The 69,082-nt window shown below is 40.3% G+C and overlaps 1 long non-coding RNA gene and 1 other non-coding gene across 2 annotated transcripts; one reads left to right on the forward strand and one right to left on the reverse strand.

Annotated features, from left to right (window-relative positions):
• Positions 1–4,079: 4,079 nt before the first annotated feature.
• On the reverse strand, positions 4,080–56,366 carry LOC123652144. The gene is made up of 3 exons (XR_006741296.1): positions 56,286–56,366; positions 6,450–6,581; positions 4,080–4,176 (listed from the first exon to the last, which is right to left on the reverse strand). It is a non-coding gene; the product is annotated as an uncharacterized LOC123652144 (long non-coding RNA).
• On the forward strand, positions 14,727–14,866 carry LOC118716787. The gene has a single exon (XR_004987251.1). It is a non-coding gene; the product is annotated as a small nucleolar RNA SNORA29 (small nucleolar RNA).
• Positions 56,367–69,082: the final 12,716 nt, after the last annotated feature.

Raw genomic sequence — 69,082 nt, forward strand, 5'->3', positions numbered from 1 at the left:
AGTTAAGTGAGTTTGTGATGTTAAAGGACTCCAGAATGCAAATGGAGGTCAAACTAAAAAAAAGTGATGTGCCATGAGGCAACCCTATGCAATCTTTTTAATCAAGAACTTGGACAATGACACAGAAAAGCAGGATAATATCTTCTGTTAGCAGGAAGTTGGAATGGATAAGGTAGAATTTTGGATGACACAATTTAACCCAACTGAAAAGTGGGTTGAATTCTAACATCATGAGATTCAATAAGAACAAATACCATACAGCCACCAGAACCAGTACTGCACAGGGAAGATGTGGCTTTGAGAGAAAGATTTGAGGATTAGGAACCAGCCACAAGCTTAATATGAAGCAAAAAAGGTGTGATGTATGGCCCAAGTCACTAATGCATGTTTGACTATTGTAAAATACCAAGACCTGGCTGGTGAGAGCCCTGCTCTGATTCTTACTGTCCGCCCACCCTTAGATACTGCATATACTGCATTCTGTTCAGTTGAAAGTAGGCGGACCATGTATGATATTGGTCAACCAGGATGCTTTCTAAAATGAAAGGGTTTTGGGAGATGATTAAGCCTGGAAAATAAGCATAAACAAAGACTCCTTGACAACCTGGATTGTATGTTACTCAGTTATAAGGGATACAGACAAATTGGAGGTTATTCAAAAGATAGATTCAAGAATGGGAAGGCCTCAAAAAATAGATTTTGATAAATTTTTGAAGAGAGAATTGTTTAGCCTGAGGAAGAACAACATGAGGTCTGAATAAAAGCTATTTTGAGTTATTGAAAGGAAAGCATACAGAATTTGGATGGGACCTGTGGATCATGGGTCTTGAGGAATTCTACTAGGAGGCATCCAGTATAGAAAAAAATGACTGCATCTTAGGGGAACTCAAGCCTGAGAGGGGGGGAATGAATAGCCCTCCAACGAGGATAGACTTTTTGAAAGCCTACCTGGGTCATGTGCCTACTTAATTCTTAAAAAAAAAAAAAAAAAAAAAAAAAAAAAAAAAAAAAAAAAAAAATCTATTAAATTGGAATAATTCCTTCTTAATGAAAAAAAATCTGCTTAAAAAATGTTATTATTGTTCTAATATATGGTGATTCTGCCCTCTTTTTTTTTTTTTTTTTCCAGAGAGAAGTTCCTTCATGGAAGTTAGACACCACAGGTCTATGATTCTATTAGGAAAAAAAGAGGGCAGAACCACCATATATTAGAACAACAATAACATTTTTTTTAAAAAGCAGATTTTTTTCATTAAGAAGGAATTATGGTTTTATATATGCTTATACTTTTTTTTTTTTTATTAAACTTGTTGTGGTGACATTGGTTAATAAGATTATATAGGTTTCAAACATACAATTCTATAATACATCATTTAGATAGTGCATTGTGTGTTTACCACCCAAAGTCAAATCTCCTCCTGTCATCCTGTGTTTGACCCCCTTTACCCTTTACTATCTCCCCCACAACCACCTTTCCCTTTGGTGACCACTCTGAGTTTTCATTTGTCCATTTGTTGCTTTCAAGTTTATAAATAGCCCACATATGAGCAAAAAAAACCCCCAAAAAACAAACAAAAAAAATACATATGCTTTTTTTTCATGGGACTATTTATAGTTGAAAATTTTCTTTAATATTTTCCTTTGTAAAGACCAACACAAATACCACATCACACTAAATCTAAGACACCATCAGTGGTAAGATGCATTACTAATATCTACCATTAAGAGAGAGGGGAAAAAAATGGCGCCAATAAAAGTTATACTCCACAAACTTCTCCGCATTTAAATTCTAACTCTCCTGGATCACTTTTCAACTCAGAATGGGCATGTTGTTCCTATTTCCCCCCCACAATATTAGTATCTGTGCCAGAACAAGAGCATTGAGGATGTAGTGTTTCTTTTAAAAAGCATTCCACTATTTCTCCAAGCAAATGACAACAGTGGGTTTTCGGACAACAAGTAGGATTTTTATTCTTCCTTCAAATAGCCCTCAAATGGTTTGCTTTATGGACTGAAGTTGCCTGCTTATGCCACCAGAAGAAAAACAACTTCGTTCTGCACAGACAATGACAAATGCATCCCACTTGGCTCCGGCCAACAGATGCCAGGGGTGTTACAATGTGAAATATGGATGTTTTAGAACTTACAAAATACAGTTACTCAATCTTCCTATCTGCCTCTTTGACCTAGGTCAGTGGTCGGCAAACTGCAGCTCGTGAGCCACATATGGCTCTTTGGCCCCTTGAGTGTGGCTCTTCCACAAAATACCACGATCTGGGTGAGTCTATTTTGAAGAAGTGGCTTTAGAACACATGTGTCAAACACAAGGCCCGCGGGCCAAATCCGTCCCGCCAGGCCTTGCAATGTGGCCCGCACCGCGCTGTCATCACTGCACTCCACTGCGTTTCCATCACAATGACAGTTTATGACTGTTCAGTAAACCATTCGGCCCGCGATTTAGGCTGGATTTTAGATTTTGGCCCCTTCTCTGATTGAGTTCGACACCCCTACTTTAGAAGAAGTTTACGTTTAAAAAATTTGGTTCTCAAAAAAAATTTTCAAACTTTGTACTGTTGATATTTGGCTCTGTTGACTAATGAGTTTGCCAACCACTGTCCTAGGTTATACCTTTTACTTGATTTCCCCAGCCTGCATTGCTAGCTGGCTGGGATAACCTTTACCCATTGGCCTTCACTTTCACTGAGAGTTTCCATAAGTGTGTTCTTGGCTTGTCCTTCTTTCTTGCTTTCTTTCTTTTTCTTTTTTCTTTTTTTTCTTTAATATATTTTGTTGATTTTCCACAGAGAGAAAGGGAGAGGAATAGAGAGCTAGAAACGTCGATGAGAGAGAAGCATCGACCAGCTGCCTCCTGCACACCCCCTTACTGGGGATGTGCCTACAACCAATGTACATGCCCTTGACCTGAATCAAACATGGGACCTTTCAGTCCGCAGACTGATGATCTATCCACTGAGCCAAATCGGTTTCGGCCTTGTCCTTATTTCTATTTCACGCCAGATCTTGTCTACTTTTCTAATCTCCTCATTTCAGGTCGCTTCCTATCGATATTTTATGCCCACCAACTGGCAGAAAACAAAACAAAAATGAAAAGGCCAACCAAGATTTTGCATCTCAAAAGAAGACGTGCTCCCTCTCTCGCTGTTCTCCTTAAGAAGAGCCACAGAGCTTTACCGAACAGAGCAGTTCTGAGCTCTGGCTGTGAAGCAAAAGAATTCGTTGAGATTTTTTTAAACGTAGATCCCAGTGGGCTAACACAAGACCCGCGGACTCACACTCTCATTTGGGAGTACAACTGTGGGGAAGCAGGCACTTGCATTTTTAAGAGCGATCCGCACATTGATGTGGTATGTCATCTAGGTTATAAATCATTAAGAGCGGAAAGACATTAGGCATTTTCCAGGTCATGCAGGGACAATTTGATTGATATACACTAACGCAAGTTTGAAACCAAGAGTGTGCAGCAGAAAACAGTTCATATGGAGGGACCACAATTGCATTCATTCAAACCAAAACATTCACATCGTCTGTACTCAGGATGATTACACTAAGGGGTGTGAAGTATGGTGAGAGCACAGGCAGGAAAAGAGGAGGAGAGTCTCTTTTCTCAACCTTCCAACAACCCCAAATGTGCCTGGTCTGAGACCATGGGGAAGGCGATCTATGACAACCTCATCCTCCATTCTCCAGCCACTGCTTTCCCGGCCCATTGCAGACATGAGATGCTCTGGGCGTAATTCTGGTTCCCTGACTGAGAGCTATGCTATAGATTCAGAGTGGAAGGTTGTATTAATGAGGGCCTATGCTCAGAAAATAGACAAGTCCTTGCATCGGAGGTCTCCGAGTGTTTTTTAATGGCTAGTAGAGAGCCCTGACATTCTCCCCTAATCACCTCCATTTTTAGCAAAGGTTCTTCTAAATTTTAGATAAGCATTAAGATCTCCCATCTTTTCTGGGTGCTGGTAGATAATTGATGGTTCTACTGTGAGCTCTGGCCTTTTTGTAGTGCCAGGAATTTAGAATGAACTTTCCACACCAAAGCCCAGGCCATCTTTTACTCACCTCCTGGATCCAGGAACCTCTTGCTCATAATTAGGGAAGAGTCTGAGACTCGTTGTCTCCAGTGAATTTCTTTTCCTCCCAGGCCCAAAGCAGAAACTGGAAGCAAGAACACCAGAAGCACAAATCATTGCAAATCAGTGCTGATGGTGCATTAAATACTGATGCTGTGCTTTTTCTCTTGCCCCCCTGTATTGAGCACAAACTATGGGCCAGGCCCTTTATCTCCATTCTCATTTAATTCTCACCACAACCTAGGAAGTAGGCTTCATTGTCCATCCCTGTTTTACAGAGTGAGAACAGGGTCCAGATTAAGCAACAACAATCCCAAGGCCATACAACAGATAAAGGAAGGATCTGTCTCATGTTTCACGAGAATTTTTAAATTCAATTTCATTCCACGACCAGGTATGGAGGCTTTATTACATACCAGGCACCGAAACACCTGCCAGCCTAGGGCGTATAAATCCATGGTAGGTCCTGGGAGGACACAAGGTGAATGCTTCCGGGGCTCACACCCAGCAGCTGACACTAATTTAACTGGCAATCCAAGGTTGATAAAGGGCTTTGATAATGGGCTATAAGGAATGTGTGAATTGATAAAGGCACATGAGGCTGGAGAAAAGGAAAATAACTGAGAGGTCTGTAAAGGTGCCTGGGAAGGAGTGAAATCTGAATTATGCCTTGGACTTTTTTTTAACTTAAAACACTACTGATCCAAAGATGTGGTGCTCCCCTCCCACCCTCCACCAATTCTCTGACATCAGCTGGGTGTCCTACAACTCAGTTTAATTTTGGAACTCCACCTGGAGGTGGAGTCAGATCCCACCAGTTAAGGGCTCCATTCTACAAGACTGCCCCACTTCGGGTGCCAGTTGAAAGTTGTGGATCCTTTGTTACTGCTCTGGTGGCACTTTCTGGGCTCAAGAGGACTCTACTAACACCCTTGCCCTGTGCTGGATATTCTCACTGCTCTGAGGTTGGCTCAGGTTCTCTGTACCTTAGACACCACTCAGCCATTTCTGTTTTAGGGCTTTGTAGCCTTCTTGGACAGAAGGGGGAAGTGATGACAACCCAAGCCAGCTGGGGTCTCTGTATCCATCACCTTTCCCTCTGGGGAGCAGGGCACAGAGCCTCTTTCTTAGAGCAGAGAGAGGCCACCGGCTCTGAAAATGAGTCCTGCTGCTCTCCCTCTACCCCTCACCTTCCCTTTGCTCCTCTTCAACCTACCACTAACAACTAAGAACTCTTTTATCCCCCAGATCTTGTCCTCTCTCCACTCCCCGCCACACTTCTGTAAAACTTCATGTTTTAACAGAGGCTAGAAGCCTTCTTTAATTCTCCTTATAGTTTCTATGCCAAATGCCTAGAGTATCTTGACTTTTGATGATCAAAAGCCCATTTTTCCTCTTCTCTAGTGAAACTCATTTTCCCCAGACACAACAAAAGATGCCTGAATGGGGTTGGGGGGAGAGGCAGAGCAACAGGAGCTGCCCAAGTGGGAAAATCAGCTAATATATTAAAAACATCATTCTGCCAATGTTCTCACCACCCTTTAAATTTGGTTCCTCCCTTGAGCAAAAAGGGAAAAGTTCACTTGGAATCCTTCTTCGTGTTAAGACCTCTTTCCTGTTCCTGTGTCTCAGAAGAATTTCTGTTTCAGGTGACCTGCTCTAGACTGGGCTGGAGGTTAAATTCCAAGGTGACCCTAATACCTACAGGTGATGATCTCACATCTTGAAAGCTGCCTCAGTCAGAACTAACTGCTGACTCTTGGAGATTTTCTCAAGAAATTCAGTAAATAGATCCTGGCCAGTATGGCTCAGTTGGTTGGACTGTTGTCCTGTCCATCTGAAGGGTTGTCGGTTCGATTCCTGGTCAGAGCACATAGCCAGGCTGTGGGTTTGATCCCCTATCAGGGTGTGGGGTGTGTATGAGAGGCAACTGATCAATGTTTCTCTCTCACATCTCTCTCTCTCTCTCTCTCTCTCTCTCTCTCTCTCTCTCTCTCTCTCTCTCTCTCTCTCTCTCTCTCTCTCTCCCCCTGTCTCCTCTTCCTCCTCTCTCTCAAATCAATAAAAACTTATCCTTGGGTTAGAATTTTTTAAAAAGAAAAGAAAGAAATTCAGCGGACAGTATCCCAAGTGGCTAATCACCAAAGTGTGCAATGGTGTAGAAATATAACAGGTATATTTCTAACATATTACTGTTATTTGTATGGCTGGTGTGCCTACATGCAGCCTTTGGAAATTTTTAACACAAGATCCTTATATTGAGGCTGTGTCCTTCATGAGCTTCCCATGCCAGTAATCACCACTGGGAACTAAATATTTCTCATATGGCTACCTGTCCATGCCCAGCTTGTGTCTTACCCTGTTCGTTCATTGAGACTTCTGTTCCTTCTCGCCCCCTGTGACATGCCTTTGGTTAGATGTGGGGTCCTTTCTTTAGTTTCAGTCACTCTCTCTGTTTCATAGGACCATCTTCCACATAAACGACAGGCCCTGAAACAGAAATAACTTATCAGTTAAAAAAAAAAAACACCATCCAAGCAAAAAATGCAGATGTTTGAGAAAAATAACTTGATTCTTTTCTCCACCAATTGCCCACTCCAAATGAGGACTTCCGGGAGTGTCAGTTCCAAAACACAGCTGCGTGTTATAAGAACTCCTCCGTGCAGGTCGATAGATCCCCGTGGGGCCTGCGTCCCACCAGAAACGCATGCAGGGCAGGGTCAGAGGAGTCTCTCCTCATTAAGCAGAAGGAAATTTTTCCAGGTACAAACTAAAATCCTCCCCTGTGGCTGTGAATTTATCGGCAAACCTGCTCCCACTGGTCACTTTATAAATGATGATTGGGAACAATCAACCATTTCCTTCGGCTACAAAGGCAGCTCAAATTGGTTCAAAATGGCAGACTTCCTGCTGGAAGGAACCTTCCCTGAACCAATGATAATATTCCTAGGGAAAAAGTGAAGGGGGGTAGTTGGCTGGGGTGCATCCACATTTCCAGGATCTGAAGGGAAATATTCAGCAGCATGTGGCTTTACCACCTACATATATTCTTACGCACGCCCAGAAGGGAGTTAAATGTTCTAGTTCAAAATGTTCTAGACTTATGGAGTCAATCACTTTATAAGGTGTATATATATACCATATAAATGTGTGTGTGTATGTGTGTGTGTGTGTGTGTCTAATCCCTATGTTGTACATTTGAAATTAATATACTATTGTCAACTGTAATTGAAAAATAATTTTCAACAGTATTTGTTCATTTTAAACATTTATTTTTATTAAAGAGTTTTATTTTTTTATTTTTAGAGGAAGAGGAAGGAAGAGAGAGAAAGAGAGAGAGAGAGAGAAAGAGAGAGAGAGAGAGAGGACAGAGAGAGAGAGAGAGAGAGAGAGGGAGAGAGAGAGAGAGAGAGAGAAACATTAATTGGCTGCATCCACATGCCTCCTACTGGGGATTAAGCTTGAAACCCAGGCATGTGCCATGACCGGGAATTGAACTGGCAACCCTTTGGTGCATGGGATGACGTCCAACCAATCAAACCACACCAGCCAGGGTGGTCTCTGTTCATTTTTATCCACCAAAAAAGCTGAACATTATTTAATAAGTTTTTAGTACAATATTTAGTGAAAAATAGTACAAACACACAAAATCATTCAGAGAGTTTGTGTGAGCCTGACACCATACTCCTTCTGTTCTTTCTTCCCATCAGTGATGGAGGAAACTTCCTTTTATTTTAAGAATACAAATTTAGGTCACATGGCAAATAAATGCTAATATGATATAAATAATCAATTGATTGGGCTTTGCAATTCTGAAAACAATAAATAGCTCAAGCAGTGATCATTTGAAAGAAGATCCAGGAATATATTGAGCTGATTTGCTGTTTTACCCATCACCTCCAGTGCTCTCTTTGTTCTGGGCAAAATGCACAGGCAATTTCTCTCCCAATATCCTCCTCCCAAAATAAAGCACCTGCTTGCAAACCATATCCCTCACCTAACCAGCCACTTTCTGCAAAGTACCTACAGTCTTTTAAAATCATGTTAAGCATTTTTCAGTTCCTCTGGAGACTTCAATAAAACAAGGGGCGTTCGTACGCCTCACCCAGGCTGCCTGACTGAAAGTAGTGCGAGGCAAAAATCATCCGCATGTAGAGTTAAACAATAAAATTTTCCAAGTATACACATGCTGTGAGAATCAATAACCTCTTCTCAAACCAGCAAATTGGTTTCAAGTATTCGGTTCACTGGTTATATCCAGCAGCCTGAATAACAGGCCCCCTCCTGCGTGAAAGGGACGGGGGTAATGAATTCTTGAAAAATGTGTTCTCATCAGAATTCCTGTGCTTCTCACAGAATGGATGACGGTATTTGTAAAGCTCTTTGGGAAGAACCCTGGTTTTAATTTCAGTCAATCCTCTTTGTGGGAATTTTAACAAAAATGCTTCTGCGGAGCATTCTGAACTATCCCGTTTCAGGAGGACAAGTCAATGCAATTGTTTGGAGAAATTGATATTTTCTGGGTTTTAAACTGACTTTGTAGCCAGATTCTTCTTTTTAAAAATAAAACTGATACTCTCTAGGAAGGGTTAGCCGAAGTCACTGGCCTTTCTACCAACCGATGGGCTCTGGGAATACTTGTCTGGAAATCGGGTCACTGTGATGGCAGGATATGCATGTTGCTCAGTGTCAGGCAAGTAGCCTGTGTTGTCTTTTTCTCCCTTCTGGCCTTCGCATTCCCTGAGCGCCATCCACCCTTCCCTCCAGGGACCAATGCCTACTGTCACCTCTACAAGCTGACGTCACGCCCCTGCTCTGCTCTCAGAAGACTTCTGAACCAGTCCTTCCGACTGTGGAACCTCCTTTCCTTTCTTCTTCTAGGGATGGGACATTTATGCAGAAACTCCGGCCCAAAATACAGCCTCATTGGGAGAAAAGGCTTCCTCCAACAGGGTGACTCGCACAGTGCACAGTTTCAAAAGGGAAAGGAGCCAGCTCTCACCAGTCGTATCAAATGGCTTCTGAGCAACTTTTCCTCTCGTAGTCCCCAAGGCTCCCCTCCATGCCCCCTGCCCAGGCCCCTGCTCACCCCGGGAATGGCAGACCGAGGACTCGCCTCTCAGGGCATCTCCCTTCTCAGAGCTCTGAGGTCCTAGTTATCAGAGGCCTCTTTCCGGCCATGTCCCCAGAGTCCCTCTCAAAGCTTCCAGTGGATTTCAGGGCTTAGAATTACTGCTTAGAGACACCATGGGTTAGACAGGCATTTGTGGGCTGGCTTAGGAGTCCCACTCACATGAATTCTATTTTCTCTCCTGACAACCTTACATCCCTACTTGTAAAAAAAACTTTTTAGCATCATTAATAACATTGTTCATAAATAGCCTAGTATCTAAGAGAAACTGTGAGTTAAGCACACCTATATTTTATAAACCCAACTTTGAAAAAGGGTGTGAAAGTTGGAGGCTGATTTTTTTTTTTTTTTTTTTTTGGTTGGTTGGTTGGTTTGCTTTCTTTTTCTTTATTCTACCTCTCCACATACTTATGCATTCATTTTTACTGTAGACATTTCTTAATCTCCTGTTAGGTATCTTGTTAGGGGCTAGGACTAGAGACCCCCTGTCCTTATGGAGCTCAGTCCAGTAGAATAAACAGATGAACAAATAAGGAAGAAAATGAAGAACAAAACCCCTCTGATGAGGAATGGTAGAAAAGCATGACGAACAGCATTCCGCTAGGAGTCACGGTGTAGCCAGAGAAGCTGAAAAAAGCTGGGGGCACGTGGCAGAAAAGATGCTTGCAGGAGAGACAATGACATAGGCAAAAGCTCACAGTGGAGGGAACCTGACAAGGCAAAGACAGAAAGGAGGCCCCTAGTTGGGCCCAGGCAGATGGGGGTGGGGTTCCAATGAGGCTGGACAGCTGGACAATGCTGTACCCCAAGGTTGCAGGGGGAAGAGCAAAAGGAAGTCTAACCTGAAAGGGGTGACAGGATCAACTGGGCTTTTTTGGTTTTTTTTAGCACTTCAGTCACAGTGGGGAGAAATACTGCTGGCAAGGGTGGCTGTCAGGCCTGGCCAGTGTGGCTCAGTGGCTGAATGTCTACTCATGAACCAGAAAGTCATAGTTCAATGACCAGTCAGGGCACATGCCTGGGTTGCAGGCTCAATCTCCAGTGGGGGGCATGCAGGAGGCAGCCAATCAATGAATGATTCCTTTTCATCATTGGTGTTTCTATCTCTCTCTCCCTCTCCCTCTGAAATCAATAAAAACACATTTTTTTTTAAAAGAGAGTGGCTTTTAGTAGTCCACTTACAGAGGTCACTGTGGGGGGCCTCGTGAGAAACACTGGCCACTTAGAGTGGATGGAGACAGACTCAAGGGATTGTCAGATGGGGAAATAGGCAAGCGTTAGCAATGAGTTGGATATAAGGGCCGAGGTTTGGGAAGCATGGAGGAATGACTCTTAGATTCCTGTTTTAAGTGTTTGGTCCTTTGCTTTATCACTATTGTCTGTGGTTCCCAGGCACTTACTATTTTTCTCTCTTCATGTTCCTGCTTCATCCTGAAGGAAAAACTACCTATCACTTCAAAACTAACAATGCAAAGAGACCCTCAGCATTATTTCAGCAATCTCCCCAAATCTATTTCTAATACATAGTACTCCAAAGTGATTTCGGTTTATAATTTTTAGTATAATTTATTTTATTGAAATGAGAAACCTGATATTTTGACATAGTGGTAAAGATTTTTAGTTGCAAATATTTAAAGCCAACCTAAACCAACTATAACATAAAAGAGATTTCATTATAAGACCATACGAGTGTCTCATAGAATGAAATGCAGAAATGCCACCAAGACTTAGAAATGAGCTAGAATCCCTCAGGTAGTTCTCTCCACACTCTGCCTGTTCTTCTCTGTGAAATGGCTTCAATCTTTTATCTTGGAAATGGGGCTTTTTTTCAATCTGCACTCCACAAGACAGCTCTGTAATGGCTCCTGTGTTTATCTGTTCTGGGTTTAGTCACAAAGACTGACCCTCAGTCCCTCAGCGTCAATTCCAGACCTCAGGGATGGGAACTTGACCCTGCTGCGGTCAGGTATTTGACCCTGGACAGTGAAGTATGGCTGGGGTGGGTGTGAGAGTTCAGGGAAGAAACAGCCAGCAGCAATTCCGAGTTCTCAGAGAAGGGAGAATTGTTATGATTTTGGCAGACACCCCATTGGAGAAGGAGGGAAACAATAGTTCTTTTGCTTCAATAAACATGTGCTAAGCACTATCCATATTCCAGGGCCCAGTTAGACTTGTGGATATAAAAATAAATGCAGCCAATTCTGCCTTCAAAGAGTATAACACCCAGTACTGCCTCGGAACACCTCTGTATGTGCTCACTTACTTATAGTGCATGCCTGAAAACTCACGGTCTGTGGCACAGAACCAACATGTGAGACGTTCATTCTGTGCAGTCTACAGCTAGCCCTCCTCTTGGATCATGCCCAACACTGGCAGACAAAAGGGCAAAGGTCCAGTTTTATTCGCAGTCATTGTCACATGCTAACAAATAAGCAGGGCGAAATATATAATGTAGATGACTGGTATTTCTATCTACTGTCCTTCATCCATCTCCAAGGTGAAAAGGTTATCTGTCCATAGATAACTAGAAAACAGTACTAGTTGCAGACTATAACACGTCAATCTAGTGGCAAGATTGACCACAAGAGTAGAAGCACAACAGGTTCTGAGTCAAAGCCCTGGATTCTGGTCACACTAGGAAGTCACGGGCCTCTGAGCCTCACCTGTACAGTGAGGGGAAGTAGTTATGAAAATAAATAAAGAAGATGAAGGTATAAAGTAAAGCACTGAGAAGGCAGTCCACACTGAGGCATCGGGTATGAGCAAAAGTAAGGACCCAGGGACCCCTAAGAACTGCTGAGAGGTTGGGAGGCTGAAAACTCAGACAGGAGCCTGCTGCTGAGGACTTAGAAGGAACAAAAGCACTGGATAAAATCAGGCCAGGCAGCTAAGACTCCTCCCAGACCGATGGCTTGATTACCAGATGGATAACCCATAAGCTATAACCTTCCAATTTCCCCCAAAGTATGACACACCTCTCTGCAGATTTAGCTGTGCTTAATCTTTCCTTTTCAAACAAAGTGGAAGAAAGCTATCTATTATTTCATTCCACTGCCTTATCTAGCACAATTTCCCTTCCATGCTATGCCTCTCAAACCTTTCTTTTATGTTTCCTTTTTATGATAAATTTAAAGACAGGATAACTGCCTCTCTAGAAAGTTTCATCTTCTCTTCAATTTTTTTTTTCCTCTACCAGATTTTATTTTTGAATTTTCAGATTTCACTAAATCTCCATTCATTTGCATGAGGATTTCTGTCTATTTAAAATGGTATAGGCATTTGTAGCCTTATTTAAGCTATAGGCATGCTAAATAGATAGTATTATATTTGAGTTTCCCATTATGACACAAAAGGCAGAACAGGCACTATTAAACTGCTTTTAATTTAATAAGACATTAAAACCTTATAGGAAAAACAAAACAAAACACCACTTTTTACTTTCAGAAGTTATTCCCTTTATTTCAGACAAGCATTTTCATTGGTGGTAATATTGAACCGAGAGGGTAAAAACTAGTTCTTGTGGGGCAAAAAATCTTAGAGAGCACCATGGTTTATGACTTTCCAAACCTAATCCTATCTATATATATTGATATCTAGCATACCTAGGGTGTTAAAATTTCATGGTGGGAAGAAGTACTTAAGAAGAAAAAAATGGTCTAAAAAGCCATTTTTTTTTTTAGTGGGGAAATAATAAAATAAAAATGGTTGAGGAAAACGATTTAGAACTAACCTATACTTACACAGCACATTAGTTTCTACAAGAGTTAAATACAGTCTTTCCTTCGATCTCCACAAAAACCAGGTGAATTGGGTACGATTAACCTCTTTTCCAGACATGCAAATTGATGATCAGAAAGGTTACTTTCTAACTGTGTGACTTCAGTGGCAAATGCTCCCCGTCCATCCATGACGGTCCAGCATAGCCATTCCTTTATAGCGCGTTTCTCACCCTCGGCACCACTGACATCGAGGGCAGGGTGATTCTGTTGTGGGGGCTGTTCTCTGCATTGGGGATGCTGAGCAGCATTCCTGACCACTACCCAGCAGTGCTTCTCCCCAGTTGAGAAACCAAAACTGTCTCCAGACATTTCCAAATGTCCCTGGGTAACGGGGTGGGGGAGGTCACTCCTGATTGAAAACTGCTGGTTTAAAGTCTGCTTCTCCTGTTTTTAAAGTCATATATAGCTAACAGTTACTGAGCATTTACTCTCTACCAGGCACTTTCTAGGTACCGCCTCATTGAAACCTCTCAACAACCCTATGGGGTTAATTCTGGCCTCAGGTCCACTTTATAAATAAGGAAGCATAGTTCAGAAGAATCGCAGTGAATAAACTGGAAAGCTGGAGATATAGATGCTGGTGCACTTATATCACAAAGAAGAGCTTGGACTATTGACCCAAATATAACCATTTGGTCCATATAAAATAATTTACATCATGATTATGTCTAGTATGTGGACTTTGCATTTAAACCCACATCTGAGCCCTGAACCACCATGCTCTACTTACTATCTGTCTCAGAACAGAAATGCCCTCAGCTATTCTCCTAAATTCTGTATTACTTCCCCTATGTAATCCCATTTTACATACAGATGCCAGTTTCTTATAGATGTTGCTTTTTAATCTATTGATTCATTTACTCTTAATGTGCACAAAACAAAATTTTAGTAAAAAGATGTGCAATATAAAAATGAACATGTTAATAAATGAATTTTTAAAATTATAACTATAGTAAAGGCCCAGTACATGAATTTGTGCACTGGTGGGGTCCAGCCAGCTCACCCCAATGGGGGCCCGTTGGGGGTGGGGCTGGCCAGTGGGAGGGTCCATGCATTTCAGTCTCTCTGCCCTTTGGTTGATTTGCATATTAAACTTTTATTATATAGGATGCTTAATATGATCCCATTGTTGTAAAAGGTTATGTTATTGTAGTCATATTCACATGCACACAACCATACACACACACACACACACACACACACACACACACAAACTGAAAATGCAGAATAACCTTAACAGGATTTATCTATGGAAAATAAGATAATGAACATTTCTAATATTTTTCTTTTTGCTTACCTATATTTTAAACCTTTTATATAATAAGTTCTTTTAAAAATTGTACAAATAATGATTTAAAAAAAATATATTATTTGATCAGTTAGCTGAAAAAACATACCGTAGGAAGGGGAAAGCATTGTCACACAAGGTCCCTAAATTCAAATTGCTTGCACATTAACAGATAATAAGTAGCAATGGGTCTCAAAACTCTAATTCCCCAATAAGACTGAATAATAGTAACCATTTCCAATTTTTTCAAGGATAATTAAATTTAGAGAAATGCGAAAGTTCTTGATTTTACATTCTACTTAAATCTTGGATACCTGCCTCTGCTTCTAAGATTAAAAAATTATATATATGAACAAATGAACATCAAGTAAATATTTGGGAAAAATTTAGATACATGAGTAGCTTAAAGTATTATACTTTAAAATATTTTGTGAGCTTTTCCCATTTGACTACCACATTTTCTCCTAATAATAGATTTTAGTGGCTATGCTTATGGGATAGATTAAAATTGCCATGATCTGAAGAGGGAGGATTTATTTGTGTCCTCCTCCTACTTGAAATGGCTGAACAGAATTTTTTTTTTTTTTTTTTTTTTTTTTTTTTTTTGTGAGCTTGGCAGTCACACAATCATCACTTCCTATTTGGATGACAGAGTGAAACATGAGTACTGCATGACTTCCATATACTCTGACAGTTGAATAAGGTTGAACCAGATTGAGTTTCTTAGTGGGCCCTGACTCTTTAAAAAAAAAAAAAAATACACACACACACACACACACACACACACACACACACTTGATTTTTTACAGAAAGGAGGGGTGAGGGCTAAAGAGTTAGAAACATCGATGAGAGAGAAATATCGATCAGCTGCCTCCTGCACACCCCCCACTGGGGATTTGCCCATGACCAAGGTACATGCTCTTGACTGGAATCGAACCTGGGACCTTTCAGTCCACAGGTCGATGCTCTATCCACTGAGCCAAACCAGTTAGGGCCTGACTCTTCTTTTCAGGCTCCCTTACCTGGCATGTTAGAGGGAGCCCATGATGTTATCAATGGGCTTAATAATTAATGGGTGAATACAATGAAAAGTGTTAAGTACTGTAAGAAGAATAAGGAAATTATTCAGGAGAATTCAGAGGAGAGACACCAGGCTGCGATGGTGAATCACATTGGCTAATCATTCATCCATTTCCCTTTCTTCTCCTGGGCACACAAAGTGAAACCTCTGACAGCATGCCTTGCATGGAGGGGTGGAAATAGGATTGATTTACAGCCAAGGGAATTCGAGCAGAAGGCAGGAAACCACTTCTAGACAGAACCCATAAAAACCACCAGCCGAGGGAGAGAATGCTGAGGATCTGCAAGTAGGTAGAGACACAGGTTGGAAGAAGCCCGAGTCCTTGAAATGGTGCCTGAGAGAAAACTGCTCAACTGGGAATACTACATCAGAATGTTTATGAGCAAGAAAAAATGTATTATGTTCCATTTTTTTAGGGAGCTGTTCGCTAGGTCAGTTAACTACTCTCATACCCTTGGTTCAATCTGAAATCATCCAAGCTCTTAGAACCAACCATGATACTAGAAACATTTTCAGATAAGCTGCTTCATAAAACCCCTGATAAATGCTGCCATCAATCTCGTTTGCCCCTAGAGACAACACTGCACCTTCATTAAAAAAGAGGTAGGCATGTGAATAAAACACCTAAAGTCACAGGTGAACTAAGACACGTGGAATAAGAATATTCCCTTCAACCAAGTGTACTTAAAAAGGCCTGCCTTCACTTCCAGGTGCCTTTCAATACCACAAACTCCAGGCATGCCTGTTTTCACCATGGGCAGGAGATGAAAATGAGCATCTGGAAAGATGGCAAGAACAAAAACTTGTCTGTGAAAAAAATAGGGACAGTGGTTACTCTGCAGAGCCAGGGTATTAATCTTGGGTCCTACCTGTCCCATCCCATGTCATCCAATTTGCAATAGAAGTTACTGAACACCCACTGTGTGTGAGTCACCGTGCTTGTCACTGGAGATATATGATGAATGAGGCAGCTGCTGTACTCAGGAAGCACCCCGCTCAGGAGACAAGTGTGTGCATAATCAGTTCTATAGTGTAGAATTGCTAGTTCTTGTCTATTCAAATAGGGCATAGTGGGAACACTGAAGAGCAAATGTGGACCTCTACTTGGGACGATTTCACAAGGGCAGTGATGCTTAAGTGTCCCAAGTCCACCCTTGAAGTGGCAACTTCTTTGATTTTTCTCCAGTTATACATAAATGAACATCTTTGAGTGAAAACTGGCTAATTATCCACATATAAAAATACCAAATTTGGGAAGAGATGATTGGACCTGCATCACCACCATTTGTCCACCAACCAGATCTGAAATATCATGGCTGACATGTACACATAAGGAACTGTTTGACATTGAAATTGGGACTCAAAAGAACTGTTGGCCCAGAAAGGACTCACTACAGACTGATTCATTTGCCTCTCAGCATAACCATAATGGCTTGTCTCAATTTCGGTTCTTACAACCGAAATTTTTTCTTAGGGTATTTCTTAGATCACATGATCTCACACATCTAGAGGAAATAACAAACAACATAAACTGATGAACAAAAACAGACCCAGAGAAAGAGAAGCAGCTATCAGACTCTCAAACCTCAGAGGGGAAGTAGGGGAGAGTGGGGGTCAGGGGGAGAGATCAACCAAAGGACTGTGTGCATGCATATGGGCCTAGCCAGTGGCCATGGACAACAGGGGGGTGGGGGCATATGTGGGGAGGGGTTTGGGATAGGAATGGGGGAATGAGGACAATTATGTGATACCATAATCAATAAAATTTTTTAAAAAATAAAAATAAATTGGGAACTCCATTATCATCAAGAATTTTAGCACATACCACCTATTTATATGTATTGGTATTCAACATCTGCTAATGCTTTATAAATATTAGAAAAATGTAACAATGATGCAATATTAAATTTAAAATAAAAATATATTTGCCCCTGTAGTCAACAAATGTCTTAGACTCAGAGGATAGACACTAAGACTTTGCTCTCAAACCTTTGCTCAGTGTTTCTAGTATCTAGTAGTGGGTCCATCCACAATAATAATTTCTGTGGGGCTGCATAGTGACACATTTTCTATGTGTTTTATTATTTTCACATTTATTATTTGTAATTCTACTGTAAAACTGTCACTTCTCCATATATAGTTCATCATTATTTATAAATTACATAGTTAAGAATTTGTTTGCTTGGTAAAATTTATTTGTAACCCCAAAGTCAATAGTCATGGCACTTTCTCGGTCATTCTTAGACATGTACAGCAATGAAAAATGTGAGCCACCTCAAGCACACATTCTCACTGGGGTCACACAAGGTGACCCTCTGCCTTATTTCAGCTCTCATACTATAAACAATTGTCCTTTTTGCAATCTATGTAGTGCCACATTTTTGTGCTTTTTATTGGTTATTTCACTGTTTGAAATGTACCCCAAGCACAATGCTATCTAGTGTACCTGAGCATAAGAAGGTTTTGATGTACCTTACAGAGAAAATACCTATCTATATATAAAAGCTCAGCGACCAGAACAGCAGAACGACCAGAACAACTGGTGGCTATGATGCACACTGCAGCAGCTAACCAGACTGATCCAGACCCTGATTGGCCCTTTCACCCCAGCCATCCTGGGCCCCGATCAGGGGCAGGGCAGGCTGGACAACTGCCTGCAGCTCCTCCCCTTGTCTGGCCTTACCTCTGACTCCCCCTCTCCCCCGATCAGGGCAGGGACCAGCTGGCCCACCACCTGTGTCTTTTCCCCTCCACCAGCCCAGCCTGATGGGCCCCTGTTGGTGTGGCCAGCTGGACCCCACCTGTGCACAAATTTGTGCACCAGGCCTCTAGTGTTATATAAGCTTCATTCAGGCATGAGTTGTAGTGCAGTAGGCTAAGTTCAATGCTAACAAATCAACAAATGATATTAAATAAAGTGTCTTTAAACAGAAATGCAAATAAAACCAGGTTATGTATGGATCAACTGATGAGAAGGTTTTTACCAGAGGCTTGTAAAACCTAAACCTGTAATTTCTCTAGGAGCAGTGGATCAGTATTAGTTAATCCAGTGTTTAAACACAGTGACTTTATAGAACATAACTATCATGAAAGCAAGAATTGACCACATCTATTTTACCAATTACTTATTTATATCACTATGAACTCATGTATATGCATATTATGTTACAGGTTAACATCTAATACTATCATTATCTATTTTCTTGCCCATATTGTTTTGTCTTTGGCCATGGGATGATAATGTAATAGTGGAACTGTCTGGTGGTCACCATCTTGACCAAGTGATTAAGACCAACATCACCAATAATCATACATATGGACATCCTGGATGCTAAATTTGATGAACTGAGAAAGGTGAGGATGTTCTGTGGTGCTCTGGATGACTTCAGTCCAATCACGGGAAGATGCCAGATAGGCCTGAATTGAGTGATAACCAGCAAAATAACTGATCAACACTCTTTGGGGTGTCAAGGTCACAAAAGAAAAGGAAAGACTGAAAAATTATAAGAGACAAGAGAGAAATAACAACCAAATGCAGGAATCCTAAATTGGATTTTAGGAACAAGAGCAGCAGAAAAGACATTAGTTGGACACTTCAAACTAGAGATCAAATGGAGTCTTTAATTTAGTTCATGGTATTATATCAATGTTAATTTTCTGGTTATGATAATTATACTATAATATGTAAAATGCTAAATTCAGGCATGCGAGGACATGGACACTTTGAAGTTCTCTGTACTATGCTTGTAATTTTTCTGTGCCTCTAAAATAGTTCAGATTTTTGACCATTGGATGGTATTGCCCTGGTTGTGGAAGTTGTGGAAGAGCAGGGAGAACCTCTATTTCAGAGGCTATGGATATAAGGAAATGTTTAACTTTCCCGACAGTTTTACTCTGGTAGAGTATTAGTTTTCCAGGTATTTTTTAAAAATATATTTTTTATTGATATTTTACAGAGAGGAAGGGAGAGAGATAGAGAGCCAGAAACGTCACTGAGAGAGAAACATCGACCAGCTGCCTCCTGCACCCTCCCTACTGGGGATGTGCCCGCAACCAATGTACATGCCCCTGACCGGAATCGAACCTGGGACCCTTCAGTCCGCAGACCGACACTCTACCACTGAGCCAAACCGGTTTTGGCTTCCAGGTATTTTTTTTATAAATCTAAAAACCTTTGGGAAAGAGTAGAGAAAATAAATGTCTTCTGCTTTAAGGTACTATAGAAAATGTGGTTGTTCCTATGCAGGAAACTCCACTTCCAGCTGTTGAACTTGGGCAAGACATAAACTCAGTTTCCCCATCCATCTATAAAAATGAAGAGGCTCAAATGAATAATTATACATTACATATCCTATATATTCTACACAAAATAGCATTATTCTAAATTAACCTTATTATTCAGCATTTGAAATCAGGTAGTTCAAGAATATCCTTTAGGATGCTTATTCTGCTTTCTTAGTAATAAGCAGTAGTGTTTACATTTCACAGGAAATCCAGGCATTAAATAACAGTTTGAAGACATTCTGCAGCAGTGCCCCCTGAAGCTCATTTATAAAATACACTTTACATGCTCACAAACAGTATAAATATATTTAAAGAATCAAGAATAATGCAGCCCTTTAAAATGTATAAGTCACCTACCTATTATGTGTGAAAGCAGATTATAAATGTGCAGATGTATAATGATTTCAGATAACATTTTCCCACACAAATATTTTTAGGTGGAGATAAAGTAAAATTTCTACTCTGGTAGAGTATTTATTTTAGAAGAAAGAAATCATCAATAGAAGAAAGTGCACATTATAAACTGATAAAATGCAACATTAAGAACAAAAAAATAAAATATCTATGTACATTGAATCCACTCTATTATTAGGGAAATCATAATTTTGTTAGAGGTTGCTCGGTTGGCTAAGAACTTCAACTCCTGTCTATTTTATGATAAAACCATTGGGGAAATATTGGGAAAGTAGAATGAGAAAGAAAGCAATGGATCTATGAGTGTGTGATAGTCAGAAGGAGTGGAGGGAGAAGTTGAGTGTGAATCCTTTGTGTGTTAATGAGATGACTCCACCTCTTCCCTTTCTTACCTGACCAATCCATCAGTTCATTTAGGAGAGTATAAAGAAGGAAGGAGAAACAATGATAATAACAAGAATAGAGTTCAATTTATGGCATTTCATATGGATAATAATTCCCCTACCCATTTCATGGAAGGACAAAAGGTACTCTGTTACAAAATTTAAATTTACTCATTTAACCATTGTGGATATACATTATATTATTTTTCAAAGATAATAACTTGAATTTCTAAAAATTAATTCTCTAATCACTAAAAATTAAGTAATCAAATCTAGTAGTAATGAGGTAGACTGGTGACCAGAATAGAAAGTGTTAATATGGTGAGTTTCTATCAGCTTGAATTTTCATCCTTACTTACATTGGTCAAGTAATTTCATTCTCTGGGCCTAATTTCTTCATTTTAATGTAATGAGAATATAAATCATACTTCATAGTGTTGTAATGAAGATTAAATGAAATAATATATAATACATAAAATACTTGGCATAGATCTAGTATATAGTAAGCACTCTATAAATATGAGGTATTATTTTAATATAACTTTTTAACAGAGAAATATATGCACATATATGTGTAATTAAAATAAGGGTGAAGAAGACAAGAAAGAAATACAGCAAAATATTAACAGTGGCTATCCAGTGTGTAGGATTATGGGTGATTATGTTATTTTTTTAAAAATGTTTTCCTTTATTAGTGTTATTTTGCCAAACTTCCTACAATGGACAAGTATTTTTTCCATAACCAGGAAACACATGTTGTTTAAAAAAAAACAAACAAGAAAACTGAACAGGAACTATAAACTCACAGAAACATTCTTTTATGTCCTTCTTTCTTTTCAATAATACATTATCTATGAGTGTGTAATAGTCACTCAGAAGGAGATTTCTGACCCAGGAAAAATGCTGGGTATGGACAGCTCACTGTCTCTTGACTGAAGGTAGGCTGGGTTTGCTAGTAATCTCCAAGGACAGGAATGAAAAAGGAGGAAATCAGTGGGGGAGGGTGGAGAGCAAAGAAGGATCTCTCCAGGTAGCCACAGAGCATGAGGAAATAGAGACAGAAGGGAAAGAACAAAGAAGGGGGCTCTGTCAAACTTCTCACACACCCGAGAGATTGCCAACAGAGAAGAAAGAAAAGACCAGAAATGTAGTAGGGAGCATTTTGTGCATAAATCATCCATAGCAAACTTTTTCAAAATGGATTGAATATCTAAAAAAAAAAATACAATCAGAGTCTACGGTGGTGAGGAAGCACAGTACTGACCATGCAGATCCGTAACCATTCTTAATGGCTCTTTTCCAGTCATGCTACCAGGTTAATGATTATTTACATTTCATTTTGAAATTTTGTGAAGAGACTTCTGACGGTGATAAGAATCCAAACAACCTCCAGATTAGACAAGAAACTTTCTATTCACACTTCTTCCTCCTCATTAAACACCCAGTTTATGCTTTACGACTGCTATTCCAGGTGTCACCCATACAATTGCAAAACTAATCTCTGGTAGAAGAAACTGTCAATGACCTCACATAATCCCAAAGTAAATGGGGAACAACTTCCAATGCCCTTCTCTCTTTTTGACTATGAACTTCCTTTAACAAAACATGAGGCTGCTGGCCTCCCTCTCCTCATTGGGAGATATATTCCATCGGGGCTAAGATTAATGTTTGCCCGACCACACGAAGTACTACTCAGTCTTCCCCAGGGACAGATTTGCCACAGCTGGCCATGGTAGAAGGAGAGAATCAAGTTGACTGTATAACCAGGAATTGAATCCATGACTTGGTTTCGTTGACTCTATGAACTAGATGGCTGCCCATCCAACCAGGAAAGGGTTAGGGCTGGGATTGCAAAAGATGATTTGATTAGGCTATAAACAGAAACAAAAATGCAATTGAATTCCACTGACTTCTATTTTTATGAATGGCTAGAGGCTACTTACTGGTAAGTTACTAATTGTGTTATTATTAAATTAAATTTAGCATATTGCCAGAGTTTATTAAAACTTTATCTATATTCTCGTATGATGGCTCAGTGCCTGGCAATGCTTGCCAGTGTTCAAAAGCTCCCACTGGGTATGCCCCACATAGAAATAGAATTCCTGCAAGTTTTTAGAAAGGGCACTTGGGGAGGAGCCTCGTCACAGTTGACTTGAGAAGGTCAGGTTTTTAATTACTATCAATCTCCCTTTTTAATTATAAATTGCTCTTGATTTAGCATTTTCATTACAAATGTAGTTTGTTGTGGTTGATTGGTTAGTACTAACAACTACTATTTTAGTGTTTTTTTAAAATCCAGGATGAGATCTTTATATGCTCAGCGATTTGCTTTGACCCTCCTTTGAGGCAATTAATATTACTTCCTTGTTTTACAGATGAGGAAACTAAGGAACAGAGAAGCTGGGTAACTTGCCTAAGATCACACAGCTGAAAACTAGAGTCAGGATTTGAACACAAGGATCTTTACAATGGAGTTCAGAAAATTTTTATTGTGAAAGGCCAGATGGTAAATATTTTAGGCCTTATAGGCCATGTGTTCTCTACTCAGCTGTGCTAATGTAACCCAAAAGTAGCTCTAGACCCTATGTGAACAAATCAGCATGGCTGAGTTCCAATAAAACTTTATTTATAAAAACAAGCATGATGTACACAGATAATAATTTAATAAAAAAATGTAAAAAAACAAGCATGGTGTGCTGGCCCTTGTTTTAGAGCCATTACTCTTAACTACTGTGCCATTAATGTTTGCTTTCATAGCTTCCAATAAAGCACATATGCAGGTTTAATATATATAATTTATTATATATAAATTTATAACATTAGAATACTAAAATATTCTAATAGCTATAGTGAAACACAAAGGCATTGCAATTCAAATATTAATCATTTATGCCTTTATTGGTAAATATTTAAAATATGCTTGTACAGCAGAACATTTATTGGTGATGTGAGGAAATTTTTGTTGTTGTTTTTAATCTTCACCCAAGGATATTTTTCCATTGATATTTAGGGAAAGTGAAAAAGATAAAGAAAAACAGAGAGAAACATTGATGTGAAAGAAACACATCCATTTGATTACCTCCTGCATGAGCTCTGATCAAGGTCCAGGCAGCTGAGGAGCCTGCAATCAAGGTACGTGCCCTTGTCTGGAATCAAACCCGGGACCCTTTGGTCCACAGGCTGACACTCTATCCATTGAGCAAACTGGCTAGGGCATAATGTAATGAAATTTTGCTTCCTTTTTTAAACTGAAATATATGATCAAAATGAACATAAGATTATTTGATTATTTAAGGTCATGTTGCAATGTTCAAAAATCTATATATAAATTTATCATTTGATTTTAAAGTAAACATACAATCCATATATATATATTTGGCCCCATTACTTTATATAATCTAGTTGGAACACATGAAGTAGGAAGGCCAATGGATCTTTTCAGCTGCCTAGTATGGCTATTGTTAAAAAATGTTTGAGAGTCACCATTTTAAGGACCGAGCGAGGGAAGCTTCTGAGCTCCAGTTATGTCTGGGAGGAGATTCCAAATGGCAGTAGTAAGGAGTGAGGCATTTTATTACATTCATCAACAGTCCAACACAATGGTTTCTGTTTTGGACTAAGTTATGACTCCCCCAAGTTCTTGAGTTGAAGCCTGAACCCACAATGTGACTCTGGAGGTAGGGCCTTTGAGGAGGTAAAGTTAAATGGTGTCAAGAAGTAGGGCCTCAATCTGATAGTCTGGTGGTCTCATAAATGGAGGAAGAGTCACCAGAGCCTTTTCTGTGCACTCACACAGAGAAAGGGCCACGTGAGGACACAATGAGAAGGATAGCCAGAATGAGGACTCTTATCAGACACTAACTCTGCAGGCACCTTGACAAAGGACTTCCAGCCTACAGAACTGTGAGAAAATAAAAATCTATTATTTAAGCCACCTAATCTGTGGTATTTTGTTATGGCAGCAAGAACAGACTGATACACCTTCCAACTTTTGAATGTAAACATTATAAACTTCCACAAGATATTAATTAGTTGTATATTCACTCCCTACTGATTGAGATTTTACAATATATAAACACATATGTACACAAAAATTAATTATTGGATATGATGACTTCAGTAATGCCTAGATGTTATGTTACTAATCATAAGAGTATATAACTACCTTTTATCTTTGGGTAAAAAAGAGTTGTATATATATTTGGGAGATATTATTTTATTTAGTCTGCAGATAATGCTTGGTACTAATACATCTTAATAGTCAAATCCTTTACAATAGTAACTCCATTGACCCTCTGACATCCTTGGTCTTCTAGGAAGAAATCACCTTTCCCAGCACCTTTTAAGTTTGGCTAAATTTGCACACCTCGTCCAGTTGCCCCTGATTGGGGGCATGGCACACAATGAATGAATTATGTCAGATTTAAGGCCAGAGAAGAGTCATGGCAGGTATGGGATTGAAAGCCACCTGCTGTTGTAGAACTTATCACACATTACTCCTATTTGCTTGAGATGAAGCTCATTGGGAAGAAGCATCAACATCTTAGACTTGTTGTTCTTTGTCCTGTAACTCTGTAGTACCCTATCCCTCAGAACTCTCTCAAGCAACTTTTTTGGCCAACAGAATTTTAGTAAACTTGATACAAGCAGAGACTTGGAAAAGTGTTTGCTTGCATGCTTCCATTTTATCTTTTCAGCCTCTGCCACTGCAATGGGAATACCGCAGCAGAGATGGCTGGAAGGAGATGAGAGGTACATGGAATAAAGCTGAGTCATTTCAGCCAAGGCTAGGCTAGACCAGCCACTCATCACTGCAGATACATAAAATCATCAGAATCACCCAGTGAACTGTAGACTCAGGAAAAATAATAAATAGCTATTATTTTAAGTCACTAAGGACTGTTCCACAACAGAGCTCTGATAACAAAAGCCATGCGGCTTGGCAACCAGGGGAACAGACCATCTTAACCAAAGGCTGGATATTAATGATGTCAAAGAGAACTTTTCAATTTATATTCTGTAAGATGGTATTGTAAAACACAAAGGGGATTTTCCAAGTTTAGGTGTATGTGAAACACTAATATAGCTGGTTTCTTTGGTGTAGAATCTCAAAACCTTTCATATGAGTCATATTAAGTCTTACAAAGGAAGAGCTTATAAGCAATGTTTCCCAACCTCATTTGACCACAGGACCTTCTCTAGCCCCTTCCCCTGACAGTGAGCATGCCCCAAAGTGAATATCCCATAGAACACACCTTGGACTTTATTTAAGACTAATTGGTCTTCGTCCTGCTTCAGTGTTTTTCCAAAGGGTAGAACTGCACTTAATATATGGCATTTATATGGAGAGGGATTGGAACTAAATCAATTCAAGCAAGGGCTTGTCAACTATGAGAGTTTTTCAAAGATGAACTTGCCTGCCATGTGAAATCCTAGGAATGAAAGCATACAAAGAGAGATGAATATGAGGTTTAAAGATTTTTTGTAAATAGTAGTTACCTTCATTGAAATTCTTATTCAATAACATGATGAAGAATTCAGATTATTTTAGTTAAAAATAGTGTGGTGGTTAATTTTCTGTGTCAACTTGGTTAGACTATGGCTCCCCATTATCTGGCCAAACATTAGCCTAGATATTGCTAAGCAGGTATTTTGTAATGTGCTTAACATTTACAATGGACTTTTAGCAAAGCACAATACTCTTCATACTTTGGGTGGGTCTCGTCCAATCAGTTGAGGTCCTTCAGAGGAAACATAGATGTGTCCCCTAGAACAATGGTTGGCAAACTGCAGCTCACAAGCCACATGCGGCTCTTTGGCCCCTTGAGTGTGGCTCTTTCACAAAATACCACGGCCTGGGCAAGTTTATTTTGAAGAAGTGGCATTAGAAGAAGTTTGAGTTTTAAAAATTTGGCTCTCAAAAGAAATTTCAATCTTTGTACTGTTGATATTTGGCTCTGTTGACTAACGAATTTGCCGACCACTGCCCTAGAAGAAGACTTCATAGAAACCCTCCCTGAGTTTCCAGTCTTCTGGCTTACCCTGCAGATTTTTTTTTACTTGTCATCCCCCAAAATCACATAAGCCAATTCCTTAAATAACTCCTCACTTTTTCCCTATCTCTTTCTCTGAAGAGCCCTACATACAAGTACATACCAAATACAAGTAGATATCAAACATCATTTATATTTTATCATCATCCTAGATTAAAAATATAATCTAAAATTTGTACTCCTTTGGCAAACCAAAGTCTTGGTTCCTCAAGGATTCTTCTGGGCAGTCAACTGAGAAGTAGAGCTCATGACTGCATTACAGCTTTTATGTGAGATTTCTTAAGAAGTACAGATTTTATGAATCACCTTGGGTAGCATGGTAATTCTGCAGCTGTATAATGTTTCTGAGACTGACAGTCCCTATGAACCACAGTGACCCAAGTTGGCAAGGCCCCACGACCCAGTTATGGCCTCAAACATGGGGTAAGAGGTCACCGAAGGTGATTCCCTTTTCTGGAACTGAGTTAGATAGATGGTAATGTTCTAGGTCAGAGTTAACACAAAGTCTGATTTTCTGCATCATGTTCTCTGAATGACTTCCTGGAAGCCTAATGAACTACAACAGATCCTATGTTAACATACAATGCTTAGTCATACAGAAAAAAGCAAAACTGGAGAAGATCTATATAATAAAAGAGGACTTTAGGAGAAATAAGTAAAAAAATTCCAAATGTAGTCCATTGACTATGGAAATAATAGCTAGAACAACTATGCTGTTAGGTTAGGTGCCCTGTTCATATAGTTATCATAAGACTTCTCACATTGTAGCAATTACTACCTATAACTAATTCCTTGAGGACATATCCTTGCGTCAATCATTCTTGTATTTCCTCTATTTCAATGCTGGTACATAGCAGGCACTTAAAAATGTTTACAAAGTGAATGAGCTACTAGAATCATAAAACAGGGTTTTCAGTCCAAAATAGTGGCAGAGTAGGTGGAAGCTACACTCACCTCCTTCCCAGGACCAAACTGGAATTACAACTAAAATACAGAATAATCAACCTGAATAACCAACTGAAGCTTAAATGAAGGCCACAACATATAATGGGGTAAAGGCAGTCTATTCAATAAATGGTGTTGGAAAAATTGGATGGATACATGCAAAAAAATCAAACTAGACCACCTTCTTTCAACATAAACAAGAATAAACTAAAAATGGATTAAAGTCTTAAATATTAGACTGAAACCACAAAAATCCTAGAAGAAACATAGGCAGTAAAATCTCGGAAATTTCCCATAGCAATATTTTTTTCTGATATATCATCTCAGGCAAGGGAAAGAAAAGAAAAAAAAAAAATAAATGGGACTACATCAAACTAAAAATCTTTTGCACAGCAAAGGAAACAATCAAGAAAATGAAAGACAACCCACTGAGTGAGAGAACATGTCTGCCAATGATACATGTGATAAGGAGTTAATATCCAATATTTAGAAATAACTTAAATGAATTCAACACCAAAAATACAAACAATCCAATTAAAAAATGGACAAAGACTCAGAATAGACTCTTCCCCAAAAGACATACAAATGACCAATAGACAAATGTTCAACACCACTAATCATCAGAATAATGCAAATTAAAACCACAATGAGATATAACCTCACCCCTGGCAGAATGGCTATCATCAATAAATCAAACAAGTGTTAGTGGGGACATGAAGAAAAGAGAACCCTCATGCACTGTTGGTGGGAATGTAGATTGGTGCAACCATACAATGTTGAAAACAGTATGGAGTTACCTTTAAAAATTAAACATGGAACTGCCTTATGATTCAGTGATTCCACTTCTGGGAATATAACTGAAGAAGCCCAAAACACTAATACAAAATGATATAGGTTCATTGCAGTAATATTTACAATAGTCAAGATTTGGAAACAGCCCAAGTGCCCATCAGCAGATAAGTGGATAAAGAAGCAGTGATACATTTACACAATGGAATGCCACTTGGCCTTTAAAAAAAGAAGAAAATCTTACCTTTTCCTACAACATGGATGGACTTGGAGAGTATTATAAGGTGAAATAAGCCAGAAAAAAAAAAAGACAAGCACCATATGATTTCACATATACATGGCAGCTAATGAACAAAATAAATAAGCAAAACAGAAACAAACTCATAGAATCAGAGAACAGGCTGCTAGCTGTCAAAGGGAGGAGGAGTTTGGGGTCTGGGTGAAAAAGGTGAAGGGATTGAGAAAAAAAAAAACTCATAGAAAGAGCCAATAGTATTATGATTACCCATGCGAAATGGAGTTGGGGGAAGAAGCTTAGGGTAAAAGAGGGACAAATGGTGATGGAAGCAGACTTGACTTGGGGCAAAGAACACACAAGACAATATGCAGATGATGTATCATAGAACTCTACACTTGAAATCTATACAATTTCATTAACCAATGTTACCTGAATAAATTCAATTAAAAAAAAAAGAATCATAAAGCACTTAGCATCCATGTAGCCAGTCAGGATTTTTTCTCATCCTACCATTGAGTGTAGCAAGCCCAGCGTGATCCGGCACCTAAGAATACTTCTTTCTAAAATGAAGTAGTCTTGATATATATGTGCAGTACTTTGCATACTTATATGTTTAGAGCTGGAGTCCTTCGTTTGGCACTTACAAAATTTGGATTACAAATTTACAATGGACTTTTAGCAAAGCACATTACTCTTCATACTTTGGATGGGCCTCATCCAATCAGTTGAGTTCCTTCAGAAGAAAGATAGAAGTTTCCCCTGGAACAGGGGTCCTCAAACTTTTTAAAGTGGGGGCCAGATCACGGTCCCTCAGAGAGCTGGAGGGCCGGACTATATGAACTACTAATTCCTACTGTAACACCTCGGCTGCGCTCACTGCCCAAAAAACCTGGCAGGCCGGATCAGACTCCTCTGCGGGCCGCATGTGGCCCGCGGGCCATAGTTTGAAGACGCCTTCCCTGGAAGAAGACTACTGCTTCATAGAAACCCTGCCTGAGTTTCCAAAATTTTGTCATTTTGGATTACAAAATTTCAGGATTTGTGTGTTTGTTTTACTTTGCAAGTGCTGCCATAACAAAAGGTCACAGTCTGGGTGGCTTAAAAAACAGAAATGTATTTCCTCTGAGTCTTACAATCTAGGAGTCTGAGATCAAGGTGTTTGTTGGCAGAGTTGATTTCTTCCAGGCTTCTTTCCTTGGCTTGTAGATGTCTGTCTTCTCCCAGCATCTGTACATGGTCTGCCCTCTGTGCCAGTTTGTGTCCTAATCTCCTCTTTTTATAAGGACAGCAGTTATATTGCATTAGGGCCCAGACTGATGACCCTATTCAACTTACTTCCATTTTAAAGGTCCTGTCTCCAAATATAGTCACATACTGTGAGGTATTGGGGGTTAGGACTTCAATATATAAATTGAAGTAATGCAGTTTCACATATAGCTGGTGAAGCACATAGGCATCAAAGACACTTGCTGCAGCTTCTACTGTGTTTCAAATGGCAAACTTCTTTTTAAAAAATATATATTTATTGATTTTTTACAGAGAGAAAGGGAGAGGGATAGAGAGCTAGAAACATTAATGAGAGAGAAACGTCAGTCAGCTGCCTCCTGCACACCCCCTACTGGGGATGTGTCCGCAATCAAGGTACATGCCCTTGACCAGAATCGAACCTGGGACCCTTCAGTCCACAGGCTGACGCTCTATCCACTGAGCCAAATTGGTTTCAGCATCAAATGGCAAACTTCTTAATGGACTTATCCTTGGGCATGTACTGGGCACTGTTGGTGCAGCGAACAGGCTGCACATGGCTTGGACCTTTTGGGGCATGACTATTGTTCCTTTCCTTGGTCATCTTGAAAGCTGAGAGCTACCTGCAAATATTTTCACTACTATAAGGCCAAGAAGGAAAAGTCTTTCTATCTATTCTATCTCAGTATCATCTCTCTGGCTGCACAGACCTCCTCCCTAAGCGTGAAGGGAGACAAACTACAAGGTATGCTCTTGGTATCTTTCCTCTAATTGGCCATTAAATCACCTTCACACTAATTAATCAACTCCTTTTTCATTTATCTCAAATTTTTAGTTCCCCTTTTAGTATTCCTGAAAGCTGAAAGAAAGAGGAGCATGAGCATCCAAAAAATGGCCCATAGGGAAGTCCCTTGTTCCTGGCCCCTTTGAGAACTGGTTGGCTCTTAGATCTGTATGGTAGCAGCATATCACACATCACCTCGTATATAAGAGGTATTCTAAAAATAGATGGCAAAAATGATGTTTGCAGGAAAAAGAATTTCCTGCTAGGTTCCTGTTTTTCAGGTTGCAGGGTTACATTTGCCCCCTCCACCACATTCTCACATGCTGACTCACGTTGAACTTATTGTACTTTTACTTTTTAAAAGCATATAACCACTTATTTCCTGGAGTTTCAACAGACTTGTATTTGCAGACATTTACGTTTACATTAAGACAGCCACTAAAAGTCTTTAAATTTTTATTTATTCATAAACAAAAAGGAAATGGCATCAACCTATGAGATAACATTACCCAGTCAAAGATGAGCCCACTGACTCATACACCAGCAGCCTCTCATGGAGCCCTCTTGACTTCCCCTGGCTGGGGCAGTGTGTTCAAAAGCCGCATCCTAGCTCCTGGCCTTGCCTTGGCTCTGGCCCAAGAGGCAGCATCAAAAGGCAAGTGTGGGCACTTGGTTAGTTGCTAGGGCTTTCCTTTTCTAACCCTGGCCAGGCATTCTTATGATGGGCTGAAATCCATCGATATAAGGACCCTGTTGCTTTCAACCCTGAAAATTTCACATCTAACATTATGTATCCTAAACCTGTGGCTGGTTATTTGGCTCTGATCCTTGAATGAATGAGTATGATCTGTCTTCTGTCTCTGGACTCAAACTACACATACTCTAGTTCTTGTTATGATTATCTATCTGAGAGGGGATGAGGAAACCCAATGACTAATCAGCGGGTTTTTGACCAGTTTATTCAGAACAAAATGCCAAGGAAACAGGAAGCTAAACTCCATGTCCTCCATATTGAGACTGAGGAGTCCTGATTAATAGTATTCATAAGGACCACAACTTACGTTCTTGAGAAATTTTATCATCAGCCGTGAAATCAGGTAAAACCCAGTGATCTGTCCTGCCATAAACATCAATGGTCAATGGAATGCCACCTCCTAACACTCACTAACATTGCCATGGAGTTCCTCATTACTAGATGGGGTTAAAAAAGTGTGATATGTTGTACAGTGAACTCAGAGTCATGATGACCAATATTAAAAACTCAACTCCTTAGTAGCTGTATTCTCTAAGCAAGTTATCAAGCCTGCTTTTTTAGCTTATTCACAAACTTGGAATGAGGCACCTAACACCTAAAATGAGCACTTTGAGGATTCAATATGATAAAGAATCATTCAACAAAGCTCTACTGAGGGCATACTAGGTGCCAGGCACTGTTGTGGGATGTGGAGAACAAACCCTAGTGGAGCCTCTATTTTTAGGAAGGGACATGGATTAAAAAATTAATGAGCAAATACATGAGCAGAGTGAGGAGAGACAGCCAGGGATACACCATGAGAGAAGGAGGCTCTTATTTTGGATAGAGTTGTCAGGGAGGACTTCTCTGAAGACAGGGCATATGCACAGATCTCAGGATGAAGTACTGGATTGAAACATGTACATTTCAGAGGGAAAGGACAGTCCTGTCTCCAGAACAAGCCCCAAGGCAGAAACATGCTTGATATGTTGGAAGCCTGGGCTAGACAGCTGTAGAGGTGGGGGAAAAGTCAGTAGAATCAAGATAAATATTTGTAGGTGGAGTCACAAGAATTTGCTAATAGATTAGAAGTAGATATGAGATAAAGCATGTGGTACACAGCATTATTCAGTAACTGTTGGTTTGGGGGGTACTACAGAGAGACATCTACCTCAAGAACACAGATCTAAAAGAGTCAGATGCCATCCAGGCATAAACTCTAAAATCAGGACATAATGGCTCACATCCAAGATCTGCAGTGGCAGCTTAACAAGACAGCAGGGTAGTATCACCCTGCAAGAGGAGACCGGATCACAGACGCTTTAATGTAGCCCCAAGAAGAGGTTTGTCAGCCAAATGGGGGTTTCTCAGATGTGAAAAAAAAAAAACACATAAAAAGAGAATGATGGAGGCAGCAGCAGACTGTACCTTTCCAAACACCCTCCAGAGTGTGGGGAGCCTTTTCCAAGTGATAACAATTATTGTGGCCTCTTGGCAAGGCCATCCCTATCATAGGGACTGACTCAGGGAATTGCAGCCAACTGACTTGAGTAGCCTCGCCTTTGGCAAGATGAGCCTTGTTGTGGAGGTGGATGCTGATTGCCTAGTAAGTATGGCAGGCCGTAAAGGGGGGCTCTGGTTATTGCAATCACCAGAGTCCAGGAAATGGCTACTCAGAGGCACTAAGACAATGGGCAGACAAATCAGGAGAGCACTGTTCCTTGGCCAAGGTGAAAGAAGTGCAGTCAAACATAATTCCTCTCTCCAGTTGAAGCCCAATCTGTATTACCACCTTTAACTTAAACAGTAATAAGACTTTCCATGCACAGTGCTTGCATAAGAAAGCACTGTGATACCTTTTTTTCAAACTTGGTGCTAGGTAATGAAAAACCTGATGGATGGTTTGCAACAGCTAAAGTCTCAACATAAAATGTTGTTAGCTACTGCATAATTCAGCTAGCTTTAAAAGAAAATTGTTCTCTGAAAATAGTATCCTGTTGACTGGCCCTATAAAATACTTATTGTTTGTTAATGCATAAGATGGGTCAGATTTCAGGAAAACAAACCATTCGATGTAAATGGATATTTCACATGATTAATAGCAACCTGAAGACATAGCAGCATTTTAAGTACACTGACAAGAATAATTCAGAAAGAGTACAGAGTACTCGGTTCCCTCTTAAACAGAGGGCACTGAAGTCTCTTCATCCTGTTGTTAATGAATCAGAACATTAGTAATCATGATGCTTTCAGGAACCACTGGCGTCCACAGTGTGATATGTCCTTGAACAAAATGGTCCCCCTTAAAAATAACAGTTTTTCTTTGATCCCTCCCTATCAGGAGATGGATTTTCTCTTTCGGTTGTTGCTGGTGTATCTGACTTTAGCTGAATGCTAAAGGCTGAATTTTAGCCCCTAAAATTCACATGTTGAAACCCTACCCCCCAATGTGATGGTATTTGGAGATGGTGCTTTTGGGGAGTGATTATATTTATATGAGGTCTTAAGGGTGGGACCCTCATGATGGCATTAATGCTATTATAAAGAACAACTCTCTCTCTATCTCTGTGTCTCTTGTCTCTCTCTCTCTCCCCTCCCCATATGAATGCACTAAACAAAGACCATGAGAGAAGGCGACCAGCTACAAGCCAGGAAGAAGGTCCTTACCAGGTACCAAGCTGGCCAGCACCTTGGTCTGGGACTTCCTAGCCTCCAGAGAAGTAAACATTTGTTGTTTAATTTCCCTATCACGGCAGACCAAGCTGACTGTGAAATAGGGCGACCACATTTCCATTTCCGATTCACTGCTTCTAATCTGCTGTGAACCGCTTGATCAAATTTAGCTCAGAATAAAAGTTTGAATGTGATCAGTGAGTGCTATTTCATTTATCTTGACAGCTCTGGTGTCTTCATGATCTACTTCCAAATTCAAAGTCAAATTTTGGCATTCAGAAGGTCAGTATTTACATGTTTTCTAGGCTGCGAATAGCAGAGAACAGATTGATAAAACTAAACGTATAGACCATTTTTAAGGAAAGGGGAAAAGTGTTCTCTTGTCTCTCACATATGAGTTCAGAGAGCTCTTAAAGCTTTAAATTAAAAAAGACAAGAGTCCTCTTTGAGAAATCCTGATGATACTCTTTGACTTTTAGCATTTTTGGTGTGAATAGTTGAACGACTTGGCAAGGGCGGAGGTCAAGCAGAGGAATAAACAGAAAATGTGTATGTTAGAACTTACTTTTATCTTCACAAATATAGTTAAGATGGTATTTTTAGAGATTTCGAAGTCTGGGAATATTGGGGATGAGGGAAGAGTGTTGCTAAAGAAACCTCTGGAATAATAAAAAGTAGTATGTAGTTTATGCCAAACATACTATTACTGCTGTTGGGTATCAAGATAAGCATAAACTGCAAAAGGCTATTATTCTCCAAGTGAATTGTGTGACTTCTGACCAGTGTAACACTTGTTCTGAGAAGGGAAAGCTAGCAGCTTGCAGGGGGTCCCCTGGCTGACTCTGGTTTTTAGCAGATGGCTTATCATTGAGTGGCTAGTGTGCTTCACAGAATGGGGTCAAGGAATACCCGATGAGGAGCTTGTCTATGAGCTGAATTTTTAAGATTTCCAAGAGCTAATAAAGTCCTGGAGACAGGGAAAGAAAAAAAGAACTTTGCAAGTAATGACTTGTTAGTTCATGTGCATTCTATGCCATGTATATACTATATATTATGAAGGCTTTAGGATATAAGAGAGGGAAGGAAATGGAGCTTAGTTATAAAGCAAATAAAGAGATCATTTACTTACTTCAACTTCTACCTCTGGAGCAGAGCCAAGCCTGTCATGTGGGTAAAATGTAAAATGAGTTCAAATACTCTATGGGCCAGGTGCCAGGATTTTAGCAGTGCCAACTGAAAAATTAAAAATTAAATAAAAAAGCAAACAAGAAAATGTTGCCATTCTCCCTTGTCTGTGTTATAAGCACAAGCCCCTATGTAACAGTGCAGTTACATGTCTATTATCTGCCCCCAGCAGATTTTATAACCTGGCCAGGCACAGGAGCGTAGATATAGAGGGACAGCTAACAAATACTTAAGCAAGAAGTAGCTACATTTGTAAGACAGTTTACTAAGCACTTTCACCTAAATAATTACAACAGCCTCCTAAGAGATTGCATCATTCTTTCTAATTAACAGATGAAGGCAAAACTCAGAAATTAAATCCCCAGGGATTAAGAAGTTCAAATTGTGTCCTAAATGGTTTTGCTCAGTGGATAGGGCATTGGCCTGCAGACTCAAGGGTCCCAGGTTCGATTTTGGTCAAAGGCATGTACCTTGGTTGCAGGCACATCCCCAGGAGGCAGTATGCAGGAGGCAGCTGATTGATGTTTCTCTCTCATCGATGTTTCTAACTCTCTCTCCCTCTTTCTTCCTTTCTGTAAAAATTCAGAAAATATATATTTTTTAAAAAGAAGTACAAATTGTTAGCTATAAAAAAAAACAATAACACAAAGAAGTACAGCATAGGAAATATAGTCAGTGACATTGTTACAACTATGTATGGTGCCATATGGGTACTAAACTTATTGGAAGATCACCTTGTAAGGTATATAAATGTCTAATCACTCTGTTGTACACCTGAAACCAATATAATATTTTATATCAAATGTAATAAAAACTAAATTTAATAAAAGCTAAATTCATCACCCATGATCCAACTGCAAAACAAAAAACAAAACAAAACAAAAAAACCAACTCAGATCTGACTACAAATTCAATGTTCTTCCCACTGACTATATGAAGACAATATATACCAACAGAGAGGCATGTTGATTCCCAGCAGGCCCTGAGCACAGCCTGGCAACACACTTACACATTAGTTAGAGTAATGCTGGCTGGTGTGGCTCCCTTGGTTGAGTGTCATCCCATGCACCAGGAGGTCACTGATTCAATTCCGGGTCAGGGTACATGTCCAGGTTACAAATTCAATTTCCAGTAGCGGGTGTGCAAGAGGCAGGTGATCAAAGTTTCTATCTTTCTCCTACCTTCCTCTCTGTAAAAATTTTAGAAAGCAACAACATTTTAAAAAATTAACTAGAGTAATAATCCACATCAAAGTAATTGGTTTCATATTATATCTTCTATTTTCTAACTTATTTTAATTTCCTTAGCCCATTAAAAAATACAGTGACATCTTGGCATAGAAAGAGCATCTCCTCATACACCTATCATAAACTCTTATTCACTAGAAAAATATGTATTTGCTCAAGAGTTCTTTAAACCATAATTCATTATTCAGTTTTTAATCAGCTGTCTGTTGATAGAATCTGAAGTGCCGGAGCTTGTATAAATGGCAGGTTAATTTCTAGCTTAGCTAAAGATTATGAACCAGCAAGACCACATGGGTGACATATTAAAAATGCCATCACTTCAAACAGCTTTAAATATTTTTCAAAGTTTAAAGATTTTTTTTTCAAAGCATGCACAAGAATCACCGAGTTGCTCATACCTACCATTAGTTTGAATGGAAAGTAATTTCAAAAGCTACTTCTACATGGAAATTTTGAACATGAATTTGTTGTACAAAATTTCTTATTTTAACTTTTTGATCCTGTCTTCCACCTGGAGCATGTTCTATTCTATTCTACTATGCAGTTCAACTTATCTCACCTCCACATAAAGATTATGAAGATTCCAGAAGTTTCTCTCTTCTTTGAATTGCTTTGGCCTTCTCCTATAAATCATTAAGACTGACTCTTAATATGTAGTCATCAGTCATTTTTTTCATGTACAGATATCTTTTGTTCCTTATGAAGATTATACCTTCTCTGAGAAGAAGAACTAGATGTTATACACATCATACTATTACATAACAAACCCTATGGAAAAATAAAGTAACTGAACTAGGTCTTAAAAATAGAGGCATTATGACATGGTGAAAATTTGGAGGGAACTGACTACATAATGACAGAAGGGTTGAGAAGCCAAGTGGAGTAACCCAACCCATGAGTTAGCAATAATAAGAGGCCTCTACCACCTGTAGGAATGGAGAAGATAACGGAAAAGCTGTTATCACAGCCCAGAAGCCAGGGCCTTCCAGTAAGAGCTGGAACCATGGAGGAGACACAGCTACTGTCAGAAACATCAAAGGAAGCAAAAAGAGAGGTGAGGATTCCCCGATTTCTTCCCTGTTCTTGCCTCCGATGTCTTACCAGTGTCTCCTTTGGACACACATACTTGGGAGCCAAAGAGTAAGGGAGCCTATATCTATTATACAAATCATAGAAGAAAAGAAGTAAGGAATGGATCTGAGAGTAAATAACGAATTTATAGAAAGCAACCATTAAATTTTTACTGATAGACACAGAAATCAATTAATCCATGTGCAAGCAATGTATATTACTACTCAACTTTCCCTTTTAATAATTAGTATAAAAGACTCCAGGATGAGATACTGTTTAAGAGATGTTCACAATAGGCTATTGCTTCTAGTAATGGTAGACAAGGATAACCTAAGGTACACATACACATATACACACACATTATGTTTACACACACACACACACACACACACACACACACACACACACTGAGTGGCCAGATTATTATGACCTCTGAACACATAATAATCTGGTCACTCAGTGTACTTATGTATAAGGGAAAGCTTGCAAATCTTGATATGTCAAGGGACCAGGAGATAGTGGCCCCCAGCCTCTGGCTAGTACCGTAAGTCCCCTGCTTCTTTCTAACTACTCACAATGCAGTGCTTATACATGGAAAACCTTATTTTAAAATCCAACTGTATGGTCAGTCTACACTGAGTCGGCAGATTATTATGCGTTCAGAGATCATAATAATCTGGCCACCCAGTGTGTGTGTTTGTGTGTGTGTATTCTGCTTAACACATTGGGGAGCTAACATTAGTAAAGGTCCAATGTTTGGGTTTTTCCTCTGGGGGAATTTATCAATCCAAGAAGTGTCAGCCAAAATGCTAAGCAGCACTTTGGGCAGTCAATCTCATGGGGATAGTGCCACAAATGTCATAGTCTTGGGCTTGGTAAGAGAGTTTAAGACGCCCTAACAGGGCGAACCAGAGGAGCCTGGCTTTTGTAGTAACTTTAGCTCAGCTTTGAATCATCTTCCTGCCTGAATTAGGATGAAGGTGATTCCAGATGTAAAAGCTGCCAGGCATGTAGAAGAAAGAATATATAAACCTTCCCTGCAGATATAAACTATCCTAAACATCAATTATTTCTTCAAATGGTGTTTTAATAGATCTCTGAAACACAAAAATATAATAGCAAGAAGACAGAAATAAGAAACAGCAGAACCAACAGAAAATAGAAGTAGACCTACAGGGGATTCAGATACTATGTTTATCAGGTATAAAACTTAATATAACTATGGTTGCTAAATATTGATAATTATTGAAACTGGGTGATAGATTTTTGTGGGTTCATAGAATTTTCCTTCTACTTTAATATTTATTTTCAATTTTTCATAATAAAAAAGTCAATGAACCAATCCAAAGAAAATTTAAGTTGGCTCTTTTGTTATTTTCAGAAATACACTGAAAACCATTGCCTAGGGAAACACTGCATCATCTCTGTGACATTCCTCAAAGAAGGTATGTCATGAGTGGTAATGAAATGCAGAAACCAAACAAGTAAAACCAACTTACTCTTTCCAAGTAATAAAAGACTCAGTTGTGAATTCAGCACAGAATAGAAATTATTTTTGAAGAATATATCATATCAAAAAATAACTTAGAAATTTTAGAATTGAAAAATATAACTAAGCACATCAAACGTAGAATCCATTCTGTCTTTACCTGTTTAATAATGATATTAGTAATAATAATAGTTATACTTGTTATTTGAGTGTTTCTATACAATCCAACATACATAAGGTAACAGTTAATACTCTTTTTATGGCTTATATAAATGTTACATTAAATTCCAAATATGGAAAGATGAGACAGAAGGCAAAAAGAAAAATACAATAATCAAATTAATATTCAGTTGATCAGTTTAGAACAATTGATTCACAGCTAAAGACATACTTACTAAACTAGAACTAGTGAACGAGGTTAGAAAAAAATACTCAGATTAAAGCATAAAGAGATACAAAGTTGGAAAATACTTTTTAAAAGGGTAGGAGGGGATAGAAAATAGTGAAAAGATCTAATGTAGTTCTGGAAACTTGGAGAGAAAGAATGAGACCAAAGCAACATTTGAAGAAATGGTGGCTGATAATTTTTCAAAATGATGAAAGACAACAAATTATGTTCAACAGGTCCTACAAATTTCAATTTGGATAAACACATTCTCACATAGGCAAATCATAGTAAAATGGCTTAAAATCAAAGACAAAAAGAAAAAAATTTTAATGCAGCTAAAAAAAAAATTTTTTTTAAATTGCTTTCAAAGAAGCAAGGAAACCAACAGCCATCTTTTCAAAACATAGACATGAAAGCCAAATGGAATGATTTCTTCATAGTGATTGCCTTTTGCAGGGAGGAAGGAGGGATCAGGAGGGGACATGAGAGGGACTTCTGGGCTGCTGTCAATATTTTACCTCTTTGTTTTTTCCCTTAAAATTTTTAATTAAATTTATTGGGGTGACATTGGTCAACACGATCATATAAGATTCAAGTGTGGGTTTCTATGTTACAATTATTTTCCTTCTTAACCTGGGTATGCTTCTATAGATATTTACTTCATGGTAAACCAATGAGTTACACGTTTATGACTTGTGTACTTTTCTGTATGTAATAGTTCACATTAAGTTGACAGAAAATGCTATTATTTCTAATCATAGCATAACTGCCAAATACTGCAATAGCTGCATTTGAAAGCAAACTTTATTGTAAGTTTACACGACACCAGGAAAAGGCTGAATATTTGAGAAAAAAAAGTGATATAGTTCCGGGTATATAACTAACACTGGCCTAACCTCGTTTCTTATTTGTGATGCAAAAGAAGCCTGGCTATGTTAAACAAATAAATATGTTAACCACAAATATTCATGTCAATAATACGTTGAAGATGCTTCCAAAATGTTTAGTTGAAATATTTGAAAGACATTTTTCCTATACACCATCTATTGCTCTTATTATTTGTTTATTAAATTTTAAATAACAAAATTTAACAAAGGGGCAAGACTAGTATTTTTGTGTGTGTGTTTTTTTTCTAATTATCTCCTCATTCATTGTAATATCTCTGGTGACTGACTTTGATCTATAATAAAATATTTAGGCTATCAAGGTTATAGGACTAGAAATGGACGGATGCCATTCATTCTGGCAGTGGTAAGGCTGCATCCATGCTGCTTGTCACACTCCCAGGGCTGCCATGGAAACATGAAGAGAAGCTAATTGCACATAGTAAGAGTTTTAATGGATGAGCACCTGACCGTTACAGCAATTTCCACTTTCCAAAGCATCCCAACTGACACTGTTACAGAGCATCCTAGCTGCAAAGAGTGGGACTAATTGGAGCAATTAATTAAAAGCACCAATTAGCTTCCATGGCAGAGACTATTATTATTATTTTTTTTTTACTTCTTATCCTCATCGCTTGAGGCCTGTGAGAATTTTATTGTCTTACCACAGTAGGGGTTGTCTGTGCTGATCATTAACAAGGAGAGAGGATGGGGGAAAAGAGGGGTGGGGCTCCCAGCCGAACTGATGATGGAGTCTGGCTAGTTTCCACTGTGGCAAGCCAAGAACAGAGCCAAGACCAGGAGCTGAATGAGAACACAGGATGGGGTCTAAATGAGGGCCACTGGGAGATGTATTGCCACTTCCTCTGTCTATAAAGAAGGTAACTATTACCTACCTGTTCATTTCCTAACAATATGGAGAAGCTGCATTCATGACTATAGTGTTTGCAGGGAAGAGCACTGGCCTGTGTAGTTGAGTATTGCTGTTGTTCAGCCAGAGGTTGGGGGATTTCAAGGTTTGGTGGCTAATTACTAGAATAAATTTTGACTTACTAATTCATTCATTCATTCATTCATTTATTCATTCATTCATAATGCTCTTAATGATTTCAGCCTCCCCACCCTACCAGAATGATAAGTTGGAGTCAGATGTCTCTAGAAAGACATGAAGAGTCAAAAAGGGACATAGTCTCCTCTATCCATATCCCTATCTCACAAAGAACTGACCCAGCTCATGCCTAGAAGCATGTAAAGAACATACCAGTAGCCTGGGGTGCAGGATAGACCACAAAAATTCCTTCTACTTATTTCAAATCAAGATGTCAGGCTGAAGCTTCAACCCAGTTACCTGGCCACAAAGGAAACTGAAACTGATGAAGTGAATTAGAAGTAAAGGTTCTGGAAAAGGTCACTACATGATCTCATGTGTCCGTCTGCAAAGGACCTGCCTGGGTTTTCCTCTGCCTTGGCATTCTGCTAGGAAATACCACCTACAGGCTTGCTTCTTTCATAATCAATCTCTCTTCTAATTAGATGGAGCTAGAAACACAGTGATTCTGGAAAGGGGATGCTATAGTAAGCAAGTATTTGGACCAAGGCTTCAAAAATAAGCGCTTTTTCATGGCTGCTTTCATAGTCCAGTATATGTTACACCTGAAAAAGAAGATGAACTTGGTGATTACAAATAAACCGGGTCTTTGTTTCAGCATTTTAGTTTGAGGCTAGAATTGAAAATACCTTTTTAAAAATTATTATTATTATTATACTTCCCACAGATTTACGATGAGTTAAATGTAGTTGGCAAAATACTGGCTAGTTCTAGAAATGCCTACACATTTAATGGAAACAAATAGTGAACAGCTAGAAAATAATGCAAAACCTATCTAAACATCTCTTAGCTAAAAATTTGAAACAGGTGAAGCTTGTGATGGCTATATAGGGGAAAGAGATTAAATTTATCTTTATTTTCCCACTTCATTCAACACTTAGCTGTTCTAGTAATGACTGGACATGTGATATGTTTCTCTTTAAACTCAAACATATTTGCTTTTTCTTGGCCATCCCCTGGTTGCACATACATAAATTATATCTACTTGTGTTCAATAAATATGTACATCACATAGCTTATCAAAAATTGATGATGCTTCTGTGATTAATGCAAAATGCCAAAATAGTTTAATTGCTTTCTATACGCAAGGCTTCAAGCTCACTCTAACAAAACCAATTAAGGCACTGGCATAACGTTTGGCTGCACAGAGTAAATAGATGTAATCTCAAATAACATTCATTACCAATCAGTAAGTGTCAGGAAAATTGTGTCAAAATTGGAGCAGTGTGGATGGTATTTAGAGCAAGAAGTACCAATATCCTGTCTTAGGTTTCAGTCACCTAGCCTCCCAGAATTGCGAAAGATAGAAACCCAGAAGAAACAATAGCAAATAGGAAGCAAACAACTATCATAAAGTGTGCTTGTGGGCTCTAAAATGAAATCTTGGAGAAGTTGGTATAAACAAGAATGTGTCATTTTTTAAAATTTAAGTTAAGCCTAAATAGCTTTACACCAAAGCAAGCTTACCTACCAACGTAGGCAGGAACATCATCAGACACAGACAACAGAAAGCAGTGACTTTCCCCAGTTCTTAGCCCAATAACAGCCCCAAATTTGACCTCTGCCTGAGGGAGGGAGAAGAGAATACAAGGTATATAAGACAGAGAGGCCTTGTCCCCTTGAGGAATGGTCTTGGTCTTTATAATTCAGCTCTAAAATGAAAGAACTAGGAAACAGAAAACTACAGTCAATGGTTAAATGTGGTACTGACTTCTCTTTTGGTGAGCCAAAGATGCTTTCAGCTAAAATCCATCTAACATCCATTCAACAGGCAATGCTTAATACAGATTCAGCAGCCCAAAGATAAGAGAGCCCATGTCTCTGCTAGTCTCTTAGTCTTTTTCTCAGACCCACGACCTTGTGGTTGCAAGATGGCCACCGTAATCCAGGCATCACATCAGAATGAAAGGCCAGAAGAAAGGGCAAGGGGTTCCAATATCAATGTACCTCTACTCAGAAAATAAGACTCTTCCCCAAAACTGTCAGCAGAATATTGTTTACATGTAATTAGAAAAAACTGTATTATATGGCCACTATTGGCTGCAAGAGTATGGGAAAATGAGTGTTTGGGAGGTGGGGGAGGGAGTTCTCCTCCTGCTTGGGAAAGAGTATGGGAGGGTGATGGGGGCAAGATGAAATTAAGGAAATAGAGCTTTTAAGGAGATGACATAAGTAGCTGGCATCAGATTTTGAGGAAAGGTTACTAGAAGTGAGAAGGACATATTCCTTATTTCTCACATACCAGAAAATATTTCACCCAAGAGCAGAATATTTCCTATTAGCTTACCCTAATGGGGTGAGCATAAATGGTTTCCCTGGACTAATGTAACCAAAAATGGGAAACAGAACATGTCTGGCACATAATCAAACCTGACAAGCCAAACTATTTATAGTCTTCTTTAGTATTTTTATCTAGCAAACAAATAAAATGAGGAAATGATGTTATACTAGTATACAGAAATAAACCTTGCATTGACAATGCATGGTCTGGTGTTGAAAATGCCAAAATAAATGAAATAACTGATACAAATAACTTTGATGTAAATGAAATTAAGGCCATTTAAATTTAAATTTACTACTTCTAAAAGAAGACAATTCAATCTTACCACTTCTAAGAGAGTCTTAGAGATGTCAAGATTAGAGATGAAACGGGGGAAACAGAAGAGACTTCGTAAAATGTTTCTAAAAACAAATGTTAAGTGAGGGGGACGTGGTATAGAAATGGCCTTATTATTTCCCCCAAGTATATGAAAACCCATTGGGGGAAAATATTTTGGCCAGGACCATAATTTCACAGTATGTATTTTAAGTTAATGAGGCAAATATATACTCCTTAGATGCTAATGTGCCTTGATATCAAAGGGCTTTGAAATAGAAGACTTTTCATTTGCTCAATTAGCAAAGTACTTCTATCAACCAGACTCATTTTGGAGTTTTTAAACTTGCAGATGCCTTGGGTCTCCAACTCCCCAGAAATTCTGATTTAATTGATTTGGGGGTAGAGCTTAGGCATAGGTTCGTTTTGTTGGTTTGTTTGTTTAAAGCTCTGGATTGATTCCACAGGGAAGCCAGAGTTGAGAAAAATTGGATCAAAAAGATAATGCTTAATGACATTGAGGGTACAGGGAAGTCAGAGCACACAGAAACACGAATATGTAACAATTAATATCATCTGTCTAAAATATAATTTGGCAATATGTCATATACCTAAAACAAAATGATTTCCTTTCTAAGAATATATCCTAAAAAATGGGCAGAGACTCAAGGATTGATATACTAAAATGCTTACAGCGACAATAGTTATTATTGGCAATATCCATGAATGAGTAAAATTAAATAGGTTATACATTTGTGCTAAAACATTTTCAAAAAGAAAATTTCAAAAATGAGAACCCACTAATGAGATTATATCTAAAAGTCAGAAGAAAGTGGTATAATCCAAACTATGTGAAAAATGTATATATACAAAAAAGAAAGCATACTGAGTATTAACAGCAAAGTATTGGTAAGTCTTATGGTAAGCTTTAATTAGTAACTCGAGGCCCAGTGCAGGAAATTTGTGAACAGGTAGGGTCCCTAGTGGCTGCCAGCTGTGCGTGGGGACTTCCTTCATTCCGCACTGCCCCCCTGGTGGTCAGCACACATCATTGCAAGTGATTGAACTCCCAGTACTCCTGAGGGGACACTTTGCATATTAGACTTTTATATATATAGATATTAATTTCTATATACTTTTCTGTATTTCTTCAAATAATCTATGTACACATGTTAATCTTATACTCAGGGGGAAAAAACTTTTTCTAAAGTCTTTGGTTGTAATATTTGTGGGTCCCTTATTTGTTTGGAAAATCCTACTGTCATATTAATTGAGTATAGGGGTGTCTAGAAACCTTGATTTTCAACATTAAGTGATCAAATAAGTTGGAAAGAATGTACATTTTTAAAGCAAGCTTCCATAGTTCCTTTGTAAAATTAGCATTTTCTAATTTATGAAATGTATAATTTAATCTTAAAAATGTAATTTTAAAGAAATACAAGAATAAACAGTCTGCATGTACAATATAGTTAGCCCAATTTTTTTACACCATTTTGCCAAAGTTATTAACCTCCTAGGAGAAATTTAAGCAGAACTTTTCCTTACTATGTTAAATATACTGACAATGAGTGATGCAATAAACCACATAGGATGCTGTGGATATTCATTTATAAAGATGTTTCCCAAGACTTGGGAACTCTCTTTTTTTCATTCTTTCTCCTGAATATTTCTCTTTGTCCCTGTGATCCTTTCTCCAAAAAGAAGAGGTTGTCCACTGTCTCCTCTGAACTACAATATTTATAACAGTTACACTTGTAATGTTTAGTTTTGCTATGGAAGTCCATAGATGAACCAAACACACTGCGTAGCATTGGTTTCCAATTTTACATTCCCCAGGGAGACAGCTGGCTTAATGTCATGGTTTGAGTTAATTACTGTTTTGATGACTTGAGGTAACCCCCTAATTTAAACCATTTCAGAAAAAGTGCGCAAGTTCTGTTGGGTATGGCTAAGAGTCCAGTCTGAGTCACTACACTACAGAGAAGGACTGCTGCCACCTTGGCTGAGAAGGCAGAAAGAGAAGCTGGCCATGGTTCTGGTGCCAGAGGGTCAGAACTCCTTACTATCTACTTCTCAGCCACGGATGAGGAAAAGAGCTCTTCCTCAATGGTTTGGGAGAGCCAGACTTAAGCTACTGTTCAAGTCATGAGGACTGACTACACTGGAGGGAAAGAGTGTGTAGTTACACAGAGGACTATTACAGCTTATATGGATTAGATTCAGCCTAATCAGTGCCCTTTTAGAAAAAATTATATATGCTTTTATTGATTTCAGAGAGAGGGAGGGAGTGATAGAAACATCAATGATGAGAGAGAATCATGGATCAGCTGTCTCCTGCATGGCCCCTACTGAAGATTGAACCTGCAACTTGGCATGGGCTCTGACTAGGAATCAAACCGTGACCTCCTACTTCATGATTCAATGCTCAACCACTGAACAACACCAGCTGGGCCCTAATCAGAGCTTTGAAGAAGCCAAACTAAAAGCCAAAGTTATTAGAGTGTCTTTGTTTGTTAAGGTCAAAGACAATGGCTGTGATTGTATTCTAGGTAGGCTCAGCAAAGGAGCTGAGAGTTAATGAGTTCAGTAAAAACTATAAAACAGGCAATTGGAGCTTGGGTCCTTCTCCCCTGCTCTACACTCCAGCACAAACTCTGCTCCCCAAGACTCACCCCAGGTCCTGTCTGTTTTCAGTTAATCCCCACTAAACCCTAGATCAGCAAAGGAGCAGGCTGACTGGAAGGACAAGCCTTGTCCTTCCTTGAGGCTATTTACATTTTGGAGGGGCAGGAGAGGGGAATGCAGAAAAGTCCAGAAAAACAAACAAACAAACAAACAAACAAACAAACATCTGCTGCCTTACAGGACTAGGGGCTGCACTGCTCCTGATGACCCCTCAAAAGCAGCTTCTGGGAAAGGAAACAAAGGCAATTCCACTTCTCTGACATCATTTTGGGGGGCTGCTATGCTAGAACTAATAGAACCTTAGAGATCACTTAAGACTCACTTAAGCCAAAGCTGGTTTGGCTCAGTGGTAGAGCGTCAGTCTGCAGACTGAAAGGTCCCAGGTTCGATTCTGGTCAAGGGCATGTACATTAGTTGCAGACACATCCCTGGTAGGGGGTATGCAAGAGGCAGCTGGTCGATGTTTCTCTCTCATCAACGTTTCTAGCTCTCTATCTCTCTCCCTTCCTCTCTGTAAAAAATCAATAAAATATATTAAGGAAAAAAAAAAGACTCACTTAAATTTATTTATTTTTTATTTCTTATTTTCATTTTTACTAAGGTTATTATATGTGTACATATCTTATCATTGCCCCCCAAGACTCACTTAAATTTAAATAAACAAATCAACATAGCGTGTCTTCTCTGAAGTCACCAACTACTCATCTATACTTTATAGTTTACCCCACACCCATCTCAAGTCTGGCACAGCATCCTAGTAATTCAGCAGGGATCTAAGACTTTGACCCTTGAGGGAATATTAATAATCATATTATGATAAAAAGTAACAATTATTGAACATTTACTATGTTCAAAGCACTGTGTTAAAACTCAAAATGAACTTGGGTATATCATCATTGTCACCATCATCATTGTCGTTGTCACCAGTTTTTAGATACAGAAACATTCTCAGCAAGGTGGAAAGTTTTGTCTCAGGTGACATACCAAGAGTGGGTGGTGCAGGGGCTTGGCGGGGAAAGTACAAGGGACAGAGGAAGAACTGTAATTGCTGCCTTAGTGCCCACCTCTTTCTGAGCACCTTTCACACACTACCTCTGCTTAGACAATCTCCTAAGACAGGTTTTTTCCTCAACTCTCATTTCACATATGAAAAAAAAAAAAAAAAGCTTCGAAGAGTTAGATGATTTGTCTGTGGTCCCCTAGCGGTAAAAGCTAGAGCTAGTATTAGAATCCAGATGGGCAGATGCCCTGGTGTCAATGGACGCAGATTCTTGTTGGCTCTCACTGAGAGGTCTGGAGGGTAATTCGAGTCTTTAGCATGTTCTAACTTTCAGAAAGTTAGGAGAGTTTTGTTTTGTTTGGTGTTTTATGTTATTTGGTTTGTTTTCCTTAAGAAGCATGAGAAGGGGACAGGTAAGAGGGTCCTAAAACATTGTGCCTTAACCTTGAAGAGAGATGGCATGTTTGCACAGAGAAAAGTGGACCAATTACTCTTCCTCATGAACCACAAGTTTAATCACTGGGAATTATAAGACCAATGGATACTAAAAATAGTGTATGTAAAAATAGTTGTTCTTGAATAATATTATCTTTTTACAGACTCTAATAGAGTCTCCTCCCTCCCCCACTCATAACCCCTGTCCTGAGCAAATACAATCTACAACATGAGTCCTGAATCTCAGCCACTTATTATTTCCCTAGAATTTAATAGAAGTGAGAAGTGATGATGAAAAATTTGGCAGGCTTTACACAAGGCTGATCAATAGTTTCCATTTCCCTATTTATGTGCCACCACAACTCACCAGCTGAGAGGACAAGCAAACTGGAGACATCAGGAGAGAGGAAGCCAAATAGACCCATAAATCAATGCAAAATGAGAATGAAAAAATGAACATAAAGAAGCTAGAAGGAGAAGGGTGAGAAGGAGCATGGCAATTAAGAAGCTCATAAAGAAGCTTGTGAATTGACATCTTCACATCTAATGAAGCTGGCAGAGTGAGGGAAAAGGTACCCTATGTACACGCAGCAGTACCCTGGCATTGTCAGTCTCAGTCTCCATTTCACTGTGAACAATTCTGTGGAGCTCTGGAAAAAAGTCTTCAGTCTCAGATTCAATACTAAGGGAAGACCTAGACAAGAACATTGAACTATGGCCAATTTCAACATCTACTCACTCCCTCTAAGACTTGTCTTCATAGGCTGCAGACTGACTTGTAGAGTTGATGTTGATATCTCAGACTCCAGGCTCCCTGACCTGCTAACTCTTGGTGCCATATTTTCCATGGTCCCTACTTACCCTGAGGACCTGAGAGTTGGCAATAATGAAACAATGCTGTGCAGATCTAGGGGCAAAGTCAACTCTTAGCCAGGTAGCTTACCAGCCCTTACCTATCTCCTAGCATGCTCTGGAGGGTTAAGATGAGGAGACAATCTGAGCCCATTGCTGAGTTTCTTCAACTAAAATAAGCAGAGCTTTAGGAGGGTGTTAGATTTAAGAACATCAATACCAGACCATTATACAACCAAGGAATCAGAAAACAGCCATGAGACCAGGGCTAGAAATGTGGACTCAGGATCCATAAGAAGCCAAGAGAACATAAAGAATGTGATCAGAAATCCTAAATCCCCAAGTTAGGCTTCCTGGCAAAGAAAAGAGAATAAGGAGTAGACACAAAAGACCTGGCTGCTTACACAGATGGGAGACCAGGCGGACAGGACTCCAACAAGAACAGGTTCTGTGGCTTGAGAGAGTCTGGCTGCATCAGTTGAAGTCTCCTGCACATAGTTCTTCCCCACAAGTTCATGCCATGGGCTGCTCAATCTGCTTAGTTTCCCATACAGTATAGATAAGAATGGATATTTATTTAATTTGCTTCTGGAGACCCCCAGACTCATCAGCATATAATAATCACCCAGAGAAAGAGAGAGGCCTTTTGTGGGGCTCCAGTTGACATGGCCTAGCAGACAAAGAAGGGCCAACAGTTGAGCCTCTGGCCTGAGGAGTTACATGCCTAATGGGGGTTACCTCGAGGAAGAGTGAGGAAAAATATGGGTCAAGGGCATTCAAAAACATCAAAGGACTTTAATTTCACCTGTAATGTTTTAAAAAATCAAACTTGAAGTTTAAAACATTATTAATTTTTCATAGTAAAAATAAGTTGTCTGTTATTGCCTGTACTTTTCTATAGTTTTTAATGTATCAAAAGAAAGAAAAGAGAGCCCAAAACATGCTGAAGGGAAGGTAGGGGCATTAGAAGAGAGAGGGTTAGAACTAGAGGGAGGGGGGATGAAGGAAAGGGGAGTGGAAGGGGAAAGAGAAGAAACATTCATGTTAAGAGTCTCCATGAGTGAGCCCAGTGGTAAACTGCTACGGAAACCCTGCTCCGCAGGGGTATGACAGGTCCCAACGGGAAGAATGAAGTTCTAGAAACCACAACAAGAGACAGAAATGCTTAGGATCCAGGGAAAGACCTTGTAGGAAGTCCTTCTAGGACAAGTAATACCCAAGGCCCCAGAGGAGAGAAGACAATTATAGTCAACAAGCGAATTCTATTGATGCTACCAGAATTCCAGGGAAGGGTGAAATCATTTATATAGTCTAGCATGGCAGTGTTTCTCTGGCTTTAAAATGGAAGCCAATGAGAAAAGAGAATCCACTTTACCATGAATTCTGAACCGACCTGTCAGGAAACTGACCTTTTCTATGATGCAGGCCTATATTGCATTTACATTTCTGAAATAGGTCTGTGGCCAGCAAACAATACTACCAGGTGACTGCCTACCAGTTGTGCTAGAAGTACAAAAACCCATTCCCTTTTGATATAACAAAGAAAGCTGCGGTTTTGATTCTTCAAAGACTTTAATATCCAGTAGTAAAGCTAGCAGCTTATAAAATTTTCAGTGTTGGAGAGGAGATGAAATTCCAAACATGTATTGATTCTTCCTTTCATTAACTGAATACCAGGCAGCGGAGGAGGAGTCATAACTGCAGCCAACACACATCCTCTCATTAATCCCAGCTGCTTAATGAAATCAATCAAAAGGATCTAATTTCATTGTGTCTTCTCAGATACTCACACTCATTTATTGGGAAGGGAAGATTCTAGATGGTTAAAATCCCATTTGATTGGATTTCCTCAGGGGGAAAAAATAGTCTTAAGCTACGGACAGATTCCCTCCTCCATCTTTTTTAACCCACTGTGCACACTCGCTTTGTCAGAGAACAAAGAGAGTGTGCACAGTGGGACTGCCTCCATAGGCCGCTGTGATAAAAGCACAAAGGTGAGCCTCTTCACTGGACAGTCACCCTTCAGGCCCTGGGGAAGGTGGGATTGGGCCACAGCATCTGGCCAGCAGGAAACGACCACAATGTAAGAAAATGGACTTATCTGTCCCTTCCTGAACCTGAAGGCAATCCCCAGTAACTAAGAAGAAAGTGGCACATTTCAAAGCAATACCACAAGGGGAGGAGACGTCTGTACAAGGTCAACAGTGGAACATCAGAACCGAGAGGTCACTCCAGACGTGACTTCAATGAATCTGTGGTTTATGTCTGGAAGGGAACTCAGAACTGAACAGAGGGTTACTGAGAAGTGTTTGCATTAGTTTGATGACTTTGGGTGCCCATCCTTAAAGAAAGAAGAAACATTCTTGACCATGAAAAAGGGACTGCTGGAGACTGATTCATATGCCTTTCAGCATAATGATTATTGCTTGTCTCATTTTTTATTTTTATAAGTATATTTCCAGTAGGATATGATCTCACTCATCTAGGAGAAATGGTGAACAACATAGACTGATGAACAAGAACAGACCCAGAGACAAGGAGCCATAGGTCACAGACTGTTGAACCTCAAAGGGAGGGTGGGGATAAAAGGGAGAGATCAACCAAAGGACTTATGTGCACACATATGAGCCTAACCAGTGGTCAAGGCCAATAAGGGGATGGGGGCATGAGTGGGGGAGGGGATTGGAATGGGGGGTGGTGGAGGACAAATATGTGATACCTTAACTAGGGGTGTCGAACTCAATCAGAGAAGGGGCCAAAATCTAAAATCCAGCCTAAATCGCGGGCCGAATGGTTTACTGAACAGTCATAAACTGTCATTGTGATGGAAACGCAGCGGAGTGCAGTGATGACAGCACGGTGCGGGCCACATTGCAAGGCCTGGCGGGACGGATTTGGCCCGCGGGCCTTGTGTTTGACACATGTGCCTTAATCAATAAAGAAATTTAAAAAATAAAAATAATGCAAAAAGGGAGGGGGGCTGCTGGAAAAACTACTTTAAAAGAGAAAAAACTTGCCAAATAGCACCACTATATTATCACATTTGTTGACCCATCCAACATTCTATTTTTACCTCCTTTATGAAAGGCCAGATCTTATTCGTGCTTATATATATTTTAATACCATTATAGGAGGTGAACTTGAGATACACATGAAATTAAAACCCGATTCCCACATGCAGTGGGGAGCCCCAAGATTTACGTTCTCACAGGATTTCTCCTCCAGATTCTCGGTTCTGGCACACTCCTCGTCAATCTCTGGTCTCAGCCTCTTCCCCCCACAAGCTCTCTGGTCTTTTTACTGATCACCAATCCATTTAAATAGCCTCTTGTCTTATTTTTCACAAACGCTGTGTGTGTGGCCGTATTACACACACTACAGAAGGGCTGCAGCCACGGTGGGAATTCTATCCCAGCACCCACACACCAAACAGTATAAAATACATCAGCTTATTTTATGCTGCTTAAAGAAAAAGGATATAAAGTTGTATGCGAATTATGATTGTGTTAACATGATCTATTGGGAGAAAAGGAAGGAAATATACAAAAGGGTTAATAGCAGTTACTTAAAGCAGCGATTTTCAAGATTTTCATCTCAAAGGTTGGCACACATAACTAATTACTAAAGTCCTGCTGCACACCAAAAAATATGTTTTATTGTAGATCTAACAAAAACAAACAAAAAAAGTATAATTTTGATTCATTCACACCAGAAGGCTATTGTTGTGCTGGCTGTTGTCATTTTTTTTAATTTGACAACCTAAGGGAAAAGAAGCCAGGGCCGCTGGCTAAATAGGTATTGCATGTTTTTAAAATTCTGACAGCACACACACTGGCTGAAAATTGATGCATATTAAAGTAATAAAACTATCATTCATTTTTTCCTCCACATCCCCCCAAATTTCCTACATTTTCTTTGTTGCATATGACCTCACAGGCAGAGGAGGGTAGCTTTCTCTCTGGCTTCCATACCTTGAGGTTTCTTTCTTTTTTTTAATCCTACCTGAGGATATTTTTCCCATGGATTTTTAGAGAGAGTGGAAGGGAGGGTGGGATAGGGGAAGAGAGGCAAAGAGAGAAGAAGAGAAAAACAAAGATAGAGAGAGGAATGGGAGAGAAAGAGAGAGGGGGGGGGAGAGAGAGAGAGAGAGAGAGAGAGAGAGAGAGAGAGAGAGGGAGATGAGAGTGACACATTGATGGGGTTGCCTCTTACATGCATCCTGAGCAGGTCAGGGATCAAACCTGCAACCCAGGTACATACCCTTGACCAGAAATCAAGCCCACGACAACTTCAGTTCTTGGACTATCTAACCACTGAACCACACTGGCCAAGGCAGAGTTTCATTTTAACATTAATAAAGCAATGTCATTTCTGCTCCCGCTTATGGAGCTGTTTTAAGCCTGTGGCTCCACATTTTCCCTTTTCCAAGGAATTACATTCCAGGAGCTTATCACAGATGACCTCTAACTCTTTGTTGCTCAACAGTTCACAAACGTCCAGTTGAAAATTGATAACACAAATGGAAAATTGCCTGGGGGTTCTTTCTCTACCTTTATGGAATGATGCTTTGACAAAAAGCCAACCATGAGAGCTGTCCATAGTCCCATATAATTCAGTAGCAAATACCAACCATGAGGGCTGTCTACCATCCCAATAGTTCAGTAGCAGGCACTGGGGGGCCTCGGGGGAAATTCGTCATCAGAACTCAGAAATGTCCTCTTCATGACTGCCCGTGAGAAAGCTGACTTCTGTCCTCAGTGCCAGGGACAGCCGAGCTCACCCTAAGAGACTTCATTTTTTAATAATTAGGCAACCAAACGAGCTTTTCCTCTTTGCCTGGTCACTGGGAAGCCCAAAGCCAAATTTTTGTTCTATAGGCACACACTTTCTACCCCAACTTTGCTTTCTTTCTTTTTCCCTTTAGTCCTTATTATATTTTATATGCTTGTTTTTTAATTGCTTTAAAGCCTTTATGAAACAAAGACAGTTTTTTTTAAAAAAGGACCTGGGTTAATGTTATAAAGAAAAACAAATTTGAAAAAGCACCCCTGGATTGATGTGAGCATATAACCAGAACTTCCTCGCGCTCTGCAGTGAGAAAGACAGTTGGCATCTTCTTTGGCAAAAGGATACTGATAGAGAGAAAGAAGAGTATTTCTCCAACCTTCAAAATTTCCTCTAAGAATCCTGGGCTGTTTTCCATAAGAAAGCTGGATCTCTGTAAGAATTGTTGAACTAGGAAAATGTTTTCATTAAGTACATTTAAACAGTTTTTCTCTGTGGTTTGTCCCAAGAAAATGTGAGTGTGTGTGTATGAGAAAGCCTGGTTGCTTGTGTTGTATGAGCATAGCACATGTTAATATTCATTTTTTAAGGGAAAGACTTTAGGTAAGGAAGAATCCCGAGTTTCTGCTCCAGGTCTCTTCCCCACAGAGAAGTAGTAACAGACACTAACTCTGAGGAGATGACAAACCTGCAATTCCAAGGCCAGACCTTGATAAACCTCAGTTGTGTAGATTTGTGTGTGATTGCCGTATTCCCTTCATTACTCTGGGCCCTTAGGACTCAGCATGAAATATTAAGATGAAAAACCCTGCCAAAAACTGGTTTGGCTCAGTGGATAGAGCATCAGTCTGCGGACTGAAAGGTCCCAGGTTAGATTCTGCTCAAGGGCATGTGCTTTGGTTGCGGGCACATCCCCAGTAGGGGTGGTGCAAGAAGCAGCTGATTGATGATTCTCTCTCATCGATGTTTCTAACTCTCTATCCCTCTCTCTTCCTCTCTGCAAAAAAAAAAAAAAAAAAAAAAAAAAAAATCAATAAAATATATATTAAAAAAAAGGGGGGGGGGAACCCTTACCTATTAAGGGCCAGAAGAATATTTTCTTTCATGTTTAAAATGTCCCATCGAATGTGATTCAGAGCTGGTTTGTTTTCCCCCTAAAGTACTTTCTAGAAAATCTTCCATCCCTTTTTGAAATAGGGCTGTGCCTTGTCACAGGGTTTGTCCTATGTATCCCCAGTTGTGACTAATGCCCTCCCCACAAAAACAAGTCCTCAGAGGATGGCTGTCTTAGCAAGAGCAGCATTGTTAAGTGAAGTGAGTTCTTCCCTGGAACCCTGCAAAGCTCTCAATGAAAGATCGCATTTACTCCTCACCCCCAATCTCTGAGGGAAAGCTATCCCCATTTTTACGCCGAGGCTCAGACCACTGAGTAACTTACCCAGGGTCACAGAGCTAGCTGCCAGATGACAGAATTCGTCTTCAAACCCAGATGTGTCCAACTCTCAGATATACGATATGCTCCCAAACATGACTTGATTGGAACTCTACTTGTCCAGAGGAGCAAAAAAAATTAAATTTTCTTTCCAGGGTCTTCCCACCTCAACAGATTTAAGAACTCCCCCAGTATTTTCTCATGGACAAAGGGTCTGATAGTCCTTGCTCCCAGTTAGACCCTAGAGCCGGAACTCAGATGTGCTCCTTGACCTCCCAGTAGGAGAGCATAGTAGTTTCCAATAGAAGATGGTTGCTTTAGAAAACAAAGGTAGGCCAGAAACCTGGTGTTGTAGAATGAATGTTTGTATCCAAAAGCTCAGATGTTGAAGCCCTGACATCTTGGGAAATAACAAGGTTTAGATGAGGACATGACACGAGGGTGGGGCTTCCATGATGGCATTAGTGTCCTAAGAAGAGAGAGACCAGAATGCTCTCCCTGCCCAGTGAGGACACAGCGAGAAGGCAGCCATTGGTAAGCTAGGAAGAGAGCCCTCACCAGGAACCAAATCAGCTGGCATCTTAATCTTGGAATTGCCAGCTTCCAGAATTGTGAAAAATAAATTTCTGGTGGTTAAGCCATCCAGTGTATGGTATTTTAAAAATTTTTTTTTTTTTAATTAATTTCAGAGAAGAAAGGAGAGGGAGAGAAAGAAACATCAATGATGAGAGAGAATCATTGATCGGTTGCTTCCTACATGCCCCACACTGGGGATTGAGCCTGCGACCTGGGCATGTGCCTTGACCAGGAATTGAACCATGACCTCCTGGTTCATAGTTGAGCCTCAACCACTGAGCAACACTGGCTGGACCAATTTATGGTATTTTTTTATGCCAGCCCAAGTTGATTAATATACCTGGTGTTCTACTGGTGTTCTGGGCCCAGCCAGGGTAACTCAGTAGTTGAGTGTCAATCAATGAACCAAGAGGTCCCTGGTTCAATTCCCAGTCAGGCCATGTACCTGGGTTATGAGTTTGATCCCCAGTAGGCATGTGCAAGAGGCAGCCAATTGATGTCTCTCTCTCATCAATGTTTCTCTCTATTCCCTCTTCCTTTCTCTCTCTCTCTCTCTCTCAAAAAAAAAAAATCAATAAAAAACATATTAAAAAATAAAAGTGACTTGGGTTCCCAACTGCCGTCTCTTTAGATTCACTCACCCAAGCCATTTGCTCAAGGCCAAATCCTTTGCTTTTTTTAGAACAAGGCAACATCCAGCACATCCTTCTATCCTGAGTGCTCTATCGCCTGGCAGCTAGTTCTGTGACCCTGGGTAAGTAACTCTTTATTCTCCTTTGGTGGTGAATCACCAGCACATCCCGAAGGTTTCTGTAACCTGAAATTACAGGAGATGGAAATGAGATTTTGGTCCCTTCCTTTCCAAGGGTGTCATTAGAGTCCTTATGCAAATTTACTTACTCCACTCTCTCCTTCTCCTATAATTTTAAATTTTGACTATCAATACAACTGTCACAGCAAAAACCTTACTGGATACTCCATGAAAACCACTGACAATCTCTTATAGGTACATGCTCTCTTTTGAGTCAGAGAAGATGCTGTGAGAGATGGGCAGGGCAAGAACTAGCTCCTTAGGCAAAAGAAAGTGAGGCTCGGGAGCAGGTAAGGGGCTTTCTTCAGGGCACAGAGCTTGTGAGTAGCGGAACCTAGACTCAGCTCCCAGTTTCTGAACCCACATGGCAGAACAGGGCACATAACATTAAAGGGAAGAAAACGGAAAATGTTATACAAAGCAATCCCAGGGTCAAATAGGCCCCTCTGTCTAAATATTCTCTAGACCAGTGGTTGGCAAACTCATTAGTCAACAGAGCCAAATATCAACAGTACAATGATTGAAATTTCTGAGAGCCAAATTTTTTAAACTTAAACTTTTCCTAACACCATTTCTTCAAAATAGACTCGCCCAGGCCCGTGGTATTTTGTGGAAGAGCCACACTCAAGGGGCCAAAGAGCCACATGTGGCTCACGAGCCACAGTTTGCCAACCATGGCTTTAGACAGAAAGGATATTTATAACTGGACAGTATTTTACCACCAATAGGGGCACAAATCCTTTTAATACTCTCCCACCCAATCTCCCACCTGTCATATACTCGCCTGCTTATTAATGGGACATGTCCAGGCAATTGAAAATTGTACCCAGGGGCTGCCAACTTCCTACTGGAGTTAACAGACACCCCCGCTGGTTATTCCCTGCATTCCTAAACCCAAAGATCCTGCAGAGCCTGGGAAGAGCAGGAAATTTCAAAAGCACCATTTCTGGTATGAGTTCCTCATCACTGCAGGACAGGTAAGGCCTCTGTCTTCTCTGAAACCCTGTGTTGCTTGGACAAGGGCCATTCTATCTTTCCTTATCAAACACGGGCACCTCCCCATTTCTCCTCAGAGAGCATGACAGGGCCCGGTGAGCTGCATGAGGCTCTGTGAGTGGGAAAGGCTTTGGGCTTCTGGGACCCAGAACCAAGTGCTTGCTACCACAGTCCTGCAGCCCCAATGCTCACCCCTCAGAGCTCATCCTTAACAATGGTGCTTGTTCTGCATAATCTACATCAACGAACAAGAATCCTAGGTCACACCCAATGGTTAAATCACACACAGTGGAATCCCACTGTTAACTTCTTTCCATGAAGCAACTTTATTACAAGATAGGTTTCTCCTGCGCACGGTTCCAGACTCTCTGCTGCCAAGTTACACAAGGCTCCCAGTACAAAGAGTCCCATCTACAGGGGCCGTGCTGCGTGCTCCAAAGGACAGAACTGCCAGTACGTGAGCGTTTCCAGCGCTCTGAGTCTGCGCCCTGACTCCAGCAGGAATTTCAGCAGGTTATGGAAGGCACAGTCAGTACCGGCTTGGTTCAGATAGTCTTTGTTAACCCCTGAAAGGGCCCTGTATGTGTGTGCATGCTAGAGCCTTCTGGTGTGAGCTCCCAAAACTTGTGATCCCCAAAATCATAGGAATGTCAATGCAGTTGAAAGTCTGGGCAGAGACTTAAAAAAAAGTTAAAAATAACAAAAGGGCCGAAACCGGTTTGGCTCAATGAATGGAGCGTCGCCTTGCGGACTGAAAGGTCCTGGGTTCGATTCCAGTCAAGGGCATGTACCTGGGTTGCGGGCACATCCCCATTAGGGAGTGTGCAAGAGGCAGCTGAGCGATGATTCTCTCTCATCGATGTTTCTAACTCTCTGTCCATCTCTCTTCCTCTTTGTGAAGAGTCAATAAAATATATTTAAAGAAAAAAATAACAAAAGGAAGACAAAGTTACATGTCAAACAAGTAGTCACGTGTTGTGATTCCCAACTGGACATGACAACATGTATATAACAGCAAAAATGTCACAGACCCTCCCCCCTTCCCACATGATACTAGCTCCAAGGTAAACTATGAGAACATACATGACTATAGCGGGGGTTCTAGGTGGGAAGAGGGTGTGGTGAACTCACAGAGATGGGTGGGGGCAGGAGGCTCCAAGTATCCATAGTAAGGGGGTGAAATTTTGAGAAGAAAGACGCTGGAAACTTCTCAGCAAGAGCAATGTATACAACAGGGGAAGCTGAGAAGATGAATTTGGCAGTCCAATTATAAATAGATGACACGAATCATCACCATCTCTCATTCAATGCAAATAAATCAAAGGTTCCCACCCTATCCCCAAGAAGATATTTCCAAAAATTAACAAGAGAGGACCTGGCTGATGTGGCTCCATTGATTGAGCATTGTCCTGTGCCCTGAAAGGTCACCTGTTCAATTCCTGGTCAGGGCACATGCCTGGGAGGCAATCAATCAATATTTCTCTCTTACACTGATGTTTCTCTTTCCCTCTTACCTCTCTCTCTCTCTAAAATACATTTATACATTTTAAAAAATAATAAGGGAGTGTTTGGGGAGAGAAACACAAAAAGCCCTAAAAATAATCCAGATAAGCACAGAAAAAGACAGTTGACTTGAACCCAACACACACACTGTCAAGTCCAGACACAGAACAAGCATTTACAGCAGAGCAAGATTTAAATGGCCAGTGACGCTGACTTCCAGAGATACTTCGGTGATTAAATAAAGTTAGAAGGAAACAGCTTCTCTGTCTGACAGCACATCAGACCTGTTAGTAGAAATACATGAACTGAAGCCAGCCACATCAGAGTCAAAGGAAATGGGAAGATAATTTGAACTGATCGTAAATAGTTCCTGTTTTCACCCTCAATTTCCAAATAATCCTTGTTGCAATATTTCCGATAATTTCTCCAGTGAATCTTCCCCTGAAGTGGACTTGATTTGAGGAAATGATATTAGATCTACAAGGCACAGTTCCATTTCTCTTCATATCCTGTAAACTTTTCCCCAGGGGCAGAACCTCCTGAGATTTTTTTTTTTTTAATGCTCATCTAAGGAAATATTTTTATTGATTTTTTAGAGAATGGAGAGGGAGGGGAGGAAGTAGGGAGGAAGAGAGAGGGAGAGAGAGAGAGAGAGAGAGAGAGAGAGAGAGAGAGAGAGAGAGAGAGAGAGAGAGGCATCAACATGAGAGAGAAACACTAATTGGTTCCCTCCTGCATTCATCCTGACTGAGGATTGAACCCACAACCTTTTGGTATACAGGAAAATGCTTCAATCACTGAGCCATCTGGCCAGGCCCTCCTGAGGTTTTTAAGAGAGCTGGGCAGAATGCAGGACAAGGATTGCAAGTGGGGGGATGGAATGAAGTAAAGAAAAATAAGCAATTTTACTCGATATGATTTAAATTTCCTTGCAAAGACAGAAAAAGAAATAACTACTGCTATTTTCCCCTTCATGTTGTTAACAAAATTTCCAACTACTGCACTCTGCCATGAGGTCCTAATCAAAACAGAGGGAGAAAGAATGTTTTCATTTCTTTCTTCAAGGAATCTTGTCTAAGACTACAGGTTTTACCTGGGATGAGCCAATTTGGTTCTGTCATAATAACACACATGCTACTTGGTGTCTCTTGTTTTGTTCTATCATTTTATTTTTGCCTTGCAAATAAATAAATATTAAAAAGATGCTAGGTGGAGGCCAGTTCTGAGCAAGAAAAAGAAACCATAAAAATTTACTTTTGAAGCATGAGATGTAGAATTCATCAAGAGCCCTCACTTAGACTTCATCTATCCATGTTTAGAATTAATGCCCACCTTATCGTGAGGTTCAGAACTCACCCTCTCTGGGGGCACTGGCTTAAACTCAGCAAGGACTTTGGTCTGTGCCTGAGCTCCTCCAAACTGTTCAGAGGGATTATTCTCCTGGGAGTCAGCCCATGGTCTCCACCCAGGGAGCAATGATGTCATGTTTGCAGAGCACTTTGCACCTCCTCAGCAGAGGAGTGTGCAAACCCAAGACATTCCTCTCATACTACACGAGACACAGCCATCATTATCTTTTTGTTTCACATATTAAAACTGTCCTTCTAGCTAGGCAAGTTCCATGGAGTCATGAGAAAGGAAAAAGAGCTTCCATAAATGACCTTCGTAGATTTTTCTGTGGGATATTTTGAATAGTCTTTGTGCCAGCTAGCGCTCTCTCCCCCTCACCTCTTTGTTCTTTCTTTTTTAAAATATGTTTTTATTTTATTTTATTTTACTTTATTTTATTTTATTTTATTTTTAGAGATACAGGAAGGAAAAGGAAGAGAGAGAGAGAGAGAGAGAGAGAGAGAGAGAAGAGAAGAGAAGAGAAGAGAAGAGAAGAGAAGAGAAGAGAAGAGAAGAGAAGAGAAGAGAAGAGAAGAGAAGAGAAACATGGATTGATCAACTGCCTCTTGCGTGCCCTGGGCCAGGGATTGAGCCCACAACCTGGGCATGTGCCCTGACTGAGAATCAAAACTGCAACCTCTCAGTGCACAAGATGACACCCAACCAACTGAGCCACACTGGCCAGGCCCACATTGTTCTTTCCCGGAGTGACTGCAAAGGGGAGGAAGGGAGAAATGAAGGACCATAAAGAGAAAACTAAACAGGGATCCATCCTCTTTGCAGTCACGTATTCCCAGAAGGGCGCCTTTCCCATGTTCACCAACAGAACCTGATTAAAACATCTGTCCATATATTCCAATTCAACTCTACATGCAGGGCAGGCCATCAACAATTTTCCCCTCTAAGCGCTTACATCTTACAGTGGGGGGTGAGGGGAGAACAAATTTTGATTTCGAAGGATATTGGTAATGTTAGGGTGTTGCAGATAAGAAGGTAAAAGGCAAGTATTAGATTTAGTAGAAGTCTCAGGTATGTCTCATTTCTTAAACTCCCTCATCTTAATCCCAACCCTTCCCCACCTCTTCATCTCTATCTATGTCAGACCCTTAATCTGTGATTCCAAATGGCCTTCCATTGCCTTCTTCCAAAAGTAAATCCTAAATCCTAAGTAATTTAGGAACAAGGTCTGATTTGGGTCATTAAGCATCAATCGTCCTTCCCTTTGGGGTCAATAACCATGAACTATCATTCAACTCTAGAAGGAAACCTCACCCAGAGGGTGAAGCCTTTTATTTCTCTCACATGCAAGAACTGCCCATTCATAAAAATAATCAGACAGAAAATCACTGTGATAAACACACTTTCTGAGAGAGTTCAATTTTTCCTGGCTCAGGGGAAGTAATCCTTAAGATCCCAAAACAGAATTCCAGTTTCTGCCAGGCGTTAAGTCTGTGGCCACCATGGTGTGGCAAAAGCACAACCTGCACTTTGTTATCCCGTCAGATGATCCACTAATATCCCTTTATATGAAAAAACACACGTTCCCTCCCACACAACTGATTCAAGGGCTCCTTTAAGGTTTCAGTGGGAGACCCAGCTCCTGCTTAAAGTGCTTCTCCAATTACAGTGAGACCCCCTTAACTCTTTGATCTGTCTATCCATTTATTCCAGACTTCTGACTCTAGAATAATCATTAAGTGGTCTTTCCTCTTTCATACAGCAAACTCCTGTCATGCCTCATAATTGAGTGGGCACTCGCTAAATGAATGCTATAGTGCTCTGAGGAATAATACACTTCCTATTGGCAGCGAATCCAAGAGAAAATTTCGAAGAAAGGGCTGTCAATGACCACTTAACAAGCCTGGTTTTGGCTCCTATAGAAAAAGCAAACAAAGCAATAGCAACTCACTCTTCAGCAGCAACCATTTAGCTACCTAGTGGTTGCCCTCCAGTCACCTGGCAGGCGGCTGAGCCCACAGAACGTACTCCAGCAGCCCTTGTTGGTAGATTGATTTGTAAAGTCATGAGATTGGTGATCCGTAATCCATCCCTGATAGGCAGAGGCCAGCTGGGTTCCTGACAGTCCGGCTGTGCAGAGCCGCTGACCACCCACAGTCCTTGGCTCTCTGACAGCTGAGCAATCTAGCTGGACTTGGGCTGCCAGGCCAGGAGTGCGGAATCCACAGTGTTGAGGGAGGGGAGGGCATTCTGGGACACTGGCAGGGGCTTTGTTCTTGCTTCTTCTGCAGCAGAAGGGTGACATCCATTTCACCTTCACCACACAGCTTTCCTCCTGCTCTGTCCTGGCCCAGAGCTTCAGGCATGACACTAAGTGGGTCACAGTTAGAAGGCAGGTCACCTGGGAAGCTTAAAAATGCTCATACCCAAGCCCCATTGGCAGACATTGTCACTGACTTGATCAGAGAAGAATTCCAGGGTTGACCATCTTAAAAGCTCTCCTAGGAATTTTAATTTTCGGGCAGAGTGCAGAAATATTGCCTTCCAGTTTTCTAATCCTGGGCCCATACCTATAACTCATTTGCTTACCTTTATAGGGTGCCTGCTGATAATAACAACAATAATAATACATGTCACTATTAACAATAGGAGCTAACAATTCCTGAGCATTTATTACACACACTTCTGATCATTTCTCAGGTGAAAAATATGAGGCATAGAGAGAGGCTGAATAACGTGCCTAAAGTATCAGTTAGTAAATGAGGGAACCAGGCTTTGAATCCAGGAGGACAGGCTCCAGCACCTTTTCTTTTCTTTGTTTAATTTTATCTTTCTATTACAGTTTACATTTAATATTGTTTTGTATTAGCTTCAGGTGTATGGCGTAGTGGTTTTTAGACAACCATCTACTTTACAAAGTGTTCCCCCAATATTTTCAGAACCCACCTGTCATCATACATCGTTACCACAATATTACTTATGCTGTTCTTGGATTATTTTGTAACTACTAATTTGTACTTCTTATCCTCTTCTCATTTTTCACCCAGTCTCCCCAACCTCTCTCCCCTCTGGCAGCCATCAGTCTGTTCTCTGTATCTACGAGTCTGCTTTAACTTCGTTTGTTCATTTATTTTATTCTTTAGGCTCCACACATAAGTGAAATCATATGGTACTTGTCTTTTTCTGCCTGGCTTATTTCACTTATCATAATACCCTCTAGGCCCAGTCATGCTGTCGAAATGGTGAGATTTCATTCTCTTTTTTATGAGTAATATTCATATATCCACTCATTTATTGATGAGCCCCTGGCTTGTTTCCAAATCTTGGCTCTTGTAAATAACACGCACAAACATCGGGACAGCACCGTCTCTCCTAACCATTAGCTTACACTGGCTCTCTGCATTCATTCACTGCATGAAGACTTGCAGGTACCACTTGGGCGCCTTCCTGATCCTGTACAAACATAACGACCTTCTCTGATAGTCGTACTTGTAAATACGCACATATCTGATCTCATTGTCCCTTGATCAAAAACTTCCGGTGGCTTAGTAACAGTTTATTGGATTAAAAATCCAAATCGTATTCTAATACCTCACGCACTTGTCCTCCCACCTTACGCCAACCTACCTTCCACCAACTCTGAATTATTTGCCCCTCCTTCACCCCACCATAGACCCTAAAGGCAGGGTTGAGCATTAGGACTCTCCCCCCCATTCCAGATACAGCTGTTATCAGCATGGCAGCAACTCGTTAATGCATTTCTAAAACAGTTTAGGGGTGCTAAGACAAGATCTTCCCAAAGAACCAGGTTAGAAGGACGCACATTCATTCAGAAGCTCAGCCCTTCAAGGAGTGTGAGTGGTAGCATAATATAAATGTAAACCATACAGTAAGCAAGAAAGTGTTAGCTACATCAACTATCTACTCCCACAAAACTAAACATTTGAAAATGGAAATGTCATAGTTAAATGGTACCTACTGCATCACTCATAACTTGAAAATTCAAGTTCTTATGTCCAAAAGTGCACCTATAACAGACTGGCTTAAGCAACAAAAGGAGGTTACTGGCTCAGGTAACTGAGAAGCTCTGCAGAATGGCAGCTGTCAGGAGGAGCTAACCCGGGCTCCGTTTGGATGTCATTTCTCCAATTCTCTTGGCCTCCTTTCCAGTAGGGGCCACAAAGCCCCCATGTCATTAGAAACTCCTATTATAGGAGTGTTTTAAACGCTATAGCTTTCCATTCCAAAACCTCTGTAAATCACATTTATGACAAGTGAGAACAATCAAGTTTGGGGCCAAAAATCATAGGGATTAATGATCAGAGTTTCTCGAAAGTAAAAGAGAATTAGTCCGGTGCTGCATTCCTCATAGGAAAACAAGCCAGACACAACGCAACACTTTGCAAAGTTAAAGGACGATAGTTCACAAGGCAACCAGGATGTGGGTGTCCTCTGTGAATCTACTTCTGTTTAAACGGAAAGGACTTGCCATTTGCTGCACATCTCCCGGGGCAGTGAATGGACCCACTGCCCTGATGCTGTCGTTCTTCAGAAAAAGACTATCTTTTTACTCGGCCATCCGAGTTTCAAACAATATACCCCTGCCCTTCTCCAGACAGAAAGCTCACACAGTACAGAAATCATCTGACTTCTCCCAAGTCCAGATCAGGATGTCTCAACTGGGGCAGCATTGACATTCTGGACCAAATAACTCTTTGTTGTAGGGATCGTCCTGTGCACTGTGGGGTGATCAGCAGCACCGCTGGCCTCTACTCCCTAAATGCCAGGAATACCTCGCCCCAAGGCACAGACCCTAAAAATGTCTCAAGATGTTGCTACATGTTCCCTGAGGACATAACTGCTCCAGCTGGGAACCATTGGACTAACCTCACACTCAACCCATTTTGAAGTGTCATTCCAGCCATAAACTCTTGACCATAGTTGACCATATTTTTCTTCCTTCAATTGCTGAAAAGCAGCCTGCAAAATAGTTTTGGACTTGGGGCTTTCAAAAAAAAAATATTCTTATAAGATCAGACCCTCAATAAGTGTTCATTCATAGGAAGTCCTCATTGAGCGTTTGAGTTGGGGTGGAAGTAGGAGTGAGTGTTGACCCTGCCAGGAGGCAGAAGAAAGCAATTGTTTAAGGCAGGCCTTACCAAAACCTACATGCCTCCTCGGAACACTCCCCAGGAGGGGTCAGGCATGTCATTCCCACTGGATGGCCACATGTGTTTTGCCCAATGCCTACAGTAAACATACTATATCCCTCAAGAGGGCACCTGTGTCAGTCAGGGAGCAGGTAACAGGAAACTCAAACCAAACTGGCTTAAGCAACAGAAGGAGGTTACTGGCTCAGGTAACTGAGAAGCTCTGCAGAATGGCAGCTGTCAGGAGGAGCTAACCCGGGCTCCGTTTGGATGTCATTTCTCCAATTCTCTCGGCCTCCTTTCCTCCATGAGTGAGTCAGTTTTTAAATTGGCTTCCTTCCTGGGGGCACAATGGCTATAACACTTCTGGCCTAATACCCATACACCACAAGGCTTATTAGTGCCTTTCTAATCGAGCCAAAGCCCTGAGCTGCACTCTAACTGGACCGATTGTGTAATGTGCTAAGGGCTGACATATCCCATCAGTGTGCCCTGAAGGCCACAGGCAGACTGGGTGAGGCCCTTGGATTAATTACAGAAGAGTGGTTCTTAAAGTGTGTTCCCTGACCAAATGGCATCAACATCGCCTGGGAACTTGTTAGAAATATAAGTTCTTGGGCCCCCTTCTGGACCTGGTGAATCAAATTCTTGGGGTAAGGCCCAACAATCTGTGTTTCCACAAGCCTTCCAGGTGATTCCTATGAAAGCTGAAGCGTGTGATCCACTGGTTAGAGCATCAGGCCCTCCGCATGGAATCCACAGTGGGGGAAATACCACTCATTGCACTGGGTTTGCCACACAATTAGAAAATGATGCCATGGAGGCCTGGGACGTTGCCAGCAACTACCTCATAAGGGGACATCTTCCGAAGGGGACAGTTCATTTCACTTCTTAGTTCCCATGGTGAGGCTGTGGCATAGAAAACACATTAATCAGTGCTTCAAACTAACAGATTGGCTTGAAGATTACTTCTGCTGCCCATATTTATTAGTTTATAGAACTTAAGAAGAAAAAAAGCCCAACATTAACCTTAGCATTTTTTAAGGAAAAATTGGACAATATACACATAATGGAGAGAAGAAAGCTACATGGTAGTTAAAACTGCATTAAACAAGAATTCTCTAAGACACTTTCTTAATCATGGCTAATCCTGACTCATCTGTGATAAGGTCACACACACAGCTTTTTGGGTGCTGCCCTAGACCACAGAATCAGGATTTCCGAGGGAGAACCTGGGAATCTGCTCTCGGCAGACATGACCAGAGATTCTTATGGCATACGCATGTTTGGAAAACACTGTTCTAAGAGACATACCCATGGGACTGGGGAAAAGGCTCATGAAGGAGTTACATGAACATTTCTGGCTGCCAACAATAGCTTCTTCCCCTCCTTTCTTTAGGTGTTCCCTCACCATCAGAGCCTCTGTCGGTCCTTCCTCTAGCCTTATTCAACTCTGCTTCCCAAATAAATCACCCTTCACACCACTGACAGAGTGAACTTTATAAAACACACTGGAGGTCTGGCCTCTGATCAAAATCCATCACAATAGCGATTTCCTCCAGGGGGAAGGCTAGCAGATGCCTATGTGGAGAAGCACCTCAGTGGATGCCTTACTGTGAATATTCCACTTCTTGGGCTTCACTAGTGGGCACATGGATATATCTTTTTTTGATGTACAGAAGTAAATTAACAAATAATTAAGTAAGTAAAGAGAGCCATAACTGGACCAATTATAATAATGTCAATACAATTCTGTGACTTGAGGACAAAGTTAAATACATTTTTAGAAGGAAAGAAATAAGTATGTTACTATCTCTGGGTATTGAAAGTATGCTTTTCAATTTTTATTTTTCTCTGTATTTTTATAATATATTTTTTTTTATAATTAAAAAAAGATGATCACAAGTCCCCACCATGGCCCATGGGATGAAGTCCAAAGCGTTAGCATGACATTCAGATATCCATATCATCTAGTCCTTGCCTGACATCTGCCTTACTTCCCACCACTGAACAATCCTGAATCCCTTGCATTTTCTTGAATACTTGATGCTCTTTTGCTTCCCTTCCTTCTTTACCCCCTACATTAGTCAGGTTAATGCTAGGTCATGCTGAGGTAACAAAAACTCAGTAGATGAAAAAAAAAAAAAAAAAAGACTTATTTTGCACTCACTCTATATTAAGGGTCAGTGAGGGTTTGTTTTGTTTTTTTTGTTTTTGTTTTTGTTTTCTCTAGAGACAAAGATGGTAAATATGTTAGAATCCGTGAGCAACATACAGTTCCTGTTGCATAGTCTCTCTCTTGGCACAAATATATATATTACTGAGTGGCCAGATTATTATGATCTCTGAACACATTAATAATCTGGCCACTTAGTGTATATCCTATATAAAAAAGGCTAATATGCAAATCATCCCCTCGACCAGGAGAGCTTGACCATCAGGCAGTTTGGCCAACTGCCCATGTCCCCTCCCCCTGGCCAGGCTGATCAGACTCCACCCATGCACAAATTCATGCACTGGGCCTCTAATATATATGTGTGTGTGTGTGTGTGTGTGTGTGTGTGTGTGTGTGTATGTATTGAGTGGCCAGATTATTATGCATTCAGAGATCATAATAATCTGGCCACTCAGTGTATATGTAACACATATAAACTATTCTTATTGATAGATCATACAAAACAGGCCAGTGACTACTTGCTAATCTCTCCTCTCTGCGATAATTGCCAGAGACAGGCAGAAAGTGGAGAACTGCTCTAGTCATTTAGGAATCAGGCTAATGGAGCAGCCACTTCTTCCCATCATGTAGACAAAAAGAGTGGCTTATGCAAGTAGTTAAGTGCTCCAGTCTGCAAGTGGCACTCTTGTAACTTCTGCTCACAAATAATTGGTCAAAATTAATCTTTCAGTCCCACTCAGCCATGAGGAGGCCAGGACGTACAATCCTATCATGTGTCCAGCAGTAGGAAGAATTGAAATTGCTTGGTAAAAATGACAAATCTACTCAGCTTGAAGCCAAGTGCTCTAGAAAGCTTTTTCTGATTCCCTTTCCCCCAGCACATTAGCTGCTTTCCCCTTTAATCTTATAGCACTTGGAGCATCCTTGTGCTGTGCATAGGGTAGTGTAATTGCCACTTCTCTGCCTCCCCCACCAGATCCTGACTGAACTTCCTGGGCTTAGCACCTCCAAAGGTCTAGCACAGTGCCTGCCAGCCCTCCAGGGATGCTCAATGTATGTTCCTCCAACAAATAAATAAATGTGGTGGACTGTGGGAAGAATGGGATTGCCTATGTATTCACCTGGAGGCTTCTGAATCTCTCTAACTCCAGTTAGTTCAACCACACTAGACTCCACTCAAAAAGATACATATATCTTTTCGGTTATTCAGTTATTTTCTGTATTAATCAAATGCATTCATCCTTATAAACTATTCTTCTAAAAACCATCACTTTACAGAGAGCTGATACTTTGAGGCCACAGAGAACTTGGATACTTTGTGGTTTTCTTTTCACTTTACAGGTCAAAGGCAGACACAGAGATGCACAATGATTTTCCCAAGTTACACAGCCAATCAGAGTCAGAGCCAAAATTATGCTTCCCTTTGATTCAACAAAAAAGTTATGGAACTGAGCA

Source organism: Pipistrellus kuhlii, unplaced genomic scaffold (genome assembly GCF_014108245.1).
Source record: "Pipistrellus kuhlii isolate mPipKuh1 unplaced genomic scaffold, mPipKuh1.p scaffold_m20_p_12, whole genome shotgun sequence".
NCBI lineage: Eukaryota > Metazoa > Chordata > Mammalia > Chiroptera > Vespertilionidae > Pipistrellus > Pipistrellus kuhlii.